Source organism: Phascolarctos cinereus, unplaced genomic scaffold, assembly GCF_003287225.1.
Source record: "Phascolarctos cinereus isolate Bilbo 61053 unplaced genomic scaffold, phaCin_HiC Scaffold_726;HRSCAF=1367, whole genome shotgun sequence".
NCBI classification, from domain to species: domain Eukaryota; kingdom Metazoa; phylum Chordata; class Mammalia; order Diprotodontia; family Phascolarctidae; genus Phascolarctos; species Phascolarctos cinereus.
In genome coordinates, this window is record NW_027556098.1 from 200,193,142 (window position 1) to 200,265,230 (window position 72,089).

General features: G+C 34.6%; 1 pseudogene; it reads left to right on the plus strand.

The window, feature by feature from the left end:
* The first annotated feature begins 14,145 nt into the window (after positions 1 to 14,145).
* LOC110203139 (U1 small nuclear ribonucleoprotein C pseudogene) lies at positions 14,146 to 44,782 on the plus strand (annotated as a pseudogene).
* Positions 44,783 to 72,089: the final 27,307 nt, after the last annotated feature.

Genomic DNA, 72,089 nt, shown 5'->3' on the forward strand with positions numbered 1-72,089 from the left:
ATTTAATTATTCCATATAATATCATCATCAGGTAGTGCAATTTGTAAACATGATCATTGCTCCTGATTAAATTCATTAGTATGTTGGAGGCCATTAAAACATTTAACTGACACTTGTTTTAATTAATATTTGGTATTTAATACTGTTTAATGTCTCCCAAACTTCATAAATGGAACTGTAATTGCTTTTTTTTCTTTTAAATTAAGCAATTATATTGTCTAAATTACTAAAATGGCATACCTGGAGGGTTTTCAATTTCACAATGATTTAGGATCATATATTGAGAGCTGTAAGGGATTTTAAAGATCATCTAGTCCCTGCCTTTTAGAGCATTCATATAATGTGACTATCCATACAACATGATACAATATTACCCCTCCTTCAGGGTAAGGTGACACCTATTCACTCTCTGACATGGCCTCTATTCTCCATTTTGCTTTCAAAGTAAGACCTCTAATTTCTCAGAGATAAATTATTTAATCTCCATAAGGTTATCCTCAACTTCTCTCAGAGACACTATGGTGGAAAATAGACTAAACCCACTCATCATTGTAGTTCTTGAGCACCCATTAATATATTTTTACTTATACAAGCAGACACTCCAACTGTAACAAACTTCATCAGGCTTTTTCATATATAGACAACCTGCACACTAAATGGTATATTTAGATAAATAAGCAACTCACAATAATGATACTAATAGTGCTTAAACAGAACCATTTACTTAGAAACAAGGCAAAAAAGATATAATAGCATGAGAGATTCTCATATTAAGCAAATGAATAAATAATTAAATACATCACAATGCATATATAAACTTTGTTCATATTTTCTCACCCATACATTCAGTATCTGAGGATAAAGGGATAGCACACTTACAGGAACCTGGCAAGGAACAATATATGGGAAGATAATTCATGTGAAACTCGAAACTGTGGGCTGTAGGCTTTGCCATAATTGGCCTACTCAAGAATACACATATGGTACTTAACCACTTATCTGCTAATTGCTGTTGGTGCTCTCCTCATAGCTAGATAAATTATCTTCTCATCTATATACAAATATTAGTTAAAATAATAATAATAGTATTTACATAGCACCTACTATTTGCCAAGTACTATGCTAAGCACTTTACAAGCATTATCTTATTTGATACTTCCAGCAAACCTAGGAGGAATAAGCTATTATTATTCCCTTTTTATAGCTGAAGAAACTGAGGCAAACAGATTAAATGACTTGCCCAAGATCACATAGCTAGTAAAGTTTCTGAGGCTGTATTTGAACATAGATCTTTCTGACTCCAGTCTCAGTACTCTATGCATTGAACCACCTAACTGCTAGAAAAAAGGATTTATAAACCTTTTAATGTAAGATCCTGGAAAAAGGTCATTCAGAAACTGTTATCTTTCAATGTGAAAAGCAGCTGATTTTAAGGCAAAGGACGACAAAGCTCTCTGGGCTATTCCAGTTCAGCGGGTTGTTCACTCACTCAGATGCTGCACTCTCCAATCAGAACAGAGTTTCCACTCAGAGGCTCAGATTTAGTATCTGCACAAGTAAGGCAAATCAGCATAGACAAGTCCTTCTATATTTCCCTTTCAAACCAGATAGGAAGAAATAGGCTGCCCTGAAAGGCACTAACTGAAACTACAATCTTTGTTTAACCAATTAGTAATGACTCAGCTGAAACCTTCTGTCAACTGATTACTTTTGATATTGGTCTCCTCAGATAGTCCTAACTAACTAATTTTCTGACCTCCCTACTGTATCTTTGATCTTCAGTTTTCAAGTTTCTCCCTTTTCAGCTTCAGTCTCTTCTCCCCTATTCTTCCTATACCTTTCTCTTTCAAAGGTTTAAATCAAAGCCTCCTGGCTCTCAGTAACTCTCCTGTCACTTAAAAGGTAAAAATTGCCTAAATTTTCCCTGTGAAATTGATAGTTCTTTTAAACTCAATCTTCAGTCTTCAAAAATTTATATTAGACATTTTAAAAATGACCTTCCTATATAATAAAGTAATGTAAAAAAATGCCTTAAAAGTCAAATGCAAACATGCTGAGGGACCATAATGTTCTGCAATCCTAAATTTCCAACATGGTCCTCTAAACCTTTGTCTTTTAAAACTATTTTTTCACACTTTGTTTTACAGCTTGTAATGACTATTCTTTCCTCTGTCTTTTTAAAATATCAAGCGTTTAGAGGCATAAAAAGCATTATCCTTCATAATTCACAATGTGATTTGTGACTTTATATTTAAGTCACTGTTCTTTTGCATTTCAAAATTGATAGATGTTAAAGCTATGTTTCTTTCATATATATATATATATGTGTGTGTGTGTATATATAGATATATAGATAGATAGATAGATAGATAGATAGATAGATAGATAGACAGACAGATAGACAGATAGATATACATATATATAGTAACAAGTTTTAGAGTACTTTTACTTTTTGGCGTCAAAATGTCTATAACAGTGGTAAAGTATTTTTTTTATTTATTTATTAAATTAAAAACACATAGCTTTTTTTGTTCTTTATTTTCAGTTTCAAATTTTCTCCTTTTCTCTCCATTCCCCCACTCAATGAGAAGGCAAGAAAAAACAAAACTTGTTGCAAATATGTATAGTCATTGCTGTATTAACCATGTTCACCCTGTGTCTCCCCAATTAAAGCAAGAAAAAGAAAGAAAGAAAGAAATGCAGTCTAGAAGTTTTTACTCTGGAGGTGGATAGCATATTTTGTCATGAGTCCTTTGCAATTGTGGTAGGTCATTCCGTTGATCAGAGTAGCCAAGTCTTTCAAAATTCATTAGGTTTACAATATTTTTCTTACTGTGTAGATTGTCCTTCTGGTTCTGCTCACTTTACTTTGCATCAGTTCATATAGCTCTTCCCAGATTTTTTCTGAAACAATCCACTTCATGATTTCTTATGCCACAATAGTGCACTATCACATTCATATGCCATAGGTTGTTTACCCATTCCAAAAATCATTTATTTATTTACCAACATATTTTGTCATGACATCCACCTCAACAGAATGTAAATTTCTTGAGGGTAGGAAAAGTTTTGTTTTTGCTATTATGATGGTTGTGGTTGTTGTGTTTGCTGTTGTTTTGCCTATTTCCAGCGCCTAGCAAAATATTTTACACATCATTATTAAAAAACTCATAAGATTGGATTGGATTGGATTTAATTGGATCATTGGAGGAGGAGCCACTGACAACTTTAAGCAATCTAACCTGCTGTGTTTTCCTCATCCTCAAAATTCTATTCACCATTACTGCTATGAGATACAGTGAATAGATCACAGGTATTGGAGTCAAGCAGACCTGAATTTGAATTTTACCTGAGATATTTATTAGTTGTGTGACCTTGGGAAAGTCTCTTGACCTCTCTGTGCCTCAGTTTACTCATCTCTAAAATGAGGATGGTTAATATCATCTCCCTTAAAGGGGTGTTATGGGGCTCAAATGGGTTAACACATGTATAGCATTTTGAAAAAAAAATAAAGTACTATATAAATGTGAGATGATGATGATGATGATGATGATGATGATGATGATGATGATGATGTACCTTTGTGCCTTGTTCTTACCATGCCTGGAATGCTCTTCTTAGTCTCCTCTGACTCATATGACTCCTAGCTTCCTTAAAGGCTCAGTATATATGCCTCTTCCTTTTAGAAGCCTGTCTTGATCTTCATGTTTTTTTTTGCCACAGTTGCTAGGATGTTTTATTTTGCATATTTTATATTAAATTGTCTATCTATTTTTTATTTCACATAATTGTATGTATATACACATATATATGTATGCATGTATGTATGCATGTATATATACATGCATACATACATGCATACATATTCTTTGTAGGCTGAGGTAATTTCATCTTATTATTATATCCTCAACACCAAACATATACCAGGTATATATTAAATGATTGCTGAATGAATGTATATGTATATATGTATGGTTAGATAGAGAGACAGACAAGTGGATGAAATTGTGCCTCAACATTAAGGCAAAAGGTCTAGTGTCCAAAACATTACTTGCAAAATAAGATAGCAAGAGCAAGTGAATTCTGACCTGACCACCTCTTCCTGTTCTGCCCTCATTTGCTATCCTTCAATTTTTTATGCAAATAATATAGGCAAAACAGCATAGCAGATGATTTCTGTGGGTGACACCAAATACTCCCTCTTTTTAAGATATTGCTTGGAGGAATGGAGGATGTTTAGATACTAGAGTCTCAAATATTTTTTTTTCAAAAGCCCCCCTTTCAAATCAGAACTCCACAAAGTACATGTATCATTCAGTTGAAGGGGTTCTTTTTCTTGTAGACCCTCTAGCATTACAGGGGAAGTTAGGACAGTAGTAATATACATTATCTGAAGATACAGTAATATATATAATTCATTCAGTTTGGAGAAAACAATTAGGAAAGAGAAGTTATTCCTAATGAGAGGAAACAGAAATTCTAAAGTAACTACTTTGTGTCATATATGTGAAACAACTGTTTCCATGATCTTTTCACTATTTGAATGATTATTCTGACACTTTACCTATCCCCAAATCACCTCTCTCATGAAGCCCATCTAGCTGACTCTAGTCACCCAATTATCATAAAGTGCCTAGCACTTTTATCTATATTTCATAGAATTAATGTTCATATTTTTTACCCTTCCTGAAATTTATTTCCACACCAGTCAATCTAGGTTCCTTACTGTTCATTTCGCATGGTATGTGCCATTGCTGTCAATATGAATGCTTAGAAAGGGAAAAGGTTATCAGTAAAGATTTACTAAGAATAAGTCATAGGAGACTAGTCTTCTCTTTTTTGAAAGGGTTATTATACTAGATCAGGGTAATGTCATGAGCAAAGAATATCTGTATTTAAAAAAAATACTGGACAAAAAATTCTCATGACATCCCTTTGGATAAGATGGAGAAATGTGGATTAAATGCTAATATAATCACGTAGATTGTGAGCTGCTTGAATGACAAGACCCAAAGAATATTGATTAATCAATGTTAACTTACTGGAAAACTTCCAATAGAGTGCCACTGGGCTTTGTCAGTGTCTTTATACACTTCCACATTTTTATCAATGCTTTGGATAAAGGAATAGATGGTATTTTTTGGTTCAAATTTCAATAAATCAGGAGAGTAAAAACTGTATTATGTATTTAAAAATTTTAGCAAATTATACATAATAGATTTGCAGTTTCATGTGCAATCATCTTTTACAAATTGTATTATGCTATGGAAATGATTGTTTTATTCCATAAATTAAAAATAAATAAAAGTTAAAAAATAAAATAAATTTTCAATCAATAAATAAACATTTAATCAGAACTTAATATATAAGTGTTTAATGGACAAAGTGCTAATGATTGGGGATACAAAAAGAAACAAAAAACAGTCCCTGTCCTCAAGGATCTCACAATCGAACTAGGGAGATAACATTCAAACAATTAAATGTAGACACATACACACATACACATACATACATACATACATATATGATAAATGGGGAAAATTAATGTAGGTAAGGCACTAGAAATAAGAGGAGTTGGGAAAGACTTCTAGTAAAAGATGGGATTGTAGTTGCTACTCAAAGGAAGCCAGGGAAGTCATTAGGCAGATGGAAAGAGAACATTCAATGCATGACAGACACTCTGAGAAAATGCCTAGGGCCAAGAGATAGAGTGTCATGTAAGTACAACAGGCAGGAGCCCGGTGTCATTGGATCAAAGAGTATGTGATGGGGAATGTGGTGTAAAAGACTGGAAACAAGATTGGACTAGTTTATGAAGGGTGTTGAGGATATAATAATAAAATGAAATTACCTCAGCCTACAAAGAATATGTATGCATGTATGCATGCATGCCTGTATGTATGTATGTATATATACACACATACATATATACATGTATATACATACAATTATGTGAAATAAAAAAATAGATAGACAATTTGATATAAAATATGCAAAATAAAACATCTTAGCAACTGTGGCAAAAAAAAATGAAGATCAAGACAGGCTCTAAAAGGAAGAGGCATATATACTGAGCCTTTAACTACTCTTTGTAGTTGATTCTGGAGGTAATAGGGAGCTAGGAGTTTATTGAGTTGGTATGACATGATCAGACTTATGCTTTAGTAAAATCACTTTGGAGACTGATTGGAGGCTACAGTAGGGTGGGGAGAGATTTAAGACAGGAAGAACTACCAGCAGGATATTACAAAAATCAAAGCATAAGGTGATGAGAGCCTACAAAAGAGTGGTGGCAGTGTCAGAGGAGAGTAAGTGGCATATTTGAGAGATGTTGGAAAGGTGAAATTAATCAGCATGGCAACATATTTCATATGGGAGATAATAGTAAAGAGTCAAGGAGGACTTCTAAGTGACAAGCCTGAAGCACTAAAAGGATGATGTTTCTCTCTACAGTAATAAGGAAGGTGGAGGGCATAAGGGGAAAGATAATGAATTCTATTTGGGGCACATTCATGTTTATTGGACATCAAAGTTGTGGGTTTGAAAGGTAATTGGATATACAAGATTGGGGGTCAGCCAAGAGGTGAGGGTAGGATAGGCAAATCATCAACATAGAGATGGTAACTAAATCAATCGAAACTGATGTAATCACCAACTGAAGAAATATAGAAAGAGAAGAGAAGACGACCCAGGACAGAACCCTAAGGTACACTTATGGTTAAATGATATGATTTGGATAAAAACCCATCAAAGGAGACTGAGAAGGAGCAGTCAGATAGGTAGGACAAATCCATGGGAGAGTGATGTCCTGAAAATCAACAGAGAAGAGAGTATCAAGGAGAGAGAGTGATCAACATATTTAACGGCCGCAGAGAGGTCAAGGAGAATGAGGATTGAGCAAAAAATATACAGAATTTGGCAACTAAGAGATCACTATTAACCTAGGAGAAAGCAGTTTTGGTGGAATACTAACCTCAGAAGCTGTATGGTAAGGGTTTAGGAAGACAGTGAGAGAAGAAAAAGTGGAAGCATCTATTGTAGGTGGCCTTTTCTGTGTATAATATGATGAAACCAAAATATTGCAGAAAAAAATCAGCATGCAAAAAGGATTTCAGCAGGGTAGAATGATAGACTGCAGATAATAAAATTAAATTTATTAGAGATAAATATAACTTGTTGCACTTCAGTTAGAAGAAAAAATGCAATACAGAGTAGGAGAGACATGACTAGATGGCAATTTGTATGAAAAAAAAAATCCGCATGGGTCTAACAAAAGGATGCAAAGTTGATCTCATATGTATGAGTCCAATGAAGCTTGGTGGGAAGAGACTCATTCTTGAAATATGGTTCAGGAAGGATATACTTTATTCAAAAGAAATAGGTTACATAAAGACCAAGGGGACGGAGGGAGGGATGGGCAGAGAAAGCAATATACATTAATAAGACATACTCATATAAGAATATCCAAAAACTTGATATAGGGAAAGAATGGTAATATTTGTTGGAAAATTAATAGAAATAGGTGCAGAAAGATATTGTTGAATTGTGTTATAGAGCATGCATGAAGAAAGAAGTAAACATCGAGTATCTCAGAAAACAGATCACAAACCTGGCATAGAGACATGAGATAGTAGTGATGGGTGACTCAAATTACCCAAATATTTGCTGGGACTATCTCTGTACCAAAAGTACAGCAGATAAAATTTTCTTCACTGCCTTTAGTGATAATTTCTTCTTTCAAAAGGTAAGGGAACCAATAAGAGAAAATTATATTATGGATTTGATTGTCACCAACAAAAAGAAATCAATTAAGCAACAAACATTTATTGTCTACTATATACAAGACACTATGCTAGACATATGGAAAAAATAGAGTTTCTGTGGATACATTTTGTTGTAAACTGGAATTGAATAATAAGATGGAAATGGTGAGAACCTCAGGAGGAAATGTGACATCTTAGAATTTGTGATAGGGAATAAGAGGAAAGTTAGAAACAGTCTAATAACTACTATAATTTGGGAAAAGAGATTGCAAAAGATTTGGAGAAAGGATAGCTAGTATCCCATTAGCTTGTAAGGGATAAAATAACTTTAAAAATTAATTTATGAAGTGAGAAAAAAATTCTAATGATGGACGTTATCTAAAGTTGTCTGCAACGAATAATAAGTCAGGTAATGGAAAATAATATTTTTAAAGTATTACATAGTCATGAGAGTACCACAGTTCCAAATCAGATGAGACAGTCAAGTAAAACTAAGGATGTTAGCCAGGTATTTATAAGCTTTATGGAGAAAAGGAAGAGGATCAAAAAAGATTTAGGACAGCTACCTAGGGTAGATTAAATAATTTGAACTAATGGACAGAAGGGAGATCTGATCAATACTTATTTTGCTTCTTTTTCCTGTAACTAGAATACTTTATGAACTAGAGTTAGCAATATAGGAATGGCTAATAGGGTGTTGCCTGGGAGCAACATTAACCCCAAGGAGTTGAAGCTAGTTTGTCCTTAAAAGATGAAGAACTTCTCCTTAAAATTTCCATGTTTCAATGACTTGACCTTGAAATATTAGAATAATTTCTTAATTTTCTAAACACAAAATTACAGTGCAGGAGAAGAGAAGTCAGTTAGCTCTTCAGGCATGCCACGTGCTTCTTACATTGTAAAATAGCAAAAACAGAAACAGAGAAGTCACCCCCAATTAAATAAATATGCCTTCACTGAATATGCTTTCCATATCATTATTAGATAAAGTTATTTATTGTAAAGTACATAGGTTACAAGTGTTCCATTTCCTTCTGCCTCCTACGCTTAATCAATGGACTAAACTGAGTCACACCTCACCTATATGAAGAATTTATATACCAAAGAAACAAGAAGATAGAAAAGAGTACATACATGGCCTTAATGAGTTCAAGTCATCTGGCCAAAGTGAACTTCACCCTAGGGAATACCTAATGAGTATTCACAAAATTTCCAATGTGATAACTAAACAGCTATGAATCATCTGTGAGCCAGCAATGATTCTATGTTATGGAAAGCAGAAGTCCCATGGGGCTATGAAAGCACAACTGTTCTGTTTTCAAAAAAGGAGAAGAATGGAGTTTGTGGGCTATAGATCAGTGATCTGGATGTCTATTTTTGGGGAAATGCCAGAACATATTATTAAATAGAGGATCAGGGATAATCAATAAAGAACCCACAAAACTTCATCCAGACCAGATCAGGCCAGAATTAGTTAAGATCATAATACGTCTTAAAAATATTTTTTGAACACAGTAATTTGAGTTCATAGATCAAAAGAATGTTACATATATAGTTTACCTAGATTTTAGAGAAGTTTTTCACAAGGCTTTTCTATCACACTCTTCTTGTGGAAAAGATGGAAAAATGCAAACTATCCCAGTATTTCAATTGGGAGCATTCAATTCTCATTGAATAGCTGACCACTTGTAAAATGTTCTAGATTAGTCATTAATTGTTCTATGTTGGCTTTTGAGTCTCTGGAGTAGTGCCCCAGGGAATTGCATTTGTTATTGTGAAGTTTGACACATTTATTGATGATTTGGAAAAGAGATCAGAATGGCAAACTTGTCAGTTTTTTCAACTTTATTTGTAAAAATTTTATTGATTGATAAAGTTTTTACATCACATTTATTTCAAGTCAGCAAACTGTCATTTATTAAGCATCTCCTATGCGTTCGGCATTGTACTAAATACTGGGGATACAAAAAAGGGAGAAAAACAGTCACTGCCCTTAAGGAGTACAGTTTAACGTTCAAACAAGATACATCAAAAATAAATTAGAGGTAGTATCAGAGGGAAGAAGCTAAGACTAATGAGAACTAGGAAAGATTTCCCTATAGAAAGTCAAACTTTTGCTGAGACTTAAAGGAAGCTAGTAAAGCCAAGAAGCAAAGCAGAGGAAGAAGAGAGTTCCAACTGTGAGGGTCACCCAGTGAATGTGTTCAGAGTGGGAAGGTAGAATGTGGAAGAACAAGAAGACTTTTGTCAATGTATTATTGTTGTTGTTGTTAGTCCTTGTTCTAGAAGAGGGCCGCTGATATTAGAAGGGTGATGGCTTGTCTTGCAAATGAATTGGATTTAAATGAGACAGGGATGTGCAAAGTCATCAGCTGCACTATGTGCTCCAGCATCATCTGAGTCCAGTGGCAAGACATAGCTCAGGATCACTAGAGATGACCCCAGACGCAGTAGGAGACTTTGACCTTTCTAAGCTAAGGTCTTTCCCAGGTCTCAGTTTGTCTGATTCAATACCCATTCAGTGATTTAAGGCAAGGTAAAGAAATGAAGCAAAAGATGGCCTAGTTTGCCTACTCAAAAATAAATAAATAAATACAACTGGGAGAGGAAGACCATTGGGGTTTCTGGCCAGAACAGAAACAATTGCTATTTAAACTCACTTTGAAGACATCAAAATCTAACCAAGTGAGGTTTGGGCTGGGACCTATTACTGGGCAGTGAGAGCCAGAGTGATTTGGGTTTGAGGAATGGTCATATAGCACCCTTCAAATCCCAAAGGGCTTTATCAAAGCTTGGTTTTCCAGAGCTTTAGTTTAAGAAATCATAAATGAAATTATACAGGAAAGAAGAATACTTGGAGGGGAATAGGGTATAAGAAACCTGCAAAGAAGACTAGGAAGAGGGGAGGTGATGAAATGACTTAAAAGCCAAAGAGACTAATATATATATATATATATATATATATATATGTATATACGATCCTGTAGGTAATTGAGAGTCATTGAAGTATACTGAATGGAGAAATGATACCATCAGACCTGAATTTTAGGAAGATCATCTTGATAGCTGAGGGGAGGTATGGATTGAAGTGGGGAAAGACAAGAGACAATTGCAATAATCTAGGTGTAAGATAATGAGGGTCTGCCAAGAGGGTTGCTGTGTCAGAGGACAGAAAGGGGCGTATGTAATAGATGTTAAGAAGGTAGTCACTATTGTTATTGACAACTGATTGGATACAAGAAATTAGAGTGAAGGGTTGAGATTGCAAGTCTCTATGATACAACTTTCCTCCTATCCCAGTAAGTTTTCCTTTTACTATGGGGAAAAAAATGCATTAAATGCATCTCACAACATATACACAATTCCATACTCTTAATCTTTTCAACAAAAGGAGATATATTTCTTTATCCCTTATCTTGGGACAAAATTGGTCATTATTAAAAAAATAGCATTCAGATCTGTTTTCTTGTTGTTTGCTTTCATTTACGTTGTTGTAATCATTGGGTATATCATTTTTCTAGATATGTTTACTTCACCCTGAATCAGTTCATTCAAGTGCTTTGCTGATTTTCACTTATCCACATTTCCTCAATAAAAATAATATCCTGTTATATTTGTATAATTTAATATCACAGCTCTCCTAATTGATCACTGACTGGTATTGCCTACTACATCTAGACAAACTCTAGTCATGCTTTATTTCACTGCCTGGATATTATGAGGAGACACTCATCTGATTAGCATACACCATCCCCTAGAAGAATTAACCCTTTCATCACCAAACTTCTGCTCTGATGATGACCCATTGTCCTAATTGATGATTGCCTCACTTCGCTCATTCCTTTCATTCCCTGGCCAACTTGTGCTTACCCTTTCCCCTCTTCTGATACCTCTCCTTTGCAGTTCTGGAGTGGTAATCAAATTAACCTTGGTGTTGCTCCTAAAAAGAATTAGATAGTCTCCCTCCTCATGAGTCCACTTACCATCCCTGTGACTTTCTATACCAAAGTGCCCTCTTAGTTAACCAGCAGTCTCTAATATGTGCTGTCACCCCTTATTAAAATGTAAGCTTTTTATAAATGAGTACTGTCTTTAATTTTGTCTTTATATGCTTAACATAGCAATTGACATGAATTCATTCATTCATTCATCGGTTATTGATTTATCATAATTTTGTATATCTCGAGTATATTGATACCCACTTTGTGTCTAGTTCTTGGTGATAAAAAAAAGTGCTGCCATAAATATTTGAGGTCATGAGTCTTTCCATCCTTTAAGTTGTGATTTTTAAATCTGAGTATGATATGAAGCTAGGAGAGATAGCCAGGAGCCAAAAAGAGCTTGGCTGAATCTAATGAGATGAAGTATAATTGAGCTAAATGTAAAACTTTATATTTGGGTTGAAAATTAACATCACAAATACAATATAGGGTTATAATAGATAAATAGTAGTTCATCTAAGAAAATATCTAGAGGTCATAGTAGACCCCTGAGGCCTTGCTGATATTAAGTGTATTTATTTGATTGAGGAGCTCCTGGGGTAGCATACAATCAATTGACAAGTAATTATTAAGCTCTTAATGTATGTCAGGCACTGTGTTAAGCTCTGGAGATACAAAGACAAAAATAAAACCAGTCTCATGCTCAAGGAGCTAAAAGCAATCTAATCGTCATGGCACCTTCTTTGGCCACAGATGCCTTACCTTCTTCTTCATTCTCTCTTGCCCTCCAACTGCCCCATTACTTTCTATAAAGAAAAATAAAGTGATGAGAAGGCACCTGTCCTAGGCAATAGGCCTGGCTTCTGATTCTGGGTAGCAGGTTAGTAAGGAACAACTTCTCACCTGGTGTGAAATAAATCTCAGTTAAAAATCTTCTTACTTATATTTTCACATGTAGCATACCAGCTTTCTCTCTGTGATCTACTGAAAGTCAATGTTTGTCTGAAGAAGCCCTCCACTACTGAATGAGCAGGCTCAGTTCCTTTTTAGAAGGTGAAGGAGCTTGAAGAACTGCTCTCCAGGTTGTCAACAGTAATAAGTCCCTTTAATAAATGAGGGAAAAACTTCTATGTGCGGAAAAAAAGAACAGGGATCTGAGTTGGCAGAGAGGTATTTTTCCCTGGGATATGCCTTTATGCTCAATTATTCTATGATTCCATGCCTTAGGCCAAGCTTTCAAAAAGGTGAAGAATTCAGAAACCTGAACTAACTAAAAGAGATGAACTTAGATTTGTTCTCAGAAAATAGACAAAAAAAACCTCTAAGGGGTCTGCATTTGAAGCCTTTCTAGCTTAGTGGAGTTTGACAGAACTGAAAACCCAGAGTCACTGTCATGAAACCATAAGGCACCAGAGTATCACTTTAATGGAAGATGTCATATGGGAACAAGAACACAGATCTAGAATATGCCACTTAAACTCCATGAGCCTATATGTGTAAAATATAGATTATTATACTTTGTTGTTGAGAGGAAAGCTCTTTGTACACCATAAAATAAATATGATATGAAAGATATTTGAGTCAGAGGAGAAAGAGAAGAAGTAGGTAAAAAGAGAAAGAAGAGGAGGAGGAGGCAGTAATAGTGAGAGATAGAACTCACTTTACTGTGTTCCTTCAGCATCATCAGAATATTGAGAAAATAGAAAAAAGGCCCTTATCATTCTTGACTCCCTTTTAGGATGAACTAATGGGAGACAATGGACAAGAGTAACATAGGAAGGGAAGACAAGGATGGGTTGTTATCTACACCACTAAAAGGGATACTTTTACAAGTGAGATATTCTATTGAAATATTTAACTATTAGATCATCATCATCATCAACATCATCACTACTGCTAGTATAACTACAGCTAATACTAGCATTTATATAGCACTTTAATGTTTACAAATCATTTTATACACATTATCTCATTTGATGTTTATAAAAAAAAAGCATTGACTTAGGCTATACAGGTGCTAATTTTCCCATTTGATACTTCAATGGGACTTGTGTTCATATAATCCAAACCGTGTCTGAAAAAAAATATCCCCCTACAACATACTAGACAAGCAGTCAAGCACCTTTCCCTAGAACCCCTCTTTTGAGGGAGAATCTACTCCATCGAGTATTCTATTTCACTTTGTGATAGCTCTTATCATTACAAAGTTTTCATTCAACTTAAATCAAATGTGTCTCTTCTCAATTGCCATAATATTCTCCTAATATTGCCATTTGTGGCCTAAGGGAACAAATCTAATCCCTCTTTCATAAAACTTTCCTTCAAATACTTGAAGATAGTAAAACTTGACCCTTTAAGTCAAGGTCCCTTAACCTTCAAGGTGTCCATGAATTTTTTTTTGAAAAAAACTGTGTTTCAGTATGATCAGTGTTTTTGTAACCATGCATATTGTATTTGATATGTTTACATATGAGTCTAGAGGCTTCAATGGAAGACTGACAAAGAGGTCCACGGTACTGGTAAATGTTTAATGACAGGTTCTCCTAAAAAAAAAAAAGAGAGAGAAAAAGAAAATGGAGGCACAGCACACTTTTGAATCTAATCTCAATTGTTAACAATTTCTCCATTGCTTTCTCAAGTCTAGACAAATAAACCAAACAAATCAAGCCCTGACAAATAAGTCATTGTCGTTGTTGTTATTTGATCATTTCGGTCATGCCCCACTCTTCATGACTTCACATAGGATTTTCTTGGCAAGGATACTGGAGTAGTTTGCTATTTGCTTCTGCAGCTCATTTTTATAGAGAAAGAACTGAGTAAACAGGGCTAAGTGGTATGCCCAGAGCCACATAGCTAGCATTTGTCTGAGACTAGATTTGAACTCATGGAGATGAGTCTTCTTGACTTCAGGCCCTGCATTCTATCCACTGCCCCACCTAGTTTCCAAAGTTTAAATGCGCACACTAAAAATGTAATAATTGGCTTTCCTGAGAAAGTTTGAGCTAAATACAACACAACATTGAGTGTATGTCACCAAAAAAAAAAATCAAGCTTTCAGGCTTTTCTTTCTTTCAGTAGGTTCTTATATAGCCTAATTTGGAGGCTTTTAATAACCTTAGGATTCCACATTAAGTGTACTCCAATTTAACATTGGCCTTCTCAAAATGTGTTGTTTTGAACTTTATAAATTGTTTTAAATGTAATCTCCCTTGGGTAGAGTACAGCAAAGCTATGACTTCCCTAGTCTTGTACACTCTGCTTTTGGGCAGTTGTCTGTCATCTTAATGTCTTGCCACTGGACTTCTATCATTCTGGAGGAGCAAGTGAAGCTGATGACTTTGCATAGCACTGCATCATTTAACTCCAATTCACACTGAAGTCCAGACATAACCCTCATGATGTCATTGGTTTTCTTTGAGACTAAAGGACAAACAACAATCTGTGAGTAATAGTATTTGCCCCCTGGGGACTCAACTGGTCAGTTCTCATTAGGCAATGCTGATATTCTTTCTTCCTTTCTTCCTTTCTTTCTTTCTTTCTTTCTTTTTTCTTTCTTTCTTTCTTTCTTTCTTTCTTTCTTTCTTTCTTTCTTTCTTTCTTTCTTTCTTTCTTCCTTCTTCCTTCCTTCCTTCCTCCCTTCCTTCCTTCCTTTCTTTCCTTCCTTTCTTTTTCCTTTCTCTTTTTCTCCTCCTCCTCTTTTTCCTTTTCTCCTTCATCTTCTTTGCCTTCTCCTCCTTCTCCTCTTCCTCATGCTTCTTCTCATTAATTATTACCATTATTGTTTTTATTCCTTTTATTCCTCTTTTCCTCCTCTTCTCCCTTCTTTTCCTTCTCTTGCTTCTCCTTCTGTCCCTCCAATCACTTGGGGAGTCATACACTTACATGTGGGTGCTCTATCCAAAGGAATATAATTTTTGATCACTTGTATCTTCAGGTTTGGGTGCTGGATTTTTTTCCTCTTTGTTTATCTTATCTTTTTCTTTTCTAAAAGTGGGACAATTAACACTTATCTCATGTACTTTTCATTTGTGATTTCTCTATAGCTGTAGAAAAACAGACTTTGAAAAAGCCCATTGTGATTCAAATGGAGCTACTTGATTAAGCCTTTAAATCCAAATTACTCTGGCTTTCATTGATTGGCCAATAACAGATCCTAGCCCTAGACTGTCTTCCTCATTATTCTGATGGCTCAAAGTGAGTGTAAATAACAATTTTCTCTTCTGGCCAGAACTCTGACAGCCTTCTCCTCTCAGACTGATTTTTTTGTGATGGCAAACCAGGCCACCTTTTGTCTTATTTAGGCTTTAATCCCTTACTAGGCATTGCCTCAGACAAACTGAGACCAGTGAAAGACATAAAGCCAAAGTCTCCTACTGCATCCTGGGACTTCACCAGTAATCTTCATTTATGTTTTTTCCACTGGATTCCAATGACTCTGGAGGAGACAGTGAGGCTGATGAATTTGCATAGCTCTGCCTTACTTAAATTCATTTTGCTCACAAGTGAAGACATCACCCTAGTGAAGTCTTTGGTCCTCTTCATCAATGAAGGAGAAGAGAAGGTGGAGCCAAGACAACAGAGTAAAAGCAGAGATTCACATGAGTTTTCCCCCAAATCCCTCCTAATACCTTAAAAAATGTCTCTAAACATGTTCTAGAGCAGCAGAACCCACAAAAAGACAGAATGAAACAAATTTTTCAGCCCAAGACAACTTGAAAGGTGGGCAGGAAAGGTCTGTTGCATCAGGATGAGGGGAGAGCACAGTCAGCTGCAGGCTGTGCCAGCACAGCCCTTACCCCAGGAAACCAGAAGCAGGCCTTGGGAGTGAATGAATCAGTAGCAGCAATGACTGCTTCCAGAGCTCTAAGCCCACAGGCAGTAAGGGGATCACACAGCTGGTCAGAAGGAGATGACAGGAATCTTTGTGCTAGCACTAAGGTAGTTGGATCCAGGTCATAGTCCTGGGTGGCAGCCCTAGTGTGAGGAGGAGTACTAGAATAGCAGAGCTTATGACCACAGTGGAGGAGGGACACTCACAGTTCCAGAGCAAAAAAAGAGACCTTGTGGTCACTTTCAGACCAGAGCACAGGCCTGGAGAGTAGTAAACACCTGTTCTTAGATTATATGACCTTGGGAGAACCAAATACTTATAGGTCCTAGAAATATCTCTGAAAACAACTGTGCAAAACTTCTGAAGCTTGGGACAGTGTACCAAGAAACAGTGTGCCCTGGAAACAGAGCCCTACTTGAACAAAGAGTTAAAAGTCAAGTAATAGGCTAATATGAGCAAACAATGGGGGGGGGCAGGGAACTGCCTTGGTATTTTAGAACCAGAGGGTAAAAGAGAAATTGAAAGAATCTACTAATCATCTCCTGAAATAGATCTCAAAACGAAAACTCGCAGGAATATTATAGCCAGAGCTTCCAGGTCAACTGCAAGCAGCCAGAAAGAAACAATTCAAGTATCACGGAGCCACAGGCAGGATAACATAAGATTTAGCAGCTTCTATGTTAAAGTATCAGAGACCTTGGAATATGACATTTAGGAGGGCAAAGGAACTAGGATTATAACCAACAATTACCTTCCTAGAAAAACTGAGTACAGTCCTTCAATGAAATAGAGGACTTTCAAGCATTCTTGATGAAAAGATCAGAGCTGAATAGCAAATTTGACTTCCAAAAACGATTCAAGAGAAGCATGAAAAGGTAAAAAGGAAAGGGAAATCTCTAAATAGGAAGATGATATTTGTAGCTCATAAGACCTTTTACCAATATTATGATAGTTAGAAGGTACACACACACACACACACACACACACACACACACACACACATAAATGGAGGTATGAGTGGAATATGAAGGGATACTATCTAAAAAATGAAATTAAGGGGTGAGAGAAGTATATACTGGAAGAAAGAGAAAAGGAGAGGTAGAATGGGTAAATTAGCTCATATGAATGAAACAAACAAACAAAAACAAGCTTTGATAGTGGAGGGGAAGAAGAGTGAGGTAAGGGGGAGTGAGTGAACCTTATTCTCATCAGAATTGGCTCAAAGAGGGAATAACATATACATTCAATTGGTATAGAAATCTATCTTACCCTACAAGAAAATAGGAGAAGAGGATAAGAGAAGGGTGTGTGTGATAGGATTCAGGGCAGATGGAGGATGGTATAGTCATGAAAAAAAAAACACTTGAGGAGGGACAGGGTGAAAGGAGAGAGAGAAAAAAATTGGGGGTGATAGGATGGAGGGAAATACAGGTAGCAATAGTAATTTCAATAAAAAAAATTGAAGCAACTTTCTCTGTTTTTTTTTCTCCAATATATAGAGAACTGAGTCAAATTTATAACAAATAATAACCATTCCCCAATTGATAAATGATCAAAAGATACAATCAATTTTCCACTGAAGTAATCAAAGCTATCTATAGGCATATTGAAAAATGCTTTACCTCACTATTAATTGGAGAAATGAAAATTAAAACAATTTTGAGGTACTGCCTCATATCTCCTAGATTGGCCACTAGGACAGAAAAGGTAAATGAGAAGTGTTGGAGGTGATGTGAGAAAAATGAGACATTAATGCATTGTTGATGGAGATGTGAACTGATTCAACCATTCTGTAGAGCAATTTGGAACTATGGCCAAAGGACTATAAAACCTTGCATACCCTTTGACCCAGAAATACCACTACTAGGTCTATATCCCAAAAGAGATAAAAATCAAAAAGGAAAAGCACCTATCTGTACAAAAAATATTTATAGCAGTTCTTTTTTGGCGACAAAGAATTAGAAATCGAATGGATGCCCATTAATTGGGGAATAGTTCACCAAGTTGTGATAAGTGATTATGATGGAATACAATTGTGCCATAAAAAATGATGAGCAGGACATTCTCAGAAAAACCTGGAAAGACTTGCATGAGCTGATGCATAGTGAAACGTACTGTGTGCAAAGTTATAGCAATATTGCAAGGTGATTAAGCTGTGAATGACTTAGCTATTCTCAGTTATACAAAAATCCTAGTCAACTCTGAAGGACTTATGATGAAAAAATGTTATCCATCCCTAGAGAAAGAACTGATGGTGTCTGAGTACAGACCAAAGCATACTTTTTTAACTTTATTTTTCTTGAGGTTTTTTTTTTTTTGGTCTATGTTTTCCTTCACAACATGACTATCTTGGATGTATTTTGCATGACTACACATGTATAACCCATACAGAACTGCTTGTCTTCTCAACGAGGTGGAGTGGGGAGGAAGGAAGGCAGAGAACTTGGAACTCAAAATTTTAAAAATGAATGATAAAAATTGTTTTTACATGTAACTGGGGAAAAATGAAATGCTAAATAAAAAACCAAAAACAAACAAACAAAAAACCCAAAAACAATTAAGGACAAACAACATTCTCACTTATTGCAGTCAAAGATCACCTTAGTTAGTGAGGTGTTTTTTTTTCCTATAATGATTCAACTTTGACTGATATTGACATTTGTCTATTATTAAAAGATCTGGAAAACAAAAACATTTATTTATCTGGCCATTCCAGTGCATCCTGTACAGTGAGTTTTATGTGTTTTTCATTTGAAATCAAATATTAAAGTCTACATTTATTCCTCTTAAGCCTTATATTACTGAATTCAATTAACACTCAACCTTGTTGGCTTCCTTGTAAAATGACTTGTTAAATGTTTTAGCTACTCTTCTTAGCCGTAACCCGAATCTTTTCATGTTTTGTGTAGTGAACATATTTTATAAAGAAAGGATCAGAATCTATGATTTGACAAAGAATAATTATTTTAAAGGATGTTTTTATATTATTAAAATTAGGACTACCCTAGGGTTGATGATTGTGGTGAACTAGTGTCTATTAGGTCTTCAAGTAATAATTCCAATATGCCAAATAGCCATATTTGGATAACCTGTTTCATATTTGCTTAAAGCAAGGTAAAATTAAAAATCTTGAAAGCTAAAAAGGAGGATAAAATCAATTCTGGTGAAGGGGGAGCTGGCAAAATTTGAACAGACTAAAATCTTTTCTGCAAATCAAATAAATATTCTGAACTTCTCCATTTCAAGTCTGGAGACAGTTGGTTTCAAAACATGGAATGATGACTTTTTTAACTAAAGAAGGAAAAGAATACAAAAGCAAATAAGGACTTGTACACACATACAGACATCATGGTGTTGTGAGAAAAAAAATATGAATATATACACATATACCAAATATATATACACAAGTATATATACACACATATTTGGTGCCAAAGAACTTAGGTTCTAATCCCCACCACTAATTTCTACCTCTGCAACCTTGGACAATTCATTTAACTTTACCATGCCTTAGATTTTTGTTTTGTTTTGATCAGCAAATCAGCAGTTGCCTTACATAATCTCCAAGTTGTCTTCTAGCTCTAAATCATTTAATCTTGTGAAAAAAAAACTCATTCTGACTTTTAAATGTTCTCTACTTTTAAAGTAATACTAGGAATAATTTTATAGCAAGCAACCACTTTGGACAATAGCAGTCCTCTCTTTTGTTTTGTTGTAATGTGCAGTGGCATACATACCTATAGGTGTAACTAAATAGGTCACTATCTTGGATGCCCTACATATAACCCTTAAGAACGATGCCTCATAGTTACTATCTGTGTGATTTTAGGAAAGCTGTATCACCTCTCTGGATTTTAGTTTCCTCATCTGCAAAATGAGGGCATTGAACTAGATGGCCTCTGAGGGCCCCTCCAGCTCTAGATTTGAGTCCATGAGCAACAGTATCATGTAGAGTCTGAAAGCAATGACTGCGACAACTCTGAAATTTTATTGAAAATGCTAAATCATGCAGACTTATATGTTACCAGGCTTGCTTCCTTAATATAACTTGTGTCACAGTAGCAATGAATAAGCCTTTAAGTTTGTCACAGCTGTGATTTTTGCAACAAAAGCTATGCCTTTTAGCATTTTTTTTCTTTCAATCAACAACATGGCCTGATTTGAAATGGTTAAACTTCAAGTTTTCACTCACTAGTCATACAAAGGAGTCAGACATAACACTATATAGCTAAAAAACCAACTTGGATAAACTTGTACTCCAGATGTGGCAATAGCCAAAATCTAAATGACGATAATGATCATGATAACAGCAACAACAATAACCTGGATTTAAGGCTTGAAAAGAGAATTGTAAAACTCATCTCACTTAATTCTCAAAACAGTACTTCCAAGACAGGGAGTGTAAGTTTTATTATCTTCATTTTACAGCCGAGGAAACAAAAGGGCAAAACCACTTAACCAAGTTTCGCAGCATAGCAGCAGCACAGTCAAAATTCAAACCCAGTACTCTTGAGTCCAAATCCTATGCTTATTAAACTATCTCATTCATGTACCCATTTTGATCTTAATAGTTATATATTTGGATATATTGATCTAAATAGAATTTTTACCAAATTGTTTTACAATTTTTCCAGCCCTTATTATTGAATAGTGACTATTTTCCCCTGGAACTGGATTCTTCGTGTTTATAAATATTATGATAGTATGTATGTTATGTATCTGTTATGTTCCATTTATAACTTCCCCAAGCAATCTTAATTCTAGTTCCTGTTATTTTTCTCTCTGTTAATTATTTTCTATTTATTCTGTATATAATTTTTTTTTATTTGCTGTCTTCCCCTATATATTGTAAGCTCTTTGAGTTTGGGGGTTGTCTTTTGCCTCTTTTTCTATCCCTAGTATTTCTCACAGTGCCTGGAACAGAATAGGCACTTGATAAATGTTTATTGATTGATTTCTGATTGATTACAATGAGCTACTGGCTCAATGACAATAGAGGAAACAAAGCCAAATCTTGAAAATGAATTTTCCTGGATTCAGGTCATGAATAGGTCATTAAAAAAAAAAATCCTCTGCTGGTATTCCAAAAGTCTGTATGTCATGTGGATGTGTTTCATATCTTCTTTTCCTAGTGCAATTTTCATTATGACAACTGTTGAATAAGTTTTGATGAGAGCAGGTAAGTTTTGAAAGTTATACTGAGAATTGGACATCATCTTGGTCAAATGCTTTCGATGTACTTTCCACTACAACATTTATAAAATTAGCTCATTTTAGCTGTTATTTTGTGAAATGAAAGATGCACATGAAACAAACCACTAGTTCAGTAGTTCATTTTGCATTCCTAATCTTCATTCAACTGTTTTAGCAGTTAATCAAATATTTTGTCATATAATTCAATAGATATGTTGTATGAGGGGGAGATTGATAAAGGGAATCTCATCAATTTTATTAGTTCCTCAATCACTATTATGAAATTAGATGGTTATTTCCTCATGGAGTATGGGCATTTCCATTGATATCTTCCTGCAAGTTCACTCCTGGTAATTGGCTAACTGAATGGTCAAAAAGAAATGCCCTTGTTGGAGCTACCTCTTACCATATTTTATAAATGAGTTAGCAGACCACAGTCTCTTTTTCTGTCTCTTTCTCTGGAAGACAAACTGAATCAGAGAAGAGATGGAACTGTAATTTAGTGTGGATGGGGGTGGATACATACGCCCATATGCATTTTTCTTCCCCAGAAACAGATGACGGTGATTTGAAATAGAAGTAAATGGAAAAGGGATCCATGTGCTCTTATGTGTCTTATGGTCAGAATTCATGAATCCCAAGGGCTGGCTGACAAATCATCCTTGCCTTAGATCCAGAGATGCCTAAGAACCTCACACCTCAAGAGATAGTACCAACCAAGGCACTAAAATATTTACTGCCAGAGCTCATGAGAGAGACAGAACTTTTAGTGCATACTTAGCCTGAGAAGGTAGTTTACATACAAAATTTGTGAAGCCCAAATTCAAATGTAGAGTCAGGGAAATTTTTAATTTCATAAGCAGTAGGATCCTAGATTCTAACTAGCTTAGAGCTAGAGAAGAGATGTCCTGGGTAAAGCCAGTTTTATAAATTATCAGGAGGTAATTCCCGGTCTGAGAGTTCTGAAGTTCAAAATTTTGGGATTACAACTTCTTGAGAAATAAAGACATTTCCCAATATATTGCTCCCTTTGGAGGGAGACCGTTACTCACATAGTTCCTTCACAGAGTCAGACTAACAGAAAAAAAAATCTGGTGTATAAGGAGTGCTTGTTTAGGTTTTCCCAAGATGTGTATGTAGTCTAGATCTTGGCATAATTTTGTAAGCCTTAGGGGGCAGTGCAATACTCTGTGCAAAAAGGGGCCTGCTAAAATGTTAAAAGGTCATAGGATCTTAGATTTAGAAATGGAAGGATCTTGACAGTCCATCCTATATAGGCCTCTCATTTTACAAACGAGGAACTGAGGCCCAGGGAGGTCATAGAATTTGCTCAAAGTCATGAAGATGGTAAATAACAGTACTAGGACTTAGCTATTCTCAGAAATAGGATTCAGGATGAAAAAAAGAATCTATCCACCTCCAGAGAAAGAATTGATGGAGTCTAAACACAGATCAAAGCATACTCTTTTCACCTTTTCCCCATTTTTTTTCTTTTGAGATGTTTGTTCTTTCACAACATATTAATATGAAAATATGTTTTACATACTTGCACATATATGACCTATATATAATTGCTTACTATTTTAGGGAGGGAAAAGGTGGGGGAGGGAGGGAAAAAAAATTGGAACTTAAAATTTATTTTAAAATGAATATAACAATTGTCTTTATTTGCAATTGAGGGAAATCAAAGTATTTTTTTTTAATCTACATACTTTGATGTCAACTTTAACACTTTTTCAGCTATATCACTCCTCTTTCTTTCCATGAGTAGTGGGGGAGTTAATTGACTTTTGTAGTATTGTATGAATTTCTTTATCTGTTTCCAGATTCCTATGAGTCCTTTATGTATTGAATTTTCTGTGGGGGTGAAATAAAGCTGATCAAATTTGCATATGCTAGTTCAGATGTTTATGTGGCAGCTGGGGACCATAATATCCTCATTTGGTAAACCTAGACAGAAAGTATACCAAGAGTGTATCATCCAATTATCCTTGTAATCCAAGTAAGAGCAATTAGTGAAAGAAAGAAAGAAAGAAAAATGCATATTGAGGTCAGTCTCTAAGATTGGAACTCATCTCTGTGAGCTCAGAGTCTTGGGAAAGCCTTCCTCCTAAGTAGAGAAGTCAATTTATTTCTGTCAGTTCCCTTAATCTTAGCATTTTTTTTTGTTTAAAAAAAAACAACAAAGCAGGCATTGGGGATTTAGATGTGATTTTTAAAATGATTGTAATTTTGTAACCTATCTTTATGAAACAATTATCACATTATCACTGTTGTCAGAATTGGACAGGGCTATATAACTTTATTTCAGCAAGTTTGCTTAGCTGATAATTTTAAATAAACTCATCATGATGTTTATTAAGAAAAATTCTCTGATGAAGATTGTATTTCTGAATAACAAAGTCAATGAAACATTGCCAAAATATTTTCATTACACATCCAATACATTTTACTAACATAAATAAAGAACAGGTTTTATTTTTTCTTTGCATAGGCTTCCAGGCTGTGCCGTAATTCTTTATGTCTTTCTTATATAAGTCATTTAGATCTAAGTCACTTAGTCTTTTGGAACACTTGAGGATAGATAGCCACATCAAAAGGGCAAGCATGAAAATCACACTTTGTTCCTGAGTATGTAACCTTATTGAGACATACCCCCTTCAGCTCCTGATTCTGAGTACAGAAATCCAGTTATCTTAGCTAAAGAAAATACCACTTGAGGAAGAAAGCAGGCAATACAATGACTTCAAATTGTATTTACAGCTCTGAAATAGATAAATTCTATAATTTCTTGATTTTGATCACTTCACATTGGAAAGACAATGACTGGCCAATTTTGGTTCTTCAGTTCTATTACTTGTGACTTTGGGCAAGTCATTTAATTCTGAGCCTCATTCTTCCAATATATAAAAGTAAGGTTTGAATTAAATGATCCCCAAATATTTTAAATTGATAGTTAATGCAATTCTTGGGTTGTACATCTTTACACTAGCTACTCTACTGATGATTGTCCTTTATTGACTGTACAGATAGTGAAAATTTTAAATAATCCTTGTAATCAGTTCATCATTGGTATATTTCTGCCTATTTGCAATGACTATGCATATCACCATTGCCCATTGGACTATATCTAGGATCATATAGTCAATGCTGGGAAAGACTTAAGAGATCATCTAGTCCAGGATTTTTTTTATTTTTTTTTCATCATAGAATCCTTCAGCCATCTGGTGAAGCCTATGTACCCCTTTGAAAAATAATGATGCTTTTTTACATGATGAAAGAAATGCCACATTTCAGTGGGAATAAGTGAAAATAAAGATGTATTTTTTTTCCTGTCAACATTCATGGACCCTATAGGGTCATGAACTCCTTACAGGTCTAGCAATTTCACTGATCTAATTTATCACAATCATTTTATATACGAAGAACCAAGGTCCAAAGAGGCTAACTAGCTTGCCCACAGTCACACAGGTCATAAATGGAGGAGCTAATATTGGAACTCAAAATCTATCCTTCTTTCCAGTGTGACACATTACCTGTCAACGGTAGTTTTGATTGTTCAGAGACCTTAATGTTTCACAACTCCAGGCTTTAAAATATCAACAGAAGAGTTTTTATTTTTTTTTTACATTAACCATGTGGCAAAAAAAAAAGAAAAGAAAGTGAAAAAAAGTGTTTTAATCCACATTCAGAGTTCATCAGGTATCCTCTGGGGGGCACAGTATTGTTCATCATGACTTTTTTGGAAGTCTTGTAAATTATTGTATTTATCAGAATAACTAAATCCTTAATTGATTATTGTTCCTGTGTATAAGGTTCTGTTTGCTCACTTCACTTTGCGTGAATACATTCAAGCCTTCCCTGGTTACTGTGCCAAACTTTAGGCTTTTATGCCCTGCTGTTTTCACAGCTTGTGCTAAGTCCTGTTAAGTTTTCTGGTGCTTACAAGTTGGTATGATCTGGGGAGAAGTGCAATCACTGCTGTTCTGATCCTTATCCACATAGAGCTCCTGCTCCCAAGCACTCTTTACCACCCTGGAATGTGACCCAATAATTGGGTAACAGGAAATGGATTTGCCAAATGGCATCCAGTCTTGTGCCCAGTGCTAGCCCAGTGGTCCTCTGTGCTGTCTTTCTGACCAGGTATTCAATCCCCTTACCATATCTGGCATGGAGCACTCCCAGTACCACTGCTGCTTCTGACTTTATAACTACTGTTGAGGCCACTTCTAAGGTCTGTAGCTAGTATAACTTCTGCCTTGCTCTGCTACCTGCTGAGTTGTCCTGGGCTAGGAAACGATTCATTTTCACTTTTTGTTGGTTGTGATGCTTAGAATCTGATATGACATACATTTTTTTTTAAAGTTTATTAGAGAAGAGTGTTGGGAGAGGTTGAGAAAAATGTTTCCTTTTTCTGCCATCTTGTCTCCTCCCCAAGAAGACTGATGTTGAAAAGATGAGATCTTGCTTTGAGGAGTAGCTTGGGGTCATCAGAATTTCCCAAAAGAAAACCAGTTGGTTCTGCTGCTTTTTCTCACTTTTGGATCTAGTTTTTTGGCCATCTTTATTGCTTGCCCAAGGTATATGCACAGATTGATTTCTGCAGTGTGTTTCCTATCTAAGAAATTGTATATTATAATTTGTATCATGCACATTTTTCATTCCTTGCCTTTGTCCCCTTTGTGTGGATCATTAAAACAGGCTAACCTATTTTGACTAGTCACCGATCTTTATAAGAATTCCCTATAGTATACTGAGAGAGGATTTTAAGAGAATTTTGTAATTCTTAAACGGGAGAATGATAAGAATTTCCAAAGATTGAATTCCTTTATCATGAGCCCTCTATGCTGCACATCTTTCATGATGGTGTTGAGCCCATTTTCAAAGTCATATAATTAAATGAAAAGTATTTTTAAAAACTTGCAACTTATTGTTTAACATTACTTTAAAAAATAATTAAATAGAGCAAAACCCAGTCAATGATGTCTTCCTAAAATGATGTCTCCTATGCATGTGTTAAGGTCATATATGAATCCTTGGTGAGGAGAAAAAAAAGACAGGAGTTGATTTCTATGTAATCAATGACTGAAACATAATTTTGCTATTGTATAACAAAGGGTCACTTTTGTGCCTCATTTTGGTAGCCCTGAATTCTCAAGGTGATAAAAATAGAATTACCAGGGCAAAGTGGTTTTACCTGTGGTTGTAGTGTATCTGTGTGTACACACACACACACATGCACACACACACACACATATACACACACCTATGTATAGGCATGTATACATGTATATATGTCTACATATGCCTATAAGTGCCCATATATATGTGTATATATGTACACATGTGTATATGTATACACAAATACACACACACATATGTGTATGTATATATGTATACTTAATGGGTGGTAAATTACTTTGAGTCACAATAACTGTAAAAGGTTTTCCATTGAGTTAGAGAGGAATTGTATTTTGCCTCAGTTAAGGAATGATCTATAATCATAAAACTATAGATCCTTTAAGTTAAAATGCTGAAGTATTTTACTGTAATTTAAACTATTGCAGGCCATTCATGGGAAACAAAGATCTGCTCATACATGACTTTAAGCTCAATCACTTACAATCTTCAGGTCTACTTATATTCCCTCAACCAAACCCAAGAGTGTGTGTGCTCTTTTCCCATGCATAGGCTATTGGGAGATAGAAATTATGCCAGATATTGGCATTTGTCAGTGCTCATCATCAAAGAATTCACAATACTTTCATCATTCCATGGCCATCACCACAGTCACCCAGTATGCTTCCCTTTTGAGAAAGTGAGCAATATGAATGTGAATTAGCTATGCTGAAAAAAAAATTTAAAACAAGAAAAATAAAATGAAAGTATATATATATATACACACACACACAAATACATACATACATATATATATATATATACATACATACATACATATATATATGTATATATATATATGTATATATATATGTATATATATATGTATATATATATATATGTATATATATATATACATATATATATATATATATAATATATATATATATATAATATATATATATATATATATATATACATACATACATATATCTATATATATACATGCTTTAATCTGCACTCAGAGTTTATCACTTGTCTCCCTAGAGGTGGATAATATTTTTCATCAAGGGTCTTTTGGAATTGTCTTGGATTGTCTTGATCAGAGTAACTAAGTCTTTCACAGTTAATCATTATTATAGTATTGCTGTTACTAGGTACAATGGTTTCTCCTTTTCTGCTGAGTTCACTTTGTTGTGGTTTCATAAAAAACTTCTGAGGTTTTTCTGAAACCATCTTTCTTGTCATTTCTTATGGAACAATAGTATTCCATCACAATCACATGCCACATTCAGCCATTCCCTTATTGATGGACATCTCTTCAATTTCAAGCCATTACTCTTAAAGTGAGACCAATGTCTTCCATTGCATCTTTTATATTATTGTTGGGCTTTGTTTTGTTTTGTTTTGTTGGTAATTGAGGACCAATGGAAATATTGTCCTGGTGATGTGGAATCAAGAGTTTCATTGGTGTTCAATCAGGTGTAATTGACAGGGATGGATAACTTGTAGACTCTCAGTAAGTCTAGTTAGCAGTGAAAAAAGTACTGAGATGATTGACATCGATAGGCGTGATCTCTGTGAAAGGGGTTGCAGGTGATAGAGAGAAAAGAGAATAAGAATTTATATGGTAACTATGATATGCTAGGCACTGTGCTAATTGCTTTACAAATACTCCATTTGATAAGCTCATTTACATGAATCAAGCCCTCAAGACAGAATATTGTATTGGCCCTAACATTTGAAGAAAAAGATATATTTTCTTCCTGCCATCAAGGAACTTGCTCAACTCATGCTGGTCTTTGGAAAAGGAGTAGTATAGAATACCAGATCATAGCTGTGGAAATCTAGGTTTTTACATTCTCATTATTTAGGGATTCTCACTTTTAGATTTCTTTGCTTCATCCTTTGGGAGCTTAAAATAGAATTTGCATTTATCTAAATTTTGTGGGTATCTTCTCTCTGAATATCTAGTTATAGTAGCCATCAAGTCCTTCTCTTGTTAAAGAAAATAAAGTTGAATAGAATTATTTAATATTTATTGATATCATTGATCTGTCAGTTCATAAGTTTAACATTGAAGGATTTTTTTCAGTTTTATTAATGTGCTTTTTAAAATTACATACATTTACAGATTATTCCCACTGACTGAGATATTTCTTATAATAAAGAAAAACAGTTAAATGAAAGTAGTAATACAGTGGCCTCATATGAAAGCGCAAGAAACATTAACAGTGTCTATATGTTACATGTTGTTACATTTGAAAATTAAGGTAAGCTGAGAGATAATGGTCTGAGCATGATTAATTTATTTGTTAGGCTAGCAATAACTAATGAATTGGGCCAATGGTCTCTCTCAATAACCAAGGAGCCCAAAGTAGGACTCACCAGCCTTAATATAGTGTTGGAGAGTTCAGAGTTCAGGTGGGAAAGACAATGGTACCGCTTAAAAGGTATATAGCATTGTGGGAGTGGGGACAACGTGATTTTTTTTTTAAGAAAGTAGTCTAACACCCATGTAGGGCCAGTAACCACCCTTCTCTGCCAATTAAGGAATGTTAATTGTTTCATAAAATCAGTCCACATTTTGCAAACCTTGTTAGTGGGACAGACTTAGACTCTCTGACACCTAGAAGGGATTATTTCAACAATAGAACTGTCCTTAATTGTAGGAGGACAGGTAAGTTTTGACAACATATGTTTTATAAATATACCAGATAAGCTAGTAGGCTTTTAAAGATAAAGTGCACTAGGTAGCAGCTTTTCTTTTAATTACACCTTTAAACCAACCCAAAGGGAAAATGGGGCAGTAATACAGAATAATTATAGAATAGGATCAATTACAAAATGATGCAGAATCAATTTAATTTCTTCAATATCCTTAGCATTTTACTTAAAGAACAGCAAACATTGCAGAAGTTACTGTCTTACTGAGTTAGGCCAGAGGGTTATAGTTATGGGTCAGGGGACAGGAGCAAGGTAAAGTACAGATCTCTGGAAGGCCTACATCGTAGGATAGTCCAACCTTCTATTCAAAGTAGAACTCTATAGCATAAATTAGAACAAAAAGAACATTGCTTTGTTCCAGCCATGAAGGGAAAAAAAAATTGGTTGGACCTAAGCATATGGTGAGTGTGAACAGAAACCATAATACAAAGATTAGAAATCTTCAGCCAACACAGGAAAGGAATTTAAAAAGAATGTAAATTACAAAAAAAAAGATGGAACATAGAATTTTAATGACAGGTAGTCATGCAATATTCATTCTAAGGAACCAGCTTCCTTATTTTACTATCATTGTATTCAGTATACAATAGACAGGATTCTGACTAGGTGGCAAAGGGGTAGAGTAATGGACTAAAATCATAAAATCTAAGTGTAAATATATTCTCAGATACTTGCTAATGGACCCTGGGCAAGTCACTTAATCTCTGTCTGCTTAGCACTTGAGTGTTTAGCAGAGTGTCTAACACAAAGGAGATGCTTAATTGACTAACTATATCTGTTTCCCCATTTGTAAAATAGGGATAATAATAATACCTACCTCTCAGTGCTACTGTGAAGATTGAATGAGACAATCATAAATTTCTTTTCAAACTTCAAAACACTATAAACACCAGTAATAGCAGCGTCAGCAACAGCAGCAGTAATACTAATAGTAGCAGTAGTGGTGGTGATGGTGATGATCCTTGTCGTAAAAGGCTAGAGCACACAGACTGAGAAGAAAAGTATACATAATATATATGTTACTTTCCTTTGCTTGACTATATTTGTGGCATTATAAACTGAAGATGGATACCAAGTTGATTCTCACTCAGCCCTTCGGTCCAATTTTTATGAAGGAGACATACATAAAAGTAATGATACTAAGGTAATAAGAAAAAGCCAAAATAATAAGAAAATACCAGAGAAGCATTTTCCAGTCCCTATTAATTTTGCATTTAATCAGTATGAAGAGAAATAAAAGAGAAGATATAAACAGAAATATATATATATATGTATGTATATGTGCATGTGTGAGTATGATTTTTCAGATTCTAAAAATGTATGCATATATTTACAGAATAGAGGTCGAAATTGAAGGATATTTTTTAAAGTAGCCATTGTTTGAAATAAATGAAATAAGAGATTCAGGTGCATGTCTTTTTAAAACACTATCAGAGCAAATTCTATTCCCTTTTGTTTTGAAGTGTGCTGTAAGGTAATTTCATCGAGAAATATCCAAAATGACTATGAATTCATAGAATAACAAATTGAGTTTACTTTAGAAGTAATATAGGTAACACTTTACACATGAATTCAGGAGTGGGCTGATAAATGTTTAAGAACTAGCTATCCAAAAAATGTATCTGCAACACACTTTTAATTTTAATCTGGATTATTAACACCTTCTCCATTACTCTCTTACTCTCAAGTCTAGTCAATAAAAAGAAAAATAAATCATGCCTTTATTTGTAGCATTTCCTGATTTCTAAGGTATAAATTCATACTGGAAAGTTAACTGGCTCCTGCACATACATGCATGAATCACTTCTGTTAATTTCATTTTCATCCACTTTTCTTCACTTACAGATCTCAAGTGAAGACAAAGAAAGATGCAACGTGGTACAATAGCTAGAATGCAGGATTTAGAGCCCAGCAACCATGACACAAATCCAAGTATTATCAATTGCTACCTATATGACCTTGGAAAAAGCACTGAGTGGAGTAGTAATAATAATCTCCCAGGTTCCCTTTAAATTGAACCTATGATCCTATAGAGAGTTAGCAACCATTTTTGACTTTAATTGTTAAATTCTTTCTATAGATTGAAAAAAATTTGAAGGTTCCTCAGTTTTATTATATTTTATGATTTACATGATGGGTCCATACAAGTGAGTGGGTAGGGACAAGGTAGACAGGAAATGCATGTTCTGTGGGCAAGATATCTTTGCTATCTGTTAAGATGCTTTTCTAGACTAAGATACAATGTAGTTTTTGAGACTACCAGATCATGTTACTGACTCATTTTGATTTTGTAATCTGCTAAAATCCCGGTTTTTTTTTTCACATGAACTACTTAGCATAGGTATAAACAGCATTTTATCTTTATCTCATTTGATTCTTTGTCATTTTATCTTTGTTATAACCACCTTCAATTTTTATAAATATGTGTATATGTATGTATATTATGTACACACACTTAGATGTATATATTGTGACATGTATAACGTGTGTGTGAGTGTATAGGGTTATCTGCTGCTTTAAAAAAAAATATCTAGTTAAAGCCCCAGTGTCCTTAGTTCAAAGGGTATTTATGATGCTGTAACTCTTGGGAAGTCACAAAGTGCTTTCCAGAATTGCTATATGAATTTATAGCTTCACCAATGAGTACATCAACATTAATATTTTCCAACAGCCCTTGTAACTTTCATTTGTTTTGTTTTCTTAGTCAGTTTTATCAATCTAAAGAGTGTAATGTGGAACCTTAGATTTACTTTTCTGATTATTAATTATTTTACTTGTTCATAAAACCATTGATAGTTTTGATTTCTTCCCTTGTAAACTGCCTGTTCATATCCTTCAGTTAATGGAGGAAGACAGCACACAAAAGGAACTGAAAAGTTGGAGGAGGGGGCAGTACCACCAAGTTGGCATGATGTTCCATGATGCTGAAAGCAAAGTGGCTGATGGAAAACAGAGAGTTACATGAAGAGTTATGAAATTTCAGATCACTCTATAAAGAAAGGCTTGAAGAGGAGTTTGCTGTTTCAACCACCAGGCCTCTGATAAGAGTAGAGAATCAACTGAAAGAGCGGAGAAGGTGTCGAGTATCAAAAACTAAGTTGAAAGCAAGAAATGCTGCTTATGGAAAATGGAGTTTTGGATGCATTTTGATCATAGAATCTGCTTCAGTGAGGATAATTTATGCTGTTATACTTGTTTTACCATTATTGTAGCACAAGAACATCCAGAATTTAAGAGTACCAGGAAGGAACAATGAGCCCCAACCAAAGGAGTATATTATTTATCCACGAGGCAAAGGAAATGGAGATAGTAGATGATAAAGAAAGTTATTTCAAAATAAAATTATCATATCTGCCTGTAATTATTTGTATTTAAAATGCACTTTCACATATGGTACCACACAGAGTACCATAAATGCTGCACCTTTGCTTTTCAAGTCTCAAGGAAAGATTCTAAATATGTAAAATACTTGCCACAGGTTACACTGGAGTCTTTGTTGCTAGGATGACACTTCCCTCTCACCTCTAGAGCAGACCTGGAGAGACTGATGATAGGTTTAGAGTCTCTTGCTTTCTTTTTCTGAAAGATTATAGACACCCCCAAGTTCAAAAGAGAGACTGAGGCTGGTTACACACACACACACACACACACACACACACACACACACACACACACATACACACACACACACAGAGTAAAAAATAAACCAGTATGAGTTGATGAAATCACCAAGTGAAAGGATATATAGAGAGGAGACTGAAGGTAAAAAGGGATAATAACAGGTTTTCAAAGCACTTCCCTCATAACAACTTTATAAAAATAGGGGAAATCAAGCAAAAAAATTTGCCCTATTTTTGGTTCTGACAATTAGTGTATAGATTTATTTGTCCAAGGTTCTATACTCCTGAATCATAAACATAGAGCTGCTAACCACAATGTAGTTATCAATTGGATCAATACCTCCCCCTTGCACACATACAATACCATACACAATCCGTAATTCAAATTTCATCATCCTCACTTTACACAACCAAAACATGAGGGTATAAGAGGTAAAGTAATATACCCAAGATAAAATACAGTATGCAAGACCAGATGTGAATTCAAATCTCCTAGCTCCAAGCACAAAACTCTATTCTTGCCTCAAATCATAATGATTTATTTTTAAGCTGAAGAACTGTCTGTTTTGGTTGACCTGGAATTAGCTTTTGTTCCAATTGCCTCCATTCTTACCATTCTCATCTTGGCATGCAGGTCAGAGGACAACTTTAAATTATTTTGTCATCGACATTAACGAGGATTTGCTATGGGTCTTCTGTTCACAATTTAACTTTATTATTTTTTGCCTCAACGTTAAAGCAAAACAAAATGGCAACACCAGTAGCTCTATCTGCATTGTTTAATATCAGCATCAACTTTGGGGAAGGATTCTGTGGATTGAAGGAGTAGCAGCCTCAGGTTTTTGTAATTAAAGTTGGAGCTTTAGTTGTATATATATATATATATATATACACACATATATATGTATGTATGTGTGTGTATGTATGTATACACATATACATACAATATATGTACATATATGCATGTGTATATATGTGTGTGTGTGTGTGTGTGTGTGTGTATGCATGTGCATGTATGTATGTGGCTATAAAAAGGAGCATTTCTGGAATAGGAATTAATTAGATATACATTTTCTTTTAGTGTTGGGTAGTTTGACTTGCCTGACCACGTGTGGCATCTTCAATGAAGGATTTGTTTGGGTTGAGCTACTTATCAAATTGAAGCAAATTACATATAGATCTAGTTGTAAACACTTGAGTAGCTAAACAGAATTGAGAACATGTAGGAACAATTAAACCTCCAGCATATTTTTGCAGTCAGCATGATACTGGGTCATACATAAGCAAAAGGCCAAATTAGAAAAATCAATTGGTAACTAAGGGAATCATGTCAGGCTATCTGATAGGTTCATGTCCGTTGACCAAAGAGCCAATTTTTTTTTGGGTGGGGGAAATAATATGGGCAATTTTGCACTGATACACTACATTAGAATCGACATGTAATCAAAAGGGAACCTTATACATTTTGGATAACAATAGTTACTAAGAGAAAGACAATTGTAATTATAATGATGAAAAATACACTAAAATTTTTGAAATACAGTTACAGCAGTCTTCCAAGGAAAAATATATGCCTAAAAGCATACATTAATAAGATAGAAAAGAAGCATAATAAGAAGCAAATATAAATTAAAAAATTAGAAAGCAAACAAATAAATAAATTCAAAAGAGCAAAATAAAAGTATGAGACAAAATCTTTAATGTTAAAAGAGAAATAAAATAGAAACTGAAAAGATGATAAAAATGATGAGCAAAACTAAAAGCCTTTTTTTTTTGAGGACTAATAAGCTTGGTTTAATAGCCTACATCTGGATAATTTTGATTATATTAAATTAAAAACATTTTGCACAAGCAAAGCCAATGCACCCATGATTGGAAGGGAAGCAGAAAGCTGGGAAACAAATTTTACAACCAGTGTCCCTGACAAAGGCTTCAGTTCTAAAATATATAGAGAACTGAATCAAATTTATAAGAATGTAAGACATTTTCATTGGCTGACCCTCAAGCCTAAATTCCTTCTACTCCTAATCTCTGTATCCTACCCTCCTGAAATAAAGTAGTTGCTTTCTAAATGTTTCTTTTTAAACTTTCCTTTCCCTTGAACACAGAAAGAATTTGTTTTATTTGTTGAGACAAAACCAAGATTAGGAGTATCTTCCAATTTTAATAAATTAAGAGCAGTATCTCTTCATTCACTTTTGACTAAATTGAAAGAGGAACAGTTATAGAAGTATTGACTGTTTTGTGAAAGATATTTTCTCTGAAAATTACCTGGCATTAATTGAACTATTTCTATTTTGGGTGACAATAATTTTAAAAACTCTAAATATTAATTAAACATCTTTGTTTTATTATGTAGCATAATTTTGCCTTTTATTTTTTGATTAAAATACACTGCAAATTGTAAATTGCTTGGGAGATAGAGGTTATCCAGATTAGAAGAGGGAACTCTGAACTTCCCTAGAAGTATAAATGCTTCTATATCAATATATTGTTTCTAACAGAATATAACTAAAATTTAGAGTATAGATTTTTTCTACATAAGAAAAGAAAAAGAAATATTTCAAGCTTACAGAAGAAAAACAATTTTCCCCCAATTAACATTGATAAGAATCACAGAAGAAAAAGGAAAGTTGAAGAAACTTGAAGACAATATATACAAAATTAAGTGGCATGGGCCATGAACCCAGAATCATCTACTCTATAATGCCACATTTTCAAGGCAAGAGATGGATATTTCAAAATTTAATGTAACAATAAAAGTTGGTAGAAAGACATATCTACTCCCAGAAAGTAAACCAACAATAGCTCAAGCCTCACAGCCAAAAAGATAAGTATCTGAAATACTTCACACTTCTCAGATCAAGTTAAAGCAATTGCTATCAATTGACAAATCCTCAGAGCATTGTACTAAGTCACTAAATATTCCAAAATTGTGCTTCAGAGAAACAGAGAAAAAAGAAGGAGAAACTCAAAAGAGAATGGGGTAGAAAAAAGGCAATCCCAAACCAAATTTCCTGTCTTTGATAAAATGGAAATCTAAGTTAAAAATACCTATATAACTACACAAGTCAGGGTTGCTCAGATGAACCATTCATTTGAATAGATGTATTTTTTAGTCTATAGGAGTTTTCTCTTAAAATAAACAGGAAAATTTATTAAGTTCTTCTATATCTCTTAATTGCTACATTTTGTGGCAAATGCTTGTCTATATAAGTGATTTTATGGTAATTCAACATCTATTATAAGAAGAAAGAAAAGTTCCCTCACTCTTACCAAAAAAACCAAACCAACAAGCAAACTATACACCCAAATTAAATGTGTTAAAGGATCTTCTTTACAATAAAGAAGGATAAACTGGAGACAAAGGATGCTGTGAATCTTCAAACTGGCATCAGATTAATATATGCAGGATATATCAACTAGATTTGGTTCACCAGATATAGATATAGATATAGGTATAGATATAGATATAGATAGATAGATACAGATGGAGATAACTTATCTATATCTATATTTCATCTTTGATTCTGTTTTCCCCAGTTTTCCTTGTTTCTTCAAGAGTTTTGTGCCAGTGATTGATGAGAAAGCAAGGTGTAATCTATTACCTCTGTTCCAGTGAGATATTTGAGGATTGTATATAATAGAGTAAGTGGAAAAGGCATAGTACTAGAATGTTCATTTACCCTATCTGAAGGCCTGTTAATGAGAATATGTGAAAGTTCATTATCTGTGATCTCAGGTGCTATGTGGGCAATTAGTTCAAGGTATGCTCTTATCTAAGAAGTCATAAGTTTTGGAGACAGGAGAAATGTTATAGCCTGTTTTGGTGGCATCATGCCAAAAAATAAGAAGCAATGAAATCTATGGAGTTATGCCAAATAGTGAAAAATTAACATGGACATAAGAATCCTAAGGGAGGCCTCTATCTCTAAGTTACTTGGCCATTTGCAGGAAAATGGCCCAAGAATCCCTTCTCAAGTAAATGTACTAAGTCCTAAAGTCTCTTTGATTCTGCAGGAAGAAATGAAAACTTCTAACACATTAGGACCCTAATATTAGGCAAAAAGAACTTCAACTTTTTTGGGGTAATTTCTAAGACAAGATTTCCACAAATCCCAGGGGAAATCCCACCCTTTTGGTTTGTAAGTATGGTCAAGTAAAGTACATAGCCAAACTGAAAAGACAAGAAATTTATCAGCACACTAAAAAGCTTCAGTAGCAGATTAAGTTTACTAGGGCACAAATTGGCATACATGCAGCTAGTTCAGGTCTACTTAAAATACATAACCAATCAATAGCATTTGAATGAAGCAATGTGGAGTCTATACATATAAGTATAACATCAACTACCTGGCTCCTGCTGACAATTATTTTACACCTCACCCCTCTCCCTTAAAAGTATTGAAGAACCCCAGGAGAGCATGTTTAAGCTTCTTCCAAAAGTCTCCTACTCTCAGTGATGATATTTCCCCAAGTATAGGGTATGATCTGTTGTATCTCAGTTCCATTTAGCTACTATCAGTCCAGTTGAATTTTACAAAATAATATTTACTTCAAAAGGTATAATAGCAAACATATGAATTGCTTAGCTCAATTCTTACTTAAAATAGTACTAGTTCGAAGTTCAGCTTAATACTCCCAAACTCGCATGGGCTCAAGCCTCAAACATCTGATATTTCTGGGGTTTTTGATCAAACTGGTTACCTTCAAAATCTTTTCTGCAATCCAGCCTCTAAGGTCACCATGACTTGAACTCTCAGCCTGGCCATTGGCACCTAAAACTGAAACAACAAAGAAAACAGAACAGAAACAAACACCTCCAAGCCTACTTCTTGCAGCTAGGGTAAAAGAGAGGAGGCAAAGGTATCCTTTCTACTGGTTCAATTCATGGTGTCTGTTCTGTGGGTGAATTGTGACCTTCTGGATAGACAGGAAAGAGCAAACAGGAGAGAGAAAGACCATCCTAGTCTGGACAGTTAATTTTAGACACAGCCTGTTCTGCTATGCAGCCGATTGAAGGAATCTAATCCCAGTCACTTGGTAAGAAAATGTAGGGTACAGGGTGCTTCTATGGTAGGTGAACTCAATGTTTCAAAACTCCACTGTAAAAGGAAGTTGGTGAAGAAAAACTCTGGTTACTCATTCAGTGCAATATTTATGGGGCAGATAAAGGGAACAAAACCCAACAGATCTTTATACATTCAATCTAAGAAGACTGGAGGCAATTAAGTTCTGTGTATTGTGCATAGTAGAACTAGAGACAATTCAGTCAGGTTTTAAATTCTGGGCTGTGCCTGACTCAGGCCAGTTTCTTTGCAGCATAGGTTTTTGTATTGGGACAAAATGAGGCACTCCTAAGCCATTCAACAGTTAACAAAATGAAATTTACTTAGCCATAACTAAGGATATTCAATATGGATAGGCATTTGAGCATACTCTTAGGTGATTCAGCTGAGGTCAACAGTCTGAGTTTTTAGTCCCCCATGTCAATTACTTCTCAAATAATGTCTCAATATTATTTTTAATTCATGGAATAAAACAAGCATTTTCATAACATAGTACAATAAAAAACATGACTGGACATGAAACTACAAATCTACTATGCAGAACTTGCTATTCCTTTCACATATACAATGTTTTTTGTATATGTTTTTTTCTTCTTTCTTCCCTCCCTCCCACCCTAGAGATGGCTACCACTATATCTATCTATCTATATATATATATATAGATATATGATATATAGATATATATAGATATATATAGATATATATAGATATATATAGATATATATAGATATATATAGATATATATAGATATGTGTGTGTGTGTGTATATGTGTATATATGTATATATATATATATACATATATACACATATATATATATATACGCACACACATACACATACATATTCATATATATTCGTATATATGCATATATATGCATATGTATAATGTATGTATGTATATATGTATGTGTGTATAAAATTTTTCTACACATCTATTTATCAGTTCTTTCTCTGGATGCAGAGAGTAGTCTTCACATGTCCTTTTTAGTTAATTTGGGTATTTATAATAGACAAAATAACTTTTTCACTCAAAGTTGTTCTTAAAACAATAATTTTTAAAGAGGAAAAATAAACTAGTTCAATCTAAATAGGGGGTGGGAGGAAGGAAAAGGCATGATTAAAGTATTGCTTCAAAAACAAGAGCAAAATTGGGGGTAAGGAGAGAGGTAATTTGAGCAAATGATACATTCTCATAACAAAGTTGTTTTTCTGCCACACAATCCATTTTGTGTAAATATGTTTACAAATATATGTGTTCTTTAGCAAGCAATGTCCATATATACATCAAATCAGCATGACTTTGCAGTTACAAATACTGTAATTGTTAAATATATCCTTTCCTACAAGTATGCGAATGTAATGCACTTAAAGGACACTGCTATCAGTTCCTAGGGAGAAATATGAGGGAATGAGTAAAGCAAACAAGAAGAGAAGTTTCCAGAGAGCTATCCAGAATTCTCAGATACACATTTGATCAGAAATTATTTAACTAGGGAAAGTGTATGGGATTGATTGGGGGACATTCCAAACAACTTGATGACTAAGAGGGCAGCAGTTTTCTTTCAAAATTTTTGAAAGTATTTCCCTAGGTATGATGTGTACATGCCCACTGGCATCATTTGGGTAGGTCAGAAGAGATTTCCTAATTAAGTCTTAGTGAATGAAGTTGCCCCCAAGATGAAGTGGTTAGTTTAGAACCACATTTGGTGCTTTTTGGGGATTGGATTTCATTGATCAGGGTTACCCTCTAGATGAATTAGTTGGCTCAAAGATTGCCTCACAGTTAACCCCAACTTTTACAGTCTTTTAACATGACCTTCTAGCAAGAAAAGTGTTATATGCACATATATATATACATAAACACATAAATATATATATGTAGGTATATATATTCTTTCATCTATGTGCATGTATACACACACATATATCTATATCTACATATATTCTTTTGTGGTAGCAAAAAATTAGAAACTAAGGGGATTTTAAAGAATTGGGGAAGAAATTGTGAAATACTAATGTAGTGGAATATTGGTACTGTAAGAAATGAGGGAAAATATGGTTTCAAAGAAATGTTGAAAGTTTAAATGAATTGATTTAATAAAGTGGGCAGAACTAGGAGAAGGATTTATATTATAATATCATTTTTAGAAAAGATTAACAATTTTGAAAAACATAAGAATTCTGATCAACTAAATGATCAGCCATGGTTTGTGAGTTGTGATGAATCAGAATTTCACCAACTTCATAACAGAGGGATGATGTGCCAATAATCATGAAAAAAATGACATTTTAAGAAATGACCAATGTGGGGATTTATTTTGTTTGAGTATGTTTTTTGTGATATAGGAGTTCTATAATTCTTTCTATCTTTTCTTTTTATTGATGAATGGAAGAAAGTTAGAGGGAGAAAAAAATAATGTTTTATCATTTCAGTGTTCCTGTGCCGCATTTTTTTCCACTTCTTTTTCAAATATATTTTTACAAAGGATGGCTTACTGGGTAGAAAAATTGGGAAGAGATAAATTTTTCAGAGCAAATATTATGCAAAAATGAAAAGCATCAATAAAAATAAGGTAATTTTAAAATGTTGGGAGAGCTATAGGTGAACAGACACTTTGATAATCTGGTGGTAAAATTGTAAATTAGTACAATCATTTTGGAGATGATCTTAATAATATAGAAAACAGATCACACCTTTTGGCCTCAAGATTCTATTATAAGACTTTATCTTTAAAAAACATAGAAAAGGGAAATGGTGAATATAAAATATTCACAGATATACAAAAATATTTATTTTAAAGTTGTTTTTCTGTTAACCTAAGGGATTCTGATTAGTACTCAAGTTTGAATTTAGAAGTGCAGAAAATAATTATTATAAATAAGGCTTATTTCAGAGACATAGTACAAAAGAGTGTCAGCAGTGAATACACTTTATTGTCAATCCTAGGCTAGAAACCTACATCACTATATGTCACCTCATGTTCTGTATTTTTGTTTCATGGTGGCATACTGGAGAGTATCAACATACAACTGATAGTTGGACTACTATGTTGAGTGCTTAGTGTTCACATATTCCTCCACCATAGGGGACATAGTATTATACATCTCTAAATCTACATTAGAAACATATTGACACAATTGAAATTTTCACTGATAATCATCCTCACAAGGTTAAGAAACATAACAAGATTTGTGACACTTGCCAACGAGCTTTATCAGTATTTTAAAACTAACTTCTCCTTAACTAAAGGTATCTATAATGAGAGGAAAGTAGTAGCTGAAGGAAAATGATTCCTAGAAAACAGAAACAGAAAAGCAATGACAGCATGATTTCTTTAGGAGTATTTGATAAGGAGGCAGGAGTTTAGAAACAATGGTATGATCCTGCCACATTGGTAGCTTATGGAACTAGACTTCTTGAACAGATTCATGGAGCAATAATTCAATTAGTATCTCTCACAATTTAACAGTAAAAATCTGGAAAAAAACTGTGTCTTCAGTATTTGGAGAATGGTTGAATACATCATATTTCAGTGTAATGGAAATATTTTAAAATTATGCCATTAATAAATAAGAAGTGTGAATACTAGAGAGTATGAGAGGAAAAAAACTATATGTCATTATTTGCAAAGAGTCTAACAAAACCAGAAATGTACACAAGTTTTTTTTTAAAGTATAGTTGTAGTCAAAATCAAAAACAACAGAACCACAGAATCTCTTGATAAAAGAACACAAAGGATATACATTTCTTTTATCTGTTAATGGATTTGGTTCTACTCTGTTACAAAAAATTTCTTTTAGAGTCTATTCCTTATTATATTATTATCCTATTTGTCTTTGTTGATGGGTATTAAGCTTATAAAACAAAAAAATAATAAACACAAGGTGCCTTAGAGATATAGTAATATCAATAAAAATTAAAAGTTCCAAACTAAGTTCACAATGGAGCTACTTAACTGCCCTTAAACCCAAATCTTTCTGGTTTTCATTGAATGGCCAATAATAGCCCTAACTCAAGTCTAGGATGTTCTTTGTCTATGTTTTGATGGCTTAGATTTTAAATCTAAAAATCTAGAGGTCACCTACTCCATAATCCCCACTCTTCTATGACCCTGGGGAAGAGAGTAAGGCTGGTGATTTTGTGCAGCTCTGCCTCATTTATATCCAATTATGTCCAATCACAAGTCAAGGTGATATCATTGGTCCTCTTAGAGAACCCAAGGATGAACAACAAAGACAATAACAATAAGCTCATCTAGATACAAGATTCGAAAGGATAGTGGTGTCAATCTAGGACATTTTGGAAGACAAACCTTACAACTATAAAAAGAAGCATGGAATAACTTGAAGACAACAGTAACTATCTAGGAAATAAATTCTCTCTAAATGGAATGAGATTTGCTTGGGAGCTGGGAAGACTTCTAATTGCAGTCAAGGTTAATTTGATAGATGCTGAAATCCTGGTATGCATTTGGCACTGGTAGATGAAATCACCACAATGAAGCACCAAATATTTCTTTGAGGAACTTACAACAACCATTTAACCCATGAATACTTTGGTGATATGTTTGGCATTTCAGTTGACCTACAATCCTAAAGAAAGACAAAAGGATAAGTGTGAGTAGGCTATAGTATGCTACCAAAGCAACTTGGAAATAAAAAGTGCTACAAAAAGAAATATTAGGAATAACCAAAAAAAAACGCCTTGGGCAAATTGCAAAGAATAACAGTAACCACCACCACCACTACCACAATAATAATAATAATACCACCTCACATTTATATAGCCATTTAAGTTTGTAAAGCAGTTTTCATGTATTATATTAGGGTATTGTATGGGTATAAGTAAAATATTAAAATAATACAGAGGACCTCCAGCATATTATAGAGATGATTCAAAATAAATTATGGAAAACATAACCAAAAATCACATGGCATGAAAAAGCATGTATGCCTTGTAATATGTGATGATTGCAGTAGTATCCACATCTAAAATACTATACATCCATAGACATATTGTATTGACATATTGATATTGCTTGGGAAACTTTCTAAAGAAGAACATTGAACTAATGCATTTCAAAAATATTTCTGAAGGTCAGTAGTGAGGCCCCTAGCCCCAGCACAGAATGCAAATTGTGAGCCCTGGAATCCCAGCACAGCAGGTACAACTAGGCTGGGCTACCCTAGGACAGTGGGCAAGCCACAAGCACCTGAAGGCCTAGTGTGGAAAGCCAGTGACCAGGCCTCTCAGTCCCAGAATAAAAAGCTTAGGATAATGCCCCCTGTTTCCCAGGAGCAGAGCTTAACTTTAAAAGTGATGAAATGGGCAGAAAATAAGAAAGAAGCAGAAAAAATCCATGACCATAGAAAGCTACTATGGCAACAGGGAAGATCAAAACAGAAACTCATAAAAGGACAATAATGTCAAATGTGCCTCAGGGGGAATATGAATTGGTATGAAGCCCAAAAAGTCCCCTTGGAAGAACTTAAAAGGCATCTCAAAGATCAAGTAAGGATAGAAGAAAAATTGCAAAGGAATGAGAGTTATGCAGGAGAATTATGAAAAAAAGAGTCAATATCTTGGAAAAGGAAGCACAAAAGTTGACCTAAGAAAACTTCTTAAAAAATAGAATTTACCAAATGGGAAAAAAATTCACTGAAAAAAACAACTCCTTTAAAAGTAGAATTGTCTGAGTAAGCTGCAAGCTAATGCAAGTCCAGAAGCTATGGCCCTCTCTCTCAGGAGTGAGCTGGGCACGGTTGTTCACTCATTCTTTCTTGGTTTCTATTGCCTTCTCCTTCTCTTTGTCCCTCTCTCTCTCCTCCTCTCTTTCCCTCTCCCTCCCACAGTCCTCCAAGCACTTCAGGCAGTTGGTGATGGTGTGCCCTCATCTTCTCATTGGTAGGGTGCAGTCCATCATTTAGATCCCTGTTGAGTATCTGTCTGAAGAGCTGGGTCCCATTTTATCTGTCAGATAAAAGCATCCTAAAGTTAGTCTTATATGTGGACAACTTGTTAAGAGAAACAGTGAAGAAGGTAAGGAACCCAGCCAGTCTATTTTAAAGATAACCTTGGACAGAACAAGGCACAACTGTGCAACATCATGCTCAAGTTTAGTATCATTACTGTAATATGTGCTTCAATCATGATTCTCCATCTGTGAGGAAGACACACTGCAGTGAGAGGAAGCACAAAGAGAATGTGAGAGACTATTATGAAAAATGGATGGAAGAGAGAGCCCAGAGCCTGATTGATAAAACAACCACTGCATTTCAGCAAGGAAGAATTCCTCCCAGCCTGTTCTCTGCTCCTCCACTAGGAGGACCTCTATCCTACATCCTCATCCTAGCATGATGGGCTCCCCTCCTGGAATGATGCCTGTGCGGGCTGCCTCCTGGCATAAGGATGCCATGGGAGGCCACATGCCTATGATGCCTGTCCCTCCAATAATAAGGCCCCTCCCTAATCCCATGATGGTGTCCACCTGCCCAGCAATGCCCATACCAGACAGATAGAAAGGAGAGAATATTAAAAAAAACCACATTTCTCAGTTTTCTATTCTTTGTTCTATTTCAACAGAATATCATGGTGCTAGGTCTCAGACATGGGTTTATTTCCCCCCTCCCCTTTTAAAAGGTTGCTACTCTTTTACATCACTGTCACTTTTCCATGATTCCCCCCCCCAATATATCCCTCCAGTGTATTTCTCCCCTATGATAAATAAGCACAGTGAAAAAACAATCAACATATTGGATTTCTAAAATCTATTCCTCATTCTGCACCTGTAGTTTAGCATCTCTCTGTCAAAGGAAAGGAAACATACTTCACCAGTCCTCTGAAATCACAGCTGCATAATGCATTTATCAGAGTTTTGAAGTCTATGAGTGTTTTGTTTCTTTATATTGTGGTAGTTGTGTAAATTGTTTTCTTGTTTCTGCCTACTTTCCCTCTCCCATTTTTTTTCACATTCTCTAAGAGTTTAATTCATCCATTTCACAGTGTCCAGATCAAGAGAAGTTAATTTCCTAAGTATACAATTGTATCACCCTCTAGGTATCATTTTGAAAAATTAACAACCTTGGTTATCAAAGAATTTCCCAAAATCAAAATGGAAGAAAACTTTGAAGCTTAATAATAATAAAAGCAATGTTACAGATTTAAAACAAATCCTATTGTTTTGACAAGACAGAATTAAACAATAACTTCTTGCTAATCAAATAACATCAAACTCGGTTGAATATATTTTCCAAATGATCTAACATAGAAAATCACTTTGCCCAGCTATGATTGTAACACTCTACAGAGACTACAGTCAGCTACCAAAATGTTTGTATGAGAACTTACTGTGCCAACAAAGAACAAGGTACAAAGTGAGTAACCATCAATTGCTGAACAGCTAAAGAAGCTACAGATTATATAATTCCAAGAAACATTAGTGTAGAGTAATGGGAAACATCAGCATTTGAGGGGGGATAGCCATGACATTTGTAGGGGTTTATTCACAATAAGTAATTTTGGATGTTTAATGAGGTCTCCTACTGGGAAATCTAAGGAGTACATACAAGCCTTTCCAAATTTCTCTGACTTCTTCATATTAGTATCTTGTAGCACAGAAATAGTCCATTGCTTCCATATCCCATATGTTGTTCATTTGATGTTTTTCAATTGATGAGTATTATTTGCTTGCAGTTCTTTGCTACTACCAAAAGTGCTGTTATAAATATATTTATATATATGGGACCTTTCCCTCTATCTTTCCCTTCTTGTTATAAGCCAATAATAGTATCACTGAGTCAAAGGTATATGTGTTTTAGTGACTTTTTAGAGTAATTCCAAATCATTTTTCAAAACTGTTGGACAAATTCACAGCTCTACCAAAAGTTCATTAGTGTGCCTATCTTTACACAGTCCCACCAACTTTGACCATTTTCAGTTTTTGTCATCTTTCACAATCTTAGTGAAACTTCAGAATTGTTTTTCATTTGCATTCTTTTTATGAAGTTAAAGCATTTTATCATGATTGTCGATAGCTTGCAGTTTTTCTTTTTGCAAACTGCCCAGGGTAGTTTCCAAAATACTGTCAAAGAAGAAACAATTTATAAAGGAAGGGGCAGAAATGCAGCTTATAGCTTATATTTGTAATGTGATGCATAAAAATACAAGAATGGACTGTTTTAGCATTAAAAAAAATAAAAGTAGAATTCACCAAATGGAAAAGGAGATATAAAAGCTAACTGAAGAAAATAATTCCTTAAAAATTAGAATTGGCCATGTGGAAGGTAATGATTCTATGAGACATCAAGAATCAGTCAAACAAAATAAAAAGAATGAAAAAATAAAAGAAAATGTAAAATACCCCATGGTGGGGGGACAACTGACCTGGAAAATAGGTTCAGGAGAAATAATTTAAGAATTATTGACTATCTAAAGGCTATGAACAAAAAAAAAAAGAGATGCACAGCATCTTTCAAGAAATTATCAGTGGAAACTTCCCTGAGATCCTAGAACCAAAGGTTAAAGTAGTCTTTGAAAGCATCCACTAATCACCACCTGAAAGAGATCCCAAAATGAGAACTCCAAGGAATATTGTGGCCAAGTTCCAAAATTTTCAGGTCAGGGAGAAAATATTGCAAACAGACAGAAAGAATCAATTTACATTTTATGGAGCCACATTCAAGATTACATAAGACATAACAACTTCTACAACAAAGGACTGGAGAGCTTGGAATATGATATTCCAGAAGGCAAAGGAGCTTGGATTAAAACCAAAAATCAACTATAGAGAAAAACTGAACATAATCTTTCAGGGGAAAAGATGGATATTCAATGAAACAGGGGTTTCAAACTTACCTAATGAAAAAACTAGATGAGCAGAAAATTTGATCTTCAAATACAAGTTTCAAGAGAAGTATAAAAAGGTAAACAGGAAAGAAAAAAATATGTTATTCAATAAGATTTAATCTGTTTACATTCTTACATCGGAAGATTATAATTGTAACTCTTGAGTACTTTATCTGTATTAGGGCAATCAGAAGGAGTATACATAGACAGAAATTGATGTGATGATACAAAAGAGGGTGAAAAAAAGATTGTCCTGGGAGAAGAAAAAATAGAAAGGCAGAATAAGGTAAATTGCACTAAATAAAGAGGTGCAAAAGACCTATTATAGTAGAGGAAAAGAAGGGAAGGAGTGAGCATTGTTTGAACCTCACTCTCACTGGATTTGGCTCAAAGAGAAAATGACAGACACACTCAGTTGGGTATAGAAAATTATCTTAACCTGCAGGGAAGTAGGAGAGGAAAGGGGAAAGAAAAATTGGGGAGGATGATAGAAGGAAGGGCAAATTGAGAAGGTAGTGGTAAGAAGCAAAAGTGTGATGAAAAGGGGACAGGGTGAAAGGAAAGAGAAAAGTATAAAGAGGGGATGGAATGAAGGGAAATACACAGCTATTAATCACAACTGTGAATGTGAATGGGATGAACTCTCCCATAAAATGGAAAAGGATAACAGAGTAGATTAAAAACCAGAGTCCCTAGAATATGTTGTTTTCAAGAAACACATTTGAACAGAGAGATCCATATAAACTAAAGTAAAAGTTTGAAGCAGAATGTATTATGCCTCAGCTGAAGTTAAAAAAAAAGCAGGGGTAGCAATCCTGATCTCAAACAAAGCAAAAGCCAAAAGAGATGTAATTAAAAAATATAAGGAAGAAAATTATATCTTGCTAAAAGGCATCATAGACAGTGAAGTGATGTCAATACTAAACACATATACACCATGTGATATAACATCCAAATTCTTAGAAGACAAGTTAAATAAGTTACAGGAAGAAATAGACATCAAAAGTACACTAGTGGGGGACCTCAACCTTCCCCTCTCAGAATTAGATAAATATAACCACAAAATAACAAGAAAGAAGGAGATAAACAGAATTTTAGAAAAATTAGATATGAAAGACCTCTGGAGAAAACTGAATGAAGATAGAAAAAATATATGCCTTTTTCTCAGTGTTATATGGCACCTACACAAAATTGACCATGTATTAGGGCAAAAAAAAAATCACAATCAAATGGAGAAAGGCAGAAGTATTAAATGCCTCCTTTTCAGATCATGATGTAATAAAATATATATGTAATAAAGGGCCATGGAAAGATAAGCTAAAAACTACTTGGAAACAAAATAATCTAATCATAAGAATGATTGGATCAAGCAACAAATCATAGAGACAATCAATACTTTCATCAAAGAGAATGAAAATAATGAGGCAACATACCAAAACTTATGGGATACAGCCAGAGCAGTTTTTAGGGAAATTTTATGTTTCTAAATCCTTACATGAATAAAGTAGAGAAAGAGGAGATCAATGAATTGAGCATGGAACTAAAAAAGCTAGAAAAAGAACAAATTAAAATCCCCAATTAAATGCCAAGTTAGAAATTCTGAAAACCAAAGGAGAGATTAATGAAACTAATGAAACTATTGAGCTAATAAATAAAACTAAAATCTTTTTCTATGAAAAATAATAGATAAAACTTTGGTTAATTTAATTATAAAAAAAAGAAAACCAAATTATCAGTATCAGCAATGTAAAGGATGAATTCACCACCAATGAAGGGGAAATAAAAGCAATAATTAGGAATTATTTTGTCCAATTGTATGCCAATAAATATGACAATCTAAGTGAAATGGATGAATATTTACAAAAATATAAGTTGCCCAGATTAACAGAAGAGGAAATAAAACACTTAAATAACACCATTTCAGAAAAAAAAAAGAAATTGAACAAGCCATCAATGAACTCCTTAAGAAAAAGTCACCAAGGCCAGATGGATTTACAAGTGAATTCTAACAAAAAATATTTAAAGAACAATTAATTCCAATATTATATAAACTATTTGGAAAAATAACTGAAGGAGGAATATCAACAAATTCTTATTACAAAACAAATATGGTACTGATACTTAAAGTAGGAAGAAACAAAACAAAGAAACAAATTTCCTTAATGAATATTGAGGCAAAGTTTTTTTTTAATAAAACAATAGGAAATAGATGACAGCAATATATCACAAAGATCATATCTATGACCATATGGGATTTATCCCAGGAAGTCAGGGTTGATTCAATATTAGGAAAACCATTAGCATAATTCACCACATTAACAACAAAACCAACAGAAATTATATGATTATCTCAATAGATGTAGAAGAAGCCTTTGACCAAATACAGCATCCATTCCAATTCAAAACACTAGAGAGCATAGGAATAAATGGTGGTTATCTTAAAATTGTAAGTAACATCTATCTAAAGCCATCAGCAAGCTTTATATGTAATTGGGATAAGCTAGAAGCATTCCTGGTACTATCAAGGGTGAAACAAGGATTCTCATTACCACCTCTATTTACTTAATGTTGCACTAGAAATGTTAGCTATAGCAATAAGAAAAGAAAAAAAATTAAAGAAATTGGAACAGGCAATGAAGAAACAAAGTTGCCATTCTTTGCAGATGATATGATGGTATATTTAGAGAATCCTAGAGACTCAATTAAAAAAAATACTTGAAATAATTAATAAATTTTGCAAAGTAGCAGAGTATAAAACAAACCCACATAATCAGCATTACTGTATTTACCAAAAAAGTCCAGCAGCAAAAGATAGAAAAGGAAACATTATTTAAAATAACTGTACATAAGATAAAATTTTTGAGAGTCTACTTGCCAAGAGAAAACCAGGAACTATATGAACACAATTACGAAACATTTTTCCCACAAATAAAGTCAGATGTAAATAATTCGAAAATTTTCAGTTGCTCATGGGAAGGCCAAGCTAATGTAATAAAAATGACAATTCTACTTAAATTAATTCACTTATTCAATGCCATACCAATCAAACTACCAAAAATGATTTTATAATGCCAGAAAAAAAAAACAAAATTGATCTGGAAGAATAAAAGTTCAAGAATATCAATGGAGTTAATGAAAAGAAATACAAGGGAAGGTGGCCTACCCATAACAAACCTAAAACTGTATTATAAAGCAGCAATCATCAAAACTACTTGGTTAAGAAATAGACTGATGGATCAGTGGAATAGATTAGGTAGCAAGACACAGTGGTCAATGAATATAGCAATCTATTGTTGATAAACCTAAAGACCCAGGCTTCTGGGATTAAAACTCAATATTTGACAAAAACTGCTGGGAAAATAAAAAAAATAGTATAGCAGTAACTAGGCATAAACCAACATCTTACACTGTACACATAGATAAGATCAAAATGGGTACATACTTTAGACATAAGGGATGATACCATAAGCAAATTAGGAGAGGAAGGAATAATTTACCTGTCAGATCTATGGAAAAGAGAAGAATTTATGACCAAACAAGTGATAGAAAACTTTATGAAATGCAAAATGATGAATTAAAGATTTTGCACAAGCAAAGCCAATGCACAGTGATTAGAAGAGAAGCAGGAAGGTGGGAAACAATTTTCACACCAGTATTCCTGATAAAGGCTTCATTTCTAAAATATATTAAAAATTGAGTCAAATTAATAAGAATGTAAATCATTCACCATCTAATAAATGGTCAAGGGTTATGAACAGGAAGTTTTCAGATGAATAAAAGCTATCTATAGTCACATGAAAAAATGCTCTAAATCACTATTGATTAAAGAAATGCAAATCAAAACAACTCTGAGGTACCACCTCACACCTATCAGATTGGTTAATATGACAATGGAGGAAAATGATAAATATTGGAGAGTATATGGAAAAATTGAAACATTAATACATTGTTGGTGGAGTTTTGAATTGATCCAAACATTTTGGAGAGCAACTTGGAACTATGCCCAAAAGACATAAAATGTGCATATGTTTTGATCCTGCAATACTACTGCTAGGTCTGTATTCCAAAAACATCATTAAAAAAAAGGAAAAGGACTCACATGTACAAATATATTTATAGCAGCTCTTTTTGTGGTGGTAAAGAATTGGAATTAAAGGGAATGCTCATGAATTGGGGAAGGGCTGAATAAGCTGTGGTACATGAATGTAATGGAATACTATTGTGAAATAAGAAATGATTAGCCAGCAGATTTCAGAAAAACCTTGGAGAAGACTTGCATGAACTGATGCTGAGTGAAGTGAGCAGAACCATGAGAACATTGTACACAGAAACAGTGGCCCTGTGTGATAATTAACTCTAATAGACTTAGCTCTTCTCAGTAATATAATGATTCAAGACAAGTCCAAAAGACTCATGATGGAAAATACTAATCACATCCAGAGAAAGAACTATGGAGTCTGAATGCTGATAGAAGCACACTATTTTCACTTTTTTTTTGTTTCTCATGCTTTTTTTCCTGATTCTTCTTTCACAACCTGACTAATATAGAACTATGTTTAACATGAAATGTACATATTACCTATATCAGATTGTTTGCTGTCTTGGAGAGGGGGGAGATAAGATAGGGAGGAAGAAAACTTTGAAGCTCAAAATTTTACAAAAAATGAATGTTAAAAGCATCTTTACATGTAAGTGGAAAAATAAAATATTATTAGGGAAACAATATAAGCTAAATAGTTCTTTTTTTTCCTTTCTAACTTAGAGTTACTCACTTAATTTTTTAAGGATCTATAACTTTGCTTCTAGGAACAATTGCTTTACCAAAGCAGATTATAAGTTGAGAGATAGTGTTTGAATAATATTTAACAATAATGATTGTACTGTAGCCAATGGAATATTGAGATTCTCAGATTTAGTTACACTATTCCCAAGTCAACAGACATATAATGTGTTTCCTGTTATATTTAAAGTCTTTCTACCTTCATGCAACCTTCTAAAGATTTGGTCTTTAAAAAATCTGGGCCATTTTTAAAGATGAATGACCAGAGAAGCACTTTAGTAGAAGAATAATTACTTTGGAAATAAAATTAACCTAAAACACACTATATACTACCTTATTGGTTAATCAAGTTTTTCTGTATTTCTGAAATTGTGTGGTTGAAATCGTAAGTATAAAGTAAAACTATTCTATTTAGTTAAATTCTGAACTCAACTAATTTTTATTGAACATTGACTATATATAAGTTCCTCTTTTGGATGCCATAGATACACACACACACACACACACACACACACACACACACACACACACAAATAATCTCTCATCTAAAGAAGCTTACATTCTACTGGGAGTATAGGGTGGGACACACAATTGATAGATTGATAGATAGACAGATGAATGCAAATGACACAGAAAGTGATTTAATTAGTTATGCCTTGTTATTGTACTAGATACTAAAATTGAAAGTCCTCATACTTCAGTCCTATTCAAATTATTTGTGTTCATATAAACATATATGCAGTTGATATAGTTTGGAGAAAGGTGATAAATCATCACATCATAGTCAGAAGACAAAGCAAAAAAGCATAATTCCCAAAAATACTATTGGGAAATATAATTTTCTCAAGTAAATTATCTTAAAATAAGATGTTATATATTTATCACTTCATATTGTTTCACAGTAAAAGTCCTAAAGACTTTTAAACGCTTTTGTATGGCACAGAAGTAGGACTATAAGACTTTAGCCTTTGAGGTAATTTTCCTCAAAATAGTTTGAAAGAGTAGTCAGGTCAAGATCTAATTTATCACTCAGATGAATTTGGAATGTTGATTAAAACCACTAAGTATAATTACTAGGTAGATATGTAACTTATAGGGCACCAAAGTTACTCAGCCTCTATAATTACCACTGATTGGGCCCTTTTATGAAATCCCACAGTTACAAGCCTTATGGAGAAATTAGTATGGATCGAGGACAGTTACAAAAATGATAAGAAATTTAGGAAGTCTTATATCCTGCAAAGTGAGTAGCCTAATGTTTGAAGGGCACACATCACATTTTCTATAAATACTCATTGATAAAGTATATAAATAAAGTAAAATGCAATCACTCTCTTGCAGGTAAAACAACTGATCCTTTGGCTACCTTTCATTCTTCTCAGTCAATTGTGAGTCACAACTCACTTGACTAAATGTATGTTAGTAGATTAATATAACAAGGTAAACCAAAACAAAGTGAGTAAGAGAGATGATGCTTCATATATGGATGACATTCAATGTCAAAGCACAGAGATAAGCAGTAGAGTGCCCTGTGTGATGAATGCCAATATATGGAGGGGAATAAAATATGAGAAGATTGGAAAGGTAAGGAAAGTTTGGCTTATGTATACCTTAAATGGCAAACTTTATATTTTCTCTTAAAGAAATAAGCAGCTACTAGAGTTTATTAGGGGATGGAATAATCACAGTTGTGATTTAGGAAAAGTACTTTGTCAGGTAGGTGAAAGATAGAGTAGAATGGGAAGGGATGTGAGGTAGGGAGACCAATTAGAAGAAGAGTGTAATAGTTCAGGGAAAATTAATAAAAGCCTAAATGTTGGGATGGATGTGAATGTGAGTGAGGAGTTCAGAATGATGTAGAGGTTGTGAGCCTGGGCAACTAGAAAGTAGTGAAACGGTGAGTAAGAGGGAAATTCTGGTGACTCAGTCTTGAGGGGAAAGAAAAGTGATTTCTATTTTGGATATGTTGAAATAGAGATGTTATGGAGCATCCAATTCAAGAAATATAAAAAGCAATTGGGATTATAGCTAAGGGAGAGACTAGAGCCAGATGTAAAGATCCAGAATAATCTGCATAGTGGTGACTGACCTGAGAGCTAATAAGACTGCTAAGTAACTTAACAGAGAAAGAAAAAAATGAAGATGGTCCAAGACGAGTCTTGAGGTCACTGATGGCTAGTGGGCATGATATGGATAGTAGACAGTTGTCATAAAGTTAGAAGGAGAACCAGGATACAGCAGTGTCATGAAAATCCAGAGAGGAGAGAGTGTTGAGGAGGAAGTCAATAATAATATCAAATACCGTAAAAGATACCAAGAAGTAGGCAAGGAAAGCCTCAATGAAAAAACATAATTCATCAAAAAAGATATAATTTCTAAAAGAGGTGAACCAAGGGTTTGAAAAAAAGGGTTTTTTTGTAAAATAAATGAAATGAGAGTGCTTGAGGAAATAATTGGAAAATAAATGAGACTATGGAAAAAAAATTGGAAAGGGAATTAGCAGCTTGGAACAAGAGATAGAAAATCTTTCTCAAGCAACAAACTCCCTGACAAGTAGAATAGACAAAAGAAAAGGAAATGACCCCATGAGGCAGGTAAAAGACTGAAAATATAGACATAAATTTAAGGTATCTTAAAAGGAAAACAACTGATCTAGAAAAAATAGCTTGAGGAGAAAAAAATGAAGAATATTTGTATTATCTTAATGTCACGAACTAACAATTAAAAAAAAAAGCCTGGGCATCCTATTAGGAGAAATCTTAAAGAGAACTCTTAGAAGAGAAGTCAAATTGAAAATAGAAAAAAAAATCCACTAGTCATCTCCTGAAAGAAACTACAAAATGTTAATGGCTGGTTTCTTCACAAAATCCTGAATTTCCAAGTTAAAGAAAAAAATACAATAAGCATCCAGAAAGAAACAAAAAATCAAATATCAAGGAGCTACAGTGAGCATCACACATAATTTCACAGATGCCACTCTACAGGAGTAGAGAACATGGAACGTATTTACCAAGAATAATATACCCAGAAAAACTGAGTATAATAGTATGGGGGCAAAAAAAAATACATCTTTAATGAAATAAGGATTTTCAAGTATTCATAATGAAAAGACTAGAACTGTGTGGAAACTTTAAAGTTCAAACACAAGAGTTAAGAGAAACATAAAAAGGTAAGCATGTATGAGCAATGATAAAAGACTGATTAAGGATAGATTTCTTGTATTCAAATAGGGGGAGATGATGCATATGTCCCCTGTGAAACTTATTTTCTTTAAGGGTCATAGAATGAATCTAATTAGACATATATAGTGAGACACCACTGTGCTGTAAGAAACAATGGAGAATCTTTCAGAGAAACTTAGGAAGACTTGAATAATCTATTGCATAGCGAAGTGAATAGAATCAGGTGAACGATTTTTAAAATGTCAAATTAGGTAGATAGATAGATAGATAGACAGAAGAATGGATGGATATATAGATATACATATAGATAGCAAAGCCAAACAACTTTGAAAGAATTAGGAATTTTTATCATCATACTTATCAACTATTATTCCAAAGGACTAATGAGGAATGATATCACCTACCTCCTGATAGAGATGTAAAGGACACAGAGCATAGAGTGACATTTTTTTAACATGGTCTGTGTGGAATTTTGTTTTGATAGACTACACGTATCTAATGGTTTTTCTTTACATTCCAAATTGATTGCAAGAAGGAAAGTTTAGTTTGAATGTTTGCTGATTAAAATTATCTAGCTATGTATCTATCTATATGGAAAGAGAGAGAAAGAGAGAGAGAGAGAGAGAGAGAGAGAGAGAGAGAGAGAGAGAGAGAGAGAGAGAGAGAGAGAGAGAGAATAGGTTATGCTGGGTATGCTACACATATGAAACTTTCAATGAATTTTCAGATTAATCCCTATATTATCAGTTTTACATAACTGGTTTATTTGTTAAAAGATTAGAAAAAACCTCTCACAAAGTGGGAGCAATCTATAAATGTTTTTAATGTAAATAGAAAACACATTAAAAAGTGAAAAATGAAAGTGATAGAAGGGGAAGAAAGATATCAAGTGCCATGAGACAACAATATGGTAAACTTAAGTGGCAGGAAATGTTTTCAGTGGTGAAATTTACAAACAAGCACAAACTCTTGCTCACAAAGAATTTTCATTTCCTACTAGTCATATCAGGGTCCACTTATTCATACACCGATGCTGCATCCCTATTTGGAGGTGACCCTTGATTTTCAACAGTTATGCCTGCTAGCACTGCCAGATACTATTAATCTGGAAAGATTCTGAGGATGGACCTTGGCAAGAAGGTCTGCTGCCCAAGAACTAAGCTCTTTAAAAAAAGAAACCATAAATGAGAGAGAGCAGAGCAAAGATGGCAGAGTAAAAGCAGAGACTTGCTTGAGCTCTCCCCCAAGCCCCTCCAAATGCCTGTAAAAAATGGCTCTAAAAATTTCTAAAGCAGCAGAACCCACAAAAACACAGAGTGAAACAAATTTCCAGCCCAAGACAACATGGATTGTTGATTGGAAAGGTATATTGCCCTGGGCTGGGAGAGGAACACTGTTTGCTGTGGGTACACAGGCTTCAGTGAACCTGGAACAGGCCTCAGAGGACTGCATCAAAGCAGCTGTGGTGGTTTCCAGACTTCTCAGCATATGAACACCAATGACAACTTAGAAAGTCAGTAGGAAAGGTCTGTGTCTGCCATGAGAAAGAAGGACACAGTTGGTCCCAGTCCCATTACTTGAGTGTGTCCCAGGGCAGTGGCTGACTCTGGAGCTTCAGGCCCAAAGACTGAGGGGGAATTGAGTAGCTGATCAGAGGAGGATTGCAGTGATCTCTTTGCTGGTGGGGTATTCTCTTGCTTTGCTGGTGCTTGGATCTGGGTCACAGTTCTGGGTGGTGGTCCTGTAGGGAGTAGGAGTGCTGCCTTTTGGAGCTTTTTGGAGCAATGGAGAGGTAATCTTCCTCACAGTTCCAAGACAGAAAAGAGTGCTTGCGGTCACTCATAGACCAGAGCACAGGCCAGAAAAGGAGTAAACACCTCGCCCTTGATCATATCACCTTGGAAGAATTGAAAATTTGCAGGTCACTAGAAGTATCTCTGAAAACAGCTGCACAAAACCCCTGAGGCTTGGGACAATACATTCTCCACACTGGAAGCAGACCCCTTACCTTAGCAAAGAGTTTGTAACTCAAGTAATTGGCTGGGATCATAAGCAAATCTCGCAAGAAGTGTCAGACCATAGAATCTTACTTTGGTGACAAAGAAGATTAAAACATACAACCAGAAGACAACAAAGTCAAAGCTCCTACATCCAAAGCCTCCAATAAAAAAATGAATTGGTCCCAGGCCATGGAAGAGCTCAAAAAGGATTTTGAAAAGCAAGTAAGAGAAGAAGAGCAAAAACTGAGTGATGCAAGAAAATCATGAAAAACAAGTCAACAGCTTGCTAAAGGAGACCCCCCCAAAAAAAATTGAAAATGACACCTTAAAAAAATAGCCTAACCCAAATGCAAAAGAGGTCCAAAAAGCCAATGAGGAGAAGAATTCCCTAAAAAGAAAAATGGGACGAATGGAAAAGGAAGTTCAAAAGCTTACTGAAGAAAATACTTCCTAAAAAATTAGAATGGAGCAATTGGAAGCTGGTGACTTTATGAGAAATCAAGACACTGTAAAAAAAAAAAGAATGAAAAAATAGAAAACAATGTGAAATATCTCATTGGAAAAACAACTGACCTGGAAAATAGATCCAGGAGAGAGAATATAAAAATTATTGGACTATCTGAAAGCCATGATCAAAAAAAAAGCCTAGACATCATCTTTCAAGAAATTGTCAAGGAAAACTGCCCTGATATTCTAGAACCAGAGGGAAGAGAGAAATGAAAAGAATCCACCAATCACTTGCTGACAGAGATTCCCAAAGGAAAACTCTGAGAAATGTTGTAGCCAAATTCCTGAGTTTCTAGGTCAAAGAGAAAATATTGAAAGCAGCCAAAAAGAAACAGTTGAAGTATTGTGGAAACACAATCAGGATAACACAAGTTTTACTAGATTCTACATTCAGGGACAGCAGGGCTTGGAATATAAAATTCTGGAGGGCAAAGGAGATAGGATTACAACCAAAAATCACCTACCCAGCAAAACTGAGCATAATCTTTCAGGGGAAAAATGGACATTGAGTGAAATAGAAGACTTTCAAGCATTCTTGATAGAAAATTTGACTTTAAGATACAAGACTCAAAAGAAACATGAAGAGGTAAACAGGAAAGAGAAATCACAAGAGACTTATTAAGATTGAACTGTTTACATTCTGCATGGAAAGATGATATTTGTAACTCATGAGTCCTTTGTCAGTATCAGAATAGTTGGAGGGAAAAAACACATGGGGAGAGAGAGAGAGAGAGAGAGAGAGAGAGAGAGAAAGAGAAAGAGACAGATAAATAGAGGGCACAGGGTGAGTTGAAGATGAAAGAGTGACATCTGGAGAATAAAACCAAGGGATGAGAGAGGGTTATAGAGAGAGAAGGAGAAAAGGAGAGGTAGAATGAGGTAAATTATCTCACAGAAAATAGACAAGAAAAGGCTTTTACAGTGGAGGGGACATGGGGGAAGGTGAGAGGGAATGAGTGAATTTTATTCTCATTGGATTTGGTTTAAGGAGAGAATAATATAAACACTCAATTGGGTATGGAAATCTATGTTACCCTACAGGAAAATACGGGAGAAGGGGACAAGAGAGCAGGAAGATGATTGAGGGGAGGGCAAATTGGGGGAGGGGGTAATCAGGAACTTCTAAGGAAAAATGGGATCAAAAGAGAGAATAGAATAAATGGGAGGCAGGATAGGATGAAGGGAAATACAGTTAGTTTTTCACAACATGACTACTATGGAAATGTTTTATGTGACTACTCATGTATAACTTGTTTCAAGTTGCTTGCATTCTCAATGAATATGGGTAGGGAGGGAGGAAGGGAGAAAATTTGGATCCCAAAGTTTTAAAAAAGAAAGTTAAAAAAAACTGTTTTCACATGCAACTGGCAAATAAGATATACAGGAAATGGGGTATAGAAATCTATCCTGCCCTATAGGAAAATTAAAGGGGAAAGAGATAAGAGAAGGGAGGGGGGAGAGATAGAAGGAAGGGCATATTGGAGAAGAGGCATTCAGAATGCATGCCATCTTGGGGTGGGGGGAGGGACGAGATAAGGAGAAAATTTGGAACTCAAAATCATGAGGAAGTGAATGTTGAAAACTAAAAATAAATTAATTAATTTTTAAAAAATTTGAAAAAAGAAAAAAGAAACCAATTTTCTAAGCTATTCACTTAATTTGGATAGTTAAAATGACGTTCTTGAAGTTGTTCAAGATTTCAAAATGCTCTTCAAATTACAAGAGAAAGATGAATTTGTTAGATTACCTTATAATTATTTTGCTGTAAAATAAGCATAGTGAAGTAGCATGTCTCCTTTATGCTGAAGTAACTGGAATACCTCATTCCCCAAATATTCTGAAAAATAAAACTTACCCTATTACTTCCTTTACAAATGTTCCAGTGATCGCAACAATGCTGATTTCACTCAAAATGTTTTCCTTCTCATCATTTACTAATATTTTTTTCTTTTAAGTCAGGAATGATTAAAGAAATCTGATCTTCAAAAAGGGGAAAATATTAAAAAATATATTTTCTATAGAGTGATACACATACACATATAAAACAACAGTTCACATAAATCATAGTTCTATAAAATAAATTCTTCAATTCTCAGAGAAATCTTTTTAAACATAATAAATAAATTTTGCCTGTGGGTGGAAAAGACGTGCATCATTTACAGAGACTTTGAATAATATGGCTTTTCTATCATGTTTAGAATAGGTTATGTTACTCTTGCTAAGAATGAGCAAACACTTTTTTTTAATTTGGTATGAAGAAGATTCTCATTTAGGTACACTTTTAACCCATACCTTAGATTCTTAGGTCCTTAGATTTCAGGAAGTCTGTTAATGTGAATGGCTGGTGGAGGAGTTCCATCTTATTTTCACCAACCTAAATGAAATTTAGCATTGCCTTAAACTATTTAAATGTCATTATGAGAAAGGTTCTTAGGCCTCACCAGAATACCCTGACATGTTAATGTTTATTTTTATTTTTTATTTTTTTTAAGTCAGGAATGCTTAGACTGAGAAATGTACTGAAGTCAGGTTAAACCATCTCTGGAGAATCAATTGTTAAATTTTCAGTTTAAGATTTTTATCTTAGAAATCTACAAATGCTATTCATCAGAGCTTAATTTATAACTCTCTTGACTTTCTAAACTTAAGAAAGTGATAGAGAAAATGTTAATCAGGCAAATGAAACTTAAAAGTGTGTCGTAGACTTAGGGCCTCTCATGTCCCTTCCCACTCCTTTATAAGATTATGTGAAGTAATGTTTCCCTTTATTTAAGGTGAAAGTCAGGGGAAATCTTTTTGAATGTGTTTGTTATTGTTTGTTTTTCATGGTGTCATCTTATGATATAGTAGAAGAGTACTGCACTCAGAAGTCAAAAGACCTGGCTTTCTGTGCCACATCTGATACTTTGTGAGATTTTGGATGAATCTTCCTTTCTCTAGGCCTGAGTTTCCTCATATGCAAAACAAGAAGATAGGGTTCAGTAAAACTCTAAGATCCTTTTCTGTTGTGGTATTCCACGATGGTAATCCAAGTATGGTTGTCACCATCTTCAGCATGAAAATGTTGTGCAGCAGGCATTCATAGTAGTAACAATCATATATTTAAATCTGAAAATTACCCTCAAGGTTTAACCTTGTGGGCTTATCACAGTCCTTGAAACACAGTAGGTATTTAAAAATGTTTATTTATTGATTGATTATTTGAAAGATGAGGAGATGAGGATTAGAAACATGAAGTGATTTGCTAAAGGTCACACAGGGAAAAAATGGCAGAGCAATGATTTGAGCCCAGGTCCTCCACTTCTTAATCCATAGCTCTTTCTACTTCTACCATATTGATTCTAGAAGGAATAGAAAATAAAAAGTGTCATTCTTGTAATGAAGAAATCTACATTAGTACATTAATAGGCATTCAACTATCTGTATGAACTTATAAATGATTGATTATAGGAAGGAAAGAAGTATTTATAAAGCATCTGCAATGTGCCAAACACTATCCTAAATTCTTTACAAGTACTACCTCATTTGAGTCTTAGAAAAGTTTTGATTGGTAAGTATTATTATCCCCATTTTTATGATTTATGAAATTGACACAGACAGAAGTTAATTCAGGGTCACACAGCTAGGGAGCATTTGAGGCTGAATTTGAACATAGGTCTTCCTGCTTCCAGCCCCAATTTTCTGTCTAATGGGCCACCTAGCTCCTCCCTCTAGTAATCAAATTGTCAAAGAGTCTTCAATAGAGAAATTAATCATGCATATGTTGAATCAGAATAGGCAAGGGGGAGGCAATGGAATAGACAAGGAAAGCTTCAGGGAACTAAGGCAATACTACAAGATGTTGACATTATCACTCTAGACTGTATGAGGTAAATGTTCAGGAATTAGAGACATTATAAAAACTGAATGGATAGAACATCAAGAATCTGGAATATGTCTCAATATTAGGAAACAGCTTTGGAAGCTACAAAAGGAATAGGGGATATTTATATCGGAGAAGACATGGCTTATGTTGAGGTGATAAGCAACCCCTACTCAAGTTCCTTCAATTAATCCACTTGCCATACTGGCTGCCCTTCTCTGGTCAAGCTCCCTATCTAAGAATCATAAAATATCATAGTTAAAAGGGCCTCAGAAGTTATCTATTCCAACACATACCTGGACTTTTACAACACACCTAGTTGATTGTTTTTCTTGAAATACTTCAATAACAGCGAATCTCCTACATCCAGAGGTAGTCTGTTCTACTTTGAGGGAATCTCAAGTCATAAAGCTTTAGCTCACAGCAAAACTACTACTCATTCCTCTTAATTTTGCCTTATCCAGCTAAGTCAAGTCTGATCTCCTTACATAAAACAACCTTTCACGTATTTGAAGAGAGATATGATGTCCTTGGTAATTCTTTACTTCAGGCTAAACATAACCAATTCCTACAACAGATCCCTATATAGTGTAATCTTGAGGTCTTGCACCATTCTTCTTGTTGTTCTTTGAATACTCTCCAGTTTATTAATGTCTTTCCTGAAATGTGAAATTCAGATCTTAACACAATATTCTACAAAAGATCTGATTTGGGCAGGGTAGTGTGCAGTTATTCCCTCCCTCTTTCTGGACACTATGTTTATTGTAATGCAGTATTCTCAGCTCCAGTATTCCATCATGTTAATTGGTTTTATGCAAACACTAGTATTAACAAAAGAAATATAGTCTCCCAATCTGTAAAGCTTCACTTTTAATGGTGATATTCATAAATTGGTTTGTGTTGAAGATCATATTTATTGTTTTAACATTAGTATTTTCTCTGTCCTTTGATCAAACTATATGAACAGGCTTATGCACAAAAGATATCTAAGGTAAAGTGTCCTTTATATAGAAAACATATTTATAAGTAATTTTTGCTGGGAAAAATGAAAATCTAAATAGATATTTAACAGTTGAGGAACGGTTAAATAAGTTGTGGCATATGAATGTATTTTACTTTTAAAAATGAGGAAATAGATGACTTTCAAAAAGACATTGAAAGTCATGTGGATTGATTCAAAGTGAAGTGAGCAGAACCAAAAAACACCAATGTATACTATGACATCAAGATTACAAAAAATGAATAATTTTCAGGATATTTATAAAGTGATAAAAATAGAAAGGAACATGAGGAAAACAATTTGTATAGTAACAACAACAATGTAAAGATAAACACCTTTGAATACTATAAGAACTATAGTAAACATAGTGGTCATCAATAATTCCAGAGCACCAATGAATGTGTGTGTATTTATTTGCCATTATGGTGATTTGTTTTGCTTCATTATATGTATTTGTTACAATAAATTTATTTTCCTGCAATTAAGATAGGTGTAGGAGAGAAAATAGATTTCTGTTAATTTAAAAAAAAAAAAAAAGTGGAATTCAGTTGTGAAATTGTGCATGCACTTTCAGATGAGGTTGCAGTATAGTTAGTTTTGCTTAACTGTTTTACTTTGTTACAAAAGACCTCTCATGAAGTAGGAGTAATTTGTAAATGTTTGTAATGTAAAAAAAAATCAATAAAACTTTTTTTTAAAAGATACTGAAGACTAAGAACAAAAGGTACACTTAACCTTGTAACTCAATTTTGAAAATCCTTGCTGTTTTTGTCCTTTCTATTAAAAAGTGAGGGAGTACATACTACTTAGCCTGGGAAAGGTCAGTTATATAGCCAAAGGATCACCACAGAGAGGATATACAAAGGTATATCTCATAAATATAAATTTATATTTTACTTGTACTTATAAATGGGCTTTGACCAAAATAATCCTTAAATAAATCCTTAAAAATAATTTTAAATGGTATTAATCACTTGGAAATTCTTTTTGAGAGTATTTTGCCTGTATATTATTTTTAAAATGTAATGTTATATTTCTTTAAGAAATTGAACATATGGTGTGTTCAAAGCTATAGTCAAATGAAAGATTTAAACATACAGTGCTAGAGATAGAGTAAAAAATGCCATGTCAGATAAATGTCCATGGTCTTCTGGTTAGAAATTATAATTTTTCCAAATATTAATTAATATTCCAAAATTCTTCATAATAACTATTGCTTGGTAAGTGAAAAGAATAATTTAATGGTAATCTCTTTTTTCCCCTATGTTTGCTACTGTTTGATCACCAGGTAAAATTATCTCTAACTTCATTTGTTTGGGATGTCTAATTTTTAACTCATTCATTAACTCAAGAATTGTTGATATTAAGTCTCTGCTATATGCAAGGCACAGACTGAGGATACAAAGTCAAATATAAAATAGATTAAAGGGCTTACATTCAACTAGAAAGGAATCAAAGGCACATGGATAAGTTAAGACACTATACATGCAATATAAATGCAAAGTCATTTCAGGAGGGTAGGAGCTACCATATGCTGGTATCAGGAAATGCCTTATATAGAAAGCAACATTTGCTTCTGTGATTACATGTCAAAATAGAAAGCTATTTGAAGAAGTAAATAGGAACAACATCATTAAAATGATGAAATAATCCAAACAAAGGACAATGACACAGTATCTTCTCTTTCTGGTTTAAACTGAAACCACCATCATGTCTGGAGACACTTCCAAATTTTGTGCCCCTCAGCCAGGTGGTTCCCCAATTAGCTATGACTTCCTGCTGTGCATGGCTGAGCAATACCAGGTGAATAACCATCAAGCTGTTGATTAAAAATTGTACAAGTACAAGCAATGTTTGTCAGTTTGCCATTCTGCTGGTGTACCATAACCTTTTCAATGTTTGGACAGATCAGATAATGAAATTTATCAGTTTTTTGTAGATCGCTTAAATGGAAACCATTTGAGCTACGGAATAATGGATATACTTGGATTTAAAAAAAAGACTAAGAAAGGTCAATAACACAATTATATGCTATTTTAGATAAATGTCTTAGTATGCACAGACACTCAAGCAAGAGGACCATAGTGGTGGGCTAAATTAGCTGGGGAAAATGAATATTGTCAGTGTTTTAAATATAAATCCATGACTGTGTGGAACAGAAATGTTTTATTAATAGAAGGAACATTAGAATACATGCAAAAGAACTTTACAACAATTTTAACCTTCAACTTGATCAATGCCAAGGTGGTATCTGGTTGGTGGGTACTTCTGTCAAAAGAAAACTGCAGATAGTGAACCCTTTGATTATCAGTGCTGTCTGCCTTTTGTCACTTGGAAAAACTCTGTGACAAATTTGAAATAAAGTCATTACCAGAATCAGTCAAGGAGGTGATAACAGACAGCTACTGCTCTTCCAAGCAGTTGCTAAATCTAACATCTGTCAGAGAATCTCTGTGGCAATTTAACTTAAAGCTGAAATGAATATAGGCAGGGTCATCTATGCAGCTTTGCATTGGTATGTGTTTTCAATGGTCAAACTAAATTGGCTCCAAGTAATCTTTGAAGTCTTATTTCAAAATATTCCCTTTCATGTACTGTATATTACAGACAAACTGGACTATAAACCTTTTTTTTTTAAATCCCAACTGCATCAGTACATTGAAATGTATTTACAAGATCTCCTCTAGTCCTCACCCGTAAAATATTTCTCTTTCTAAAATTCTGTGACATTAGGTGCCTTATTCATGGTCATGCATCAGAGGAGGGATTTTTAACCCAAATACTCTGATTCCCAAAATAATGTCCTGTGTGTGTGTGTGTGTGTGTGTGTAATGCCTACTTTCACAATCAATCAACAGACATTTGTTATTACTTTCTATATTCTAGACACTCTTCCAAATTTCCTGGAATACTTTATCTGGTGTCAAATTTCTTATTGTATCTTATCTGAATCTCTTTTTTGCCTCTACTACATTTAACCTTCTCTCCTATTTATGAATATACATGTCATACCACCATTTGACTGTGTCTTTTTTCTCAGCTTTGTAGTTAAAGTGTCTAGCACAGAGGTTCCCAAACTTATTTGGCCTATCTCTCCCATTCAAAAAAAAAATTACTCAGTGTCCCCCTAGAACCTACTTTCTTTAACCCTTTAACATTTTTTTGAAATTTTAGTAATTTCAAAAATATATATATTTTTAAATGGTACACCTAAAATTTAATAATTTGTTATAAATTTGTATTTTTTCCTGCATTGAAATTTTGATGACACAATATTTCATCATGTAACTGTATAGCATCGTACTGTAAACAAGTCATTACACCTACCTATTCCTACCAGTGCATGCTGGACTTCCCAACAACGCATGACATCCTAGCCTGCCAACATTTACTGTAGGCATACTTGACCACTGATCCACTGTAACTTTCATTTTGTGTGTTTATTTGGAAAATAATGTAATCACTACAACTGTAATTCATTACACAACAGATGAAACATCTACAAATGTTTTTTTCTAAAGTTCTTTATTTTCTCTTCTTTCTTTATGCTTCCACAGACCCCTTATTTTTATTCAACACCCCCCCAATTGCACCCAAGGGTATTACCACCTCCCAAATCATTCCATTGCCCCTTTAGGGGCAGTATTGCCCACTTTGGGAGCCTAAGGACTCTAGTGCATGATACACATTTAATGTTCACTGGATTGAACTGAGTTTTGTACCATCTAATTCAAAGAAAAGATGTACAATTTCAATTTTTTTCTTTCATTGGAAAAATTCGATTTATGTCATATACAAGTAGAACCATATATCTATATCTATATCTATCTGTCTATCTATCTATCTATCTGTCTATCTATCTATCTATCTATCTGTCTATCTATCTATCTATCTATCTATACTTTATTCCACTGTTGATTTTTCATGAAAGTGTCTTATCCTCTTATTTTTGAAATGACCACCTGCAAGAATTTATGATTCCCTTCATCTACAACTGGTTGATAGTCTTACAATTGTGTTGTTTTCATAGCATACCCAAAATTATTATAAATAAGAAATTTCTTCTAGAAATGAACAATGAACATCCAGTTTTTTGGGTTTTTTTTACTAACCTAAATTCCAAATCACTTAGAAACTTCTCATTGATTTAAATGAAAATCACAAATAGATCACCAAAGTGGGGAAAATGACTATAATGACTCTAGAATTCCTTAACGCATTCTATCTATCCATCTGTCTATCTATCCATCTACCTACCTACCTACCTACCTACCTACCTGTCTTCCTATGTATACTAAGATGTGCTTTGTATGGATGAGTGGACAGCTCTTTACTTTGTTGGAATTTAGATCCAATATAGGCCCTACTTACCCAAAGTGATCTAGGCAAGCAGTTGCACAGATAAAACACTGAGCTTGGAGTCCAGAAGGACTGAGTTCAAATCTATCTTCAAATATTTCCTATCTGTGTGACTTTGGGCATATCACAGCCTCAGGTTCCTTATCTACAAAATGGGGACAGTAATAGCACCTATCTCCCATGGTTGTTATGAAGATCAAATGAGACAGTAATTTTGAAGTGGTTAGCATGGTGCCTGACACATTGTAAGCACTACATAGATTCTATTATTAAATCTTACCTATACTGTTTTGCAATATTTCAGGGCACTCTCTTTGCTAGGTAACTAATAAACTTTACTACTATAATAACGAATGATAATATAACTTATTGCTTTTCCCAGGTAACATTTTCCCTCTAACAGCGGCAAAATATTTTGGATGGGCTAAAAGAGATCACTTTGGGTAAGTTTTGTCATGCATAAAATCAAAAAGATGGGTTAGATGGTCTTTAAAATTCTTTTCAAATCTAACACTCTGCATTCCCTTTCCAAAATACTGTGCCCCAATAGAAGATTCCTGTTAAAGTGAAAATATGTTACTTGGGAAAAGTAATGAATTGTCATTCATTATCACAGTAATGAAGTTTATTGGTTACCTAGTAAAGAGAATGTCCTGAAATATCACAAAACAGGATGGGTAAGACTTAATAATAGAATCTATGTAGTGCTCACTATGTGTCAGGCATCATGCTAAGCACTTCAAAATTATTGTCTCATTTGAACCTCACAACAATCCTGGGAGATAGGTGCTATTATTATCCTTATTTTACAGATGAGGAAACTGAGGCAAACAGAGACTAAATGACATGCCCAAGGTCACACAAATAGGAAATATTTGAAGCTGATTTGAATTCAGGTCTTCTTGAATCCAATCCCAGTGCTCTATTTAGAAGTGCCTACTAGCCCTAGATGAATTTTTTTTTAAATATAAATTTATTTTTAGTTTTCAATATTCACTTCAACAAGTTTTGAGTTCCAAATTTCTCACCCCTCCCCCCACCCCAAGATGGCATGCATTCTGAATACCCCTTCCCCTGGTCTGCCTTCTCTTCTATCTCTCCCCCCCCTTCTGTTATCCCCTTCCCCTTCTATTTTCCTGTAGAACAGAATAGACTTCTGTACCCCATTTCCTGTATTTCTTATTTCCCAGTTGCATGTGAAAACTTTTTTTAAGACATGTGTTTTTAAAACTTTGAGTTCCAAATTTTCTCCCTCCCTCCTTCCCCACCCACCCTCATTGAAAAGGCAAGCAACTCAATATAGCTTGTACATGTGCAGTTATGCAAAACACTTACTTAGTAGACATGTTGTGAAAAACCGACTCTATTTCCCTTAATCCTATCCTGCCCTCCCATTTATTCTATTCTTTCTTTTGACCCTGTCCCTCCTCAGAAATATTTGCTTCTGATTACCCTCTTTCCCAATCTGCCCTCCTCTCTATCACACCCCTTCTCTCTTGTCCCCTTCTCCCCCTATTTTCCTGTAGGGTAAGACAGATTTCCATACCCAATTGAATGTGTATGTTATTCTCTCCTTAAGCCAAATCCTATGAGAATAAGATTCCCTCATTCCCTCTCACCTTCCCTTGTTTCCCCTCCACTGTGAGAGACTTTTCTTTTCTGTTTTTTTTGTGAAATAATTTACCCCATTCTACCTCTCCCTTTCTTCTCCAAGTATCACCCTCTCTCATCGCTTAATTTTATTCTCCAGATATGACCCCTTAATCTTCAACTCACCCTGTGCCCTCTATCTATATATACATACATACATACATACAATTTTTTTCCTTCAACTACCCTAATACTGACAAAGTTGTCATGAGTTACAAATATCATATTTCCATGCAGGAATGTAAGCAGTTCAATCTTAATAAGTCTCTTATGATTTCTCTTTCCTGTTTACCTCTTGATGTTCCACTGGAGTCCTGTATTTGAAAGTCAAATTTTCTGTTCAGCTCTGGTCTTTTCATCAGGAATGCTTGAAAGTCCTCTATTTCACTGAATGACCATTTTTCCCCCTGAAGGATTATACTCAGTTTTGCTGGGTAGGTGATTGTTGGTTGTAATCCTATCTCCTTTGCCCTCCGGAATATTATATTCCATGCCCTGCGGTCCTTTAATGTAGAAGCTGCTAAATCTTCTGTTATCCTGATTGTGTTTCCACAGTACTTGAATGGTTTCCTTCTGGCAGCTTGTAAGATTTTCTCCTTGACCTGGGAACTCTGGAATTTGGCTACAATATTCCTAGGAGTTTTCCTTTGGGGATCTTTTTCAGGAGGAGATCTGTGGATTCTTTCAATTTCTATTTTGCCCTCTGGCTCTAAAATATCAGGGCAGTTTTCCTTGATAATTTCTTGAAAGATGATGTCTAGGCTCTTTTTTTGATCATGGCTTTCAGATAGTCCAATAATTTTTAAATTCTCTCTCTTGGATCTATTTTCCAGGTCAGTTGTTTTTCCAATGAGATATTTCACATTGTTTTCTAATTTTTCATGCTTTTGGATTTGTTTTACAGTGTCTTGATTTCTCATAAAGTCACTAGCTTCCAATTGCTGTATTCTAATTTTTAAGGAAGTATTTTCTTCAGTAATCTTTTGGACTTCCTTTTCCATTTGGCATTTTTCTCCTCATTGGCTTTTTGGACCTCTTTTGCCATTTGGGTTAGTCTATTTTTTAAGGTGTTATTTTCTTCAGTATTTTTTTGGGTCTCCTTTAGCAAGCTGTTGACTTGTTTTTCATGATTTTCTTGCATCACTCTCATTTCTCTTCCCAGTTTTTCCTCTACTTCCCTTACTTGCTTCTCAAAATCCCTTTTGAGCTCTTCCAAGGCCTGGGACTGATTCATATTTTTCTTGGAGGCTTTGGATGTAGGAGCTTTGATTTTGTTGTCTTCTTCTGGTTGTGTATTTTGATCTTCTTTTTCACCAAAGGTAGATAATATAGTCTGACTCTTTTTGCACTGCTTGCTCATGATCCCAGACAATTACTTGAGTTTTAAACTCTTTGTTAAGGTAAGAGTCTGCTTCCAATGTGGAGAGTGTACTGTCCCTTCAAGCTTCAGGGTTTGTGTAGCTGTTTTCAGAGATACTTGTAGGGACCTGTAAATTTTCAGTTCTTCCAAGGTGGTATGATAAGGGGCAAGGTGTTTACTCCTTTCCTGGCCTGTGACTACAAGTACTCCTTTCTGTCCTGTAACTGTGAGGAGGGGTTTCTCTTCACAGCCACTACAAGCTCCTCCATGCCAGCACTCCTCCTCACCCCAGCACCGCTGCCCAGAACTGTGACCCAGATCCACACATGGGCAAAGCAAGAGATTCCTGCCTCAGCACTGGCAAACAGATCCCTGTAGTCCTTCTCTGATCAGCCACTGGATTCCCCCTCAGTCTGTGGGCTAGAAGCTCGGGAAGCAGCTGCCCCCCCCCCCGCCAGGCTTTGGGGAATGGAGCTAAGACCCCACCTTCCTCTCTGACCACCGACAGAAACAGACTTTTCCCACTGACCTTCTAAGTTGTTTTTGGCATTGGTGGATTGAGGAGTCTGTAAACCTCCACAGCTGCCCGCGATTCAGTCCTCTGAGGCCTGCTCCAGGTTTGCTGCGGCCTGTGCAGCCACACTGCGCTCCCAGCCCGGCGCGATACACCTTTTTGATCAATCATCCAGGTTGTCTTGGGCTGGAAATTTGTTTCACTCTGTCTTTTTGTGGGTTCAGCTGCTTCAGAATTTGTTTAGAGCCATTTTTTACGAGTATTTGGAGGGGTTTGGGGGAGAGCTCAAGGAAGTCACTGCTTTCACTCTGCTATCTTAGCTCTGCCCTACTAGATGAATTTTAAATACCATCTAACCCACCTTCTTTTTACACATGAGAAAACTGAGTCTGGGACTGGGAAAGTAATGCAGCTGAGATTCTTTGTCTAATTTGCAACAGATTCAGGACTCTAGGTCTTTTGATCATGTCAAATGATAGTTTGATTATCTCATGCTGTAGGGGGCAAAAAACACAATGGAGAAAAACCTTGTGCATGAACTTTCACTATGTAACCTGAACACATCTGGGTAGAACATTTCTTCTCAGTCTCTGAAAGCCCCTTGTAACCTGAGTCAAGGGAGGAAGAGAATTGAAAGGAAAGTTGTGCTACCTCAACCATTTTATATGTATCTTGGATTTTTCTCCCCTCCAGAATACTAATATATCCTGTGGGAATGACTGTGAAATTACATGCTGATTTTTAATGAGCAAGCCATTTTCCAAGACTGAATGGCAGGTATGAGATGAAAATAGTTTTTTTTTTTTTAATATCTGAGAAGTGTGTGTATGTGTGTGTGTGTGTGACATGTTTGTGGTGCATGTGTGTATGTATATGTATGTGTTTATAGGTTAAGGAGAGTGAAACATGAAAGATATAGAAATGAGTCAGAACTTTATAGATCTATAAACTAAGTGAGACATGGAACCCCAAAATTCAGAGAGATGTCAGGCATACATTTAACCTCAGGTCAAACCTAGAGGAATCAGTTTCAACCAGCCTCTTCCTCAGAGGCCATAAGACCTCAGGAAAGGGTCAAGATTGGGTCAGAAGATTCTAGATTAGGAGAAAAAGGTGAAACTTTTAAGATAGGAAGAAGAGGATCTGGTCAAGGAATGTCTAGACTTGAATAACAGGACAGAGACAAGCAGAACTTAGGTTCTGTCAACTACATATCTACTAAAATAGACAAGACCAAATTCTGTGTATCTGGAATTATCTACTTATACATTATTTTAAGACAGTTGATCTAACTTGATGAAGACATTAAGGGAAAAGAGTATTATCTAGGGTTACCCTTTTAAGATTAGACACATACATGTTTGTTTTGTTTTGTTTTCATTTTTTGTTTTTTGGGGTTTTTTTGTTTGTTTTGTTTTGTTTTGGAAGCAGAAATTTCAGTGAAGAGTATTAATCCAAGCAATTGGTTCTAGTATCAAAAGGAAGGGTGACATAGTGCTTAGGATAAACCATTTGAAGTATCTCTAGCCAGCTTTAGAAATGAATTAATATAATTTTACTTGGTCCATTCAAATATGAGGAAATTAACAACATTCTCATAAACATTTTCCTTGCAGGCTTACAACCCCAACTTATTGGTAAAGGACTGTGTACCAGTGCAAAAGAACCTGACAACCTCCTGGATAAATTTTTGACACTGACAGCTTTATGGAAAGGCCAATAAATATGATATTATTAATGTACCAGAACTCTGTTCTTCATTTAGGG